General features: G+C 45.7%; 2 protein-coding genes and 2 pseudogenes across 8 annotated transcripts; 3 read left to right on the forward strand and 1 right to left on the reverse strand.

Moving 5' to 3' along the window:
- Positions 1-13,415: 13,415 nt before the first annotated feature.
- On the reverse strand, positions 13,416-15,720 carry LOC136451587 (UDP-glycosyltransferase TURAN-like). 7 transcript variants are annotated; one of them, XR_010758611.1, is made up of 6 exons: positions 15,480-15,709; positions 15,236-15,356; positions 14,325-14,414; positions 14,178-14,244; positions 14,047-14,099; positions 13,416-13,674 (listed from the first exon to the last, which is right to left on the reverse strand). XR_010758611.1 is itself a non-coding variant. In XM_066452283.1 (6 exons), the coding sequence occupies exons 3-6, from the start codon at positions 14,390-14,392 to the stop codon at positions 13,514-13,516; spliced, it is 360 nt and encodes a 119-aa protein (XP_066308380.1). In that variant the 5' UTR covers positions 14,393-14,414; positions 15,236-15,356; positions 15,480-15,720; the 3' UTR covers positions 13,416-13,513. The 7 variants fall into 7 exon arrangements, 1 of the variants encoding a protein (XP_066308380.1); XR_010758612.1 differs by having other exon boundaries at positions 14,047-14,102; XM_066452283.1 differs by having other exon boundaries at positions 14,047-14,110; positions 15,480-15,720.
- Positions 15,721-17,018: 1,298 nt separating this feature from the next.
- LOC136451588 (putative 4-hydroxy-4-methyl-2-oxoglutarate aldolase 2) lies at positions 17,019-17,627 on the forward strand (annotated as a pseudogene).
- Positions 17,628-26,902: 9,275 nt separating this feature from the next.
- LOC136454283 (putrescine hydroxycinnamoyltransferase 1-like) lies at positions 26,903-39,084 on the forward strand (annotated as a pseudogene).
- An 8,275-nt stretch (positions 39,085-47,359) lies between these two features.
- On the forward strand, positions 47,360-50,543 carry LOC136451589 (receptor-like protein 7). The gene has a single exon (XM_066452284.1). The coding sequence runs from the start codon at positions 47,400-47,402 to the stop codon at positions 50,457-50,459; it is 3,060 nt and encodes a 1,019-aa protein (XP_066308381.1). The 5' UTR covers positions 47,360-47,399; the 3' UTR covers positions 50,460-50,543.
- The last annotated feature ends 21,546 nt before the right edge of the window (positions 50,544-72,089 follow it).

The raw sequence follows: 72,089 nt of genomic DNA on the forward strand, positions 1-72,089 counted from the left end.
GCCTGAACTTTGTGACAACGTGTTGTAAGTGTCGGCATTACCTACCACCGTACCGCAGCTTAATTATAATCCTACCTGCAGTCTGCAGACTATCTTCAGCGTTTTGCAGCTCGGACGGTTGCATTGTTGACTTATATTGATCCTTCCCAAATTCAAATTCGAAGGGTGAACGCCGAGCCTCGCGCGTAGAAAGCTGAGCAGGTTCGCGGCACGTCACGTCCAGTTGTCCTGGCGCTGGCGTATAGAGAATTGGCCTTGTTTGTGTCAAAGTAGAACGGCTGGTCTGGCGCGTAGAGAGTTGGCCAGGGTCGTGTCACGTCCAATTTCTAGTAAGTAGTTGGACTAGCCGCACAGACAATAATTAATGGTGCCATTTTCAGATGAGTTTGCGTGGCTGTGTGTTTCTGATCTGGTTCGTTCTCAAAAAGTCTGCAAGTTTGTCAAAAACACCTTATAATTTAAGACAAAGGGAGTATTATTAATTATGTTTGTCAAAAGCAGAGTTCTCTTCGTCCTGTTCGCTTGGCTTATAAGCCGTACTTTTTCAGCCAACGAACAGTATTTTTCTCTCACAACAAATTAGTCAACAGTACTTTCAGCCATGGCTTATCAGCAAGCGAACAGGGCACATGGAGGCATGGCTGTTATAGTCTAGCAGGCCGGTATACCTGTATCCTAACTAACTTTTATACTACTAGTACTACTTTAGAGGAATTGATGAGTTTGGATGTCTTTTGGATAGTTATCATGTTCGGTTGATCGTTTATGTGGCTTATAAGCCGACTGAAGCAGTTTTGTTGTGAGAGAAAAATACTGTATCATACCTTATAAGTATGGCTAATGCGATCAAGCGAACAGGGTGAGCAGTGGTTTGTAGCTGCACATTAAGAGCTGCCAAAGCCAAAGGTCAGCTCCTACAATAATCCACAAGACCAGAGGTAAGTTGAGTGGAGTGATACTCTAGTACGTACTCCTATACCCTTTTCCGTGCAAAATGATGTTATGGTCACATCTGATATATACTAGCGCTTTCAGCTCTGTATCACCGACCAAACGAGGGAACTGCCGGAGCAAGCATCCAAGAGATCAGATGCCCGCGCCGGCCGCACCCACTGATTCAGTGCACAAGTTTCAGCCTGCCTGCCACCTCGCGCCGCCGCTGGCCGCGTGCCTCTGTGTGCGTGCTGCTGTCCCCTGTCCGCGCCGCGCCAGCGCAGCGCAGAGGAATTCTTCGGCCTTGTTTAGATTGAGGTTAGGAATCAGTATTTGGCACTTTAGCACTTTCGTTTGTATTTAACAATTATTGTCCAATCATGGCCTAACTAGGCTCAAAAGATTCGTCTCGTAATTTACAATCAAACTGTGTAATTAGTTATTTTTTTATCTACATTTAATACTCCATGCATGTGTCCAAAGATTTGATGTGATGGAGAGAGAGTGAAAAAACTTGCAATCTAAACAAGGCCTTCGTTTCTTCTGCAAGCGGACAGGCTGAGCTCCAGTAGCGGGTCCAGGTCCGAAGTCCGATCCGTCCATCCGCCGTTCCGATCCGGCGCACACGCAGGCCTCCAGATCTGGCTAGGCTTGGGCTTGGCTCACCTACGCGCTCAATCAGCTCGACGAGCAGTGTCCTGTAATGGGATAAGTCTATGTGTTGGCTGGTCTTTGTGGAGCTGCCGCAGGCTGCAGTATATGGTCTTTGTGGCTGCATGATGGTCTTGTTGCCCATCAAAAACAACATCCTTGACTAGCTAGGACAGCATCTTAACATCTAGGATAGCATCTAGGACAACATCTTGGACAACATCTTAGCATGTTAGCATCTAGCGTCTTGGCATATGCTCGGCTGGCTAGCAGCCTATAAATATGTATTCCCAACTCCTCAGGTTGGCATGGCATTTGTGTGAGAAATAAACCAGAACAGAAAATTGCCCCAACTTCTAGTGTCATCCTCTCTCGATGAGAGTAAGAATTCTGCTACTATCAAGAGTAAGAATTCAGCGACTAACAACTGATATCAGAGCCATACTATCCTATAGCTTGAGCATCTCTTGCTCATCTCCTTTCCCAGCCTCGCAACAGCCCTAGCTGGGAGCCGCAACAGCTTCGGCCGCTCCTGCTCACTCCTCTCCCTCTGCGTAGACGAGCAGCAGCTCATCTAAAGCAGCCCTCTCCCCACGCAGCAGCCCCCCCGGTAGCACGTCATGTCCGCAGGGCAGTCTCAGCGCTCGGTCGCCTCGAGCACGCGGCGTCGGCAGGAGGCCGAACTTGCCGCGACAGAGGAACGCAAGCGAGCGGCGGCAGAGACCGCTGCGGCGGCGGCAAGGGCATCGAGGCTGACAGCGGCGGAGCTGGCAGCAGCTAGAGCGGAGGCGGAAGCGGCGGCGGCGAAGGATGCAGCGCGTGCGGCGGCAGCAGAGGTCGAGGTTCTGCGCGGCAACATCAGTAGCTCCGTTTCTGCTGACGACAGCGCCGACGCGGACCTCGAGCTGCTAGGGACGGAGGCAGCGCGAGCGCGGCGGCAGCCCAGACAGGCGCGGACACGCCGGTGGCGCTCCTGGTGGAGGCGCGCACGGCAACGGTGACGGACGGGTCGATGGAGAGTGTGGCTTTCACAGACAGCGTGGCTCCCTCTCCCCGGATCGGTACCGTGGTTACCACGGGCTCCAGGCTGTTGTCAGGGACGTCGGCCCCGGTGGTGGGTGGCCTACCCTCACTAAGACCAACTACGTCGAGTGGGCTGCGGTGATGAGGGTAAAGCTCCAGGTGCGGCACATGTGGGAGGCAGTCCGGTACGGCGACGTCGACTACGACTAGGATTGACGGGTGCTGGATGCCCTCATCGCTGCAGTCCTGTCCAAGATGCAGTTCTCGCTTACCAACAAGTGGACTGCCAAGGAGGCTTGGGACGCCATCGCTGCGGCACGCATCGGCAGCGACCGCGCCCGCAAGTCTACACTACAGGCACTTCGCAAGGAGTGGGAGAACCTAGCCTTCAAGCCAGGTGAGGATGTTGATGACTTTGCTCTCCGTCTCAACACTCTGTTGCAGAAGATGGTGCAGTTCGGCAATGACACCTACGGCGAGGAGAGAGCTATCGAAAAGCTCTTCCGCTGCGTCCCCGAGAAGTATAAGCAGATGGCTCGCTCGATCGAGTCTCTGCTGAATCTCTCCATGATATCGATCGAGGAGGCGATAGGTCGCCTCATGGTCGTCGACAGCGATGAGCCACAGTCTCTCTCGAGGCCCATCACCACTGACGGGAAGCTCCTTCTCACTTGAGAGCAGTGGGTTGCCTGCCAAGGTAACCGGAAGAAGGTGGAGCCTTCTTCCACGATAGGTGGCCACAAGCGTGGCAAGGCGCACAAGGCGCGTAGAGACGCCTAGGCTGGGGCGCGAGGACATGCCGAGGGTGATGCCCGCGGAGGCGCCCAGGGCGGCGCCGCCGGCAAGCACAAGCCGGCACGAGACGACACCTGCCGCAACTGCGGCCAGCTTGGCCATTGGGCCAAGGACTATTGACAGCCACGACGTGGCCAGGCCCACGTCGCATAGGCGGAGGAGGAGGAGCTGGCTCTGTTCAAGGCACATGCAAGCATCGAGCTACCTCCAGCGGCACCGGCCACAGCGACTCTCCTCCACCTTGACAAGCCAAAAGCACACGCCCTCCTCGGCGATGGCTCCAGCAACGATAAGACTGACGGGTGGTGCCTCGACACCAGCGCCACCCATCACATGACCGGTCGACCGGAGTTCTTCACTGAGCTTGACTCTAGCGTCCGAGGCTCCGTCAAGTTTGGGGATGCCTCCGGCGTGGAGATCAAGGGCGTCGGTTCCGTCATCTTTACCGCCGTGTCTGGTGAGCACAGGCTTCTCACCGGAGTCTACTACATCTCCGCGTTGAGGATCTCTATCATCAGCTTGGGACAGCTAGATGAGAACGGTTTGCGCGTGGTGGTTGAGGATGGAGTCATGAGGATTTGGGATCGCTGTCGTCGCCTTCTTGCCAAGGTAACCAGAAGCGCAAATCGACTCTACGTCCTTAACGTGCAGGTGGCACAACCCCTCTGTCTCGCTGCTCGTCGGGATGACGACGCGTGGCAGTGGCACGAGCGCTTCGGGCACCTTCACTTTGAGGCCCTGAAGCGGCTCAGTGCCATGGAGATGGTGCAAGGCCTACCGTGCCTTGACCATGTGGAGCAACTCTACGACGTCTGCGTGTTGACTGTAAGGAAAATGGACCCTTGGCCCATTTACTTTAGATTTTGGTGTTTGATGACCAACACAACCAAATTGGACTAATGAATTTGCAAGTGATTGTTTTGTAGTTCAATAGGATGCAAGACATGACTTGGACAAAGGCGACGTGATGATCCGATGATCAACACCTCAAGCAAGACCTTAGAAGCACAAAGAGAAGACCCAAGATATCAAACAAAGTCCAAGCATGAAGATAGGAACCAAGCTGTACGCAAGATCATGAAGAAACGAGCTCGTAGAGGCGACCGGACGCTGGACCGGACGCTGGAAGAAGCGACCGGACGCTGGACCAGAGGCTCGGCAGATAGGCGTCATCAGCAGCGACCGGACGCTGGCGGCAAAATCGATCGGACGTAGGATAGCAGAGTTCGGTCGAGTACAGAGAGGTTCCAGAGCGGCAAAACTGCGACTAGACGCGTCCGGTGGCAGGTGACCGGATGCTAGCAGTGTCCGATCAAGTGTTCACGGCTCCAACGGTCGGGACGACCGGACGCGTCCGGTCAGGACGAGTTCAGCGTCCGGTCAGTAGCAGAAAAGCGGGATTTCGTCCCAACGGCTACTTTCTCCATGGGGCTTATAAATACAACCCCCAATCGACCAAATGAGGTGTGTGGAGCTAAGAAAATATACCAAGGGTGTTGATACACCATTTTAGTGATCTCCACTTGCATAGAGCTTAGTAATTCATTAGGTGATTAGCGTAGGTGCTTTGCGAAGTGCTTAGGCTGATTAGACCATCGCTCATGTGCTTGCTCTAGGTTTAGGCCTAGTGTTTAGTGAGGTTTGCATACCTCTTACCACTCGGTGCTTGCGCGCACCATTGTTGTACATCGGAGGGGCTTGAAGTCTTGTGAGATCACACCAACCGCGTTTGTGGTGTGGCTGCCACCGTGTACCGGAGGGAACAAGGCCCGCGGCGTTTCGGCCGGAAGCTTGATAGTGAAGACGGCGGGGAGCATCCGGGAGAGGCTTGCCGAGAGGCACGTCGGAGACCCACTTGCGCGTGGGGAAGGCCCGAGGCTATCCATGGAGTTACCCGACCGGGAGCTTGGCCCTTGCGAGGGATTCCTTGCGAGGGGCTCCAACGAGGACTAGGGGGAAGCTTGCGTGCTTCTCGATATCATGGTAAAAATACTGGAGTCATCGACGGGAGTTTGCATATCTCTACCTTGCTCTTTACCTTCCGCATTTACATTGATTGTATTACTTCTTTTGCGGTAGAGATAGCAACACACTAGCAAAACCGTAGTTGCACATTTAGATAGTTCATCTTTTGCATAGGTTTTGCTAGGGTTAGAAAAAGAGGCCATAGTTTAGAGTTAGAATTTTAAGTTGCCTAATTCACCCCCCCCCCCCTTCTTAGGCGTCACGGTCCCTTTCAATTGGTATCAGAGCCGGTTGGCTCAATTTGGACCTTTGGCTTAACCGCCGTTGAGCCGACGCTATTTAGAGTGGTTGGGATGGATACCTCTAGGCCTCCGCACTTTGATGGCACTAACTTCCCTTATTATAAGGCTAGAATGGCTTGCCACCTTGAGGCGGTTGATTTGGGTGGATGGAAAGTCACTCGTGACGGGATGAAACCCATCAAGAATCCCGAAAAACCCACAAAGAGTGATGAAAAAGAAATGCATTTCAATGCTAGAGCTAAGAATTGCTTGTTTGAATCATTTAGCATGGAAGTTTGTCCAAACAAGCCCACACCCAAGACAAAGAAGAAGGCATGCAAGAACCAAGCCCTCACCTCAATAAGATCATGGGATGATTCTTCAAGTGAAGAACAACACCATCACAAGAGGTGAGGCCGCAAGCACTCATCATGAAGCTCTTCACGTGTGTGCCTTATGGCACGAGGTAACGAAAGCTCATCCTCTAGTGAGAGTGATAGTGATGATGATTTGCCTTCTTATGATAAAATTGTGCAACAAAATCTTAAATATGCTAAAGTTTGCACTAGTCAACAAAAGAAGCTCAAAAGTTTAAAAGAAAAGCTAGATAGTTCACAAGAAGCATACAAAACTTTGCTTGAACAATATGAGAACTTTGTTAATCTCAATGTTGAACTATCTACTAAAATTGAGCAACTTAAGGCTAGTGCAACAACAAATGAATGCACAATCAATGATGAGCAACTTGTAAAGAAAAATAAAAAACTAAAAGAAAAGTTTGCTAGCTCACAAGATGCTTATAAAAGTTTGCTTGCAAAAATAGAAACCATGTGCAAACATTGTGATGAGCTAACTAATAAAGTTGCTAATCTTGAAGCCGTTAGTACAACCCCCACTAAGGCATCTAAAAGGAAAAGTTCTAATACATCTAAAAATGATGCCTCTACTTATTGCAATGATTTATGTTTAGATTCATCTTTGTGCAACCAAGTTTGTGTTGAGAAAGTTGTTATAGATACATGCACACAAGAGGTTGCAAAGGAAAATGAGCAACTCAAGCAAGAAGTAGCTCGCCTCACCAAGGACTTGACTCAAGTGAAAGGCAAGGCGAAGCAAGCCCAACTTCATCAAGATAACACCGTCAAGGGAGTGAAGAAGCTTGATGAAGGACAAACCGTGGTTTGCTACGTGTGCCACAATGAAGGTCACAAGTCCTATGAGTGCAAGGTGAAGAATGGGGGAGGAGCAAAGAAGAAAGAGAAGAAGCAAACAAGCAAGCTCTCCAACACCTACACCAACAAGGTGGACAAGAAGGCCTCCACACCTTATCTCTTGAAGAAGAAGAAAAATGACAAGGTGGTGGCCATCAAGGTGAATAAGCAAGCCAACAATGGGGTCAAACGCTTTTGGGTGTCAAAGGAAATCATCTCCAACATGAAGAGCACCAAAAAGGTTTGGATCCCGAAAGGGAAGTGAGAAGTCTAATGGACTTCGGGGAATTTGGAGACTTGGCAAATGTATGGATGTATTTCATGGGGTGTATCATGATGGACAAAATCATTGCCAAGTGGGTTAGTGAATACTATGGACCCAAATTCCCCTTCCCATGTTAGGTAACTAGATCCAATTTACTTCAATTGGTATTTGATTTAAATTTTCCTAATTGGTATCTTTTAGCATCTAGTTACTATTCATGCCTAGGTTTGTATTTGCATGCTTATATCTTTTGTCATGCATACACTAGGTATTTCATATGGTAGGCTTGCTCGGTTTCTTTCTTATTCCTTGGAGCAATCCTACATGGTTTAAAAATTGTTTAGGAGCACGGCACATAGCTTGTCCTTTAATTATTCATCTAATATGTGCCAAAGTCCAACCTGTAGATAATTTCCCCTGAATATCATGTGCACAATTTTAGGGGGAGGTTACTCTACAAGTTGGATGCTTTGAGACTAACACCTTTTCAAGCTTATCATGTGTGTAGTAGTCTCATTGCAAGGAAAATGGAGTCCCCGGAGTTAAGCATCATACTTTAAAGATCCACCACCGGTTGCGAGTGGTAGAAATCAAATTGGTTTCCGCATGTGGTATTTCTAAACCAATATCATCATGTTGATTTCATTTTGATATTTATATGCTTTCTCCATGCCGTATATAAATTAAATTTCCTTGTGCAATACTTTGCCAATTATGCATATGCTTTGCCTTCTATCATATGTATGCATATATTTAGGGGGAGCTTAATCTATATAATGTGAGAGTCAAAACTTGTGATCTATTCCACTCTACATACAAAGGATCACAAAGTTTGACCCTCCCTTGTGCTACTAATGTCTTCCTTTTCGGTGTTTGATTCCAAAGGGGGAGAATCTAGAGGACCAAAAGCAAGCATTAATGTGTAGAAATGGTCCGAGAAAGGGAGGATAGTGGATTATGGATTAGCCTATGTAATGGGGAGAATTTATAGGAAGCAAGGCTTAAATCCATAAATACCACATGGGGACATTTGCAAGGGCAAGATAAGTTTCTATATAGTCTTACAAGTAGTATCTTTTAGCATCATATAATCTTGCCCCTTGTATTGCATCCTAGCAAGTAGGTAGTTTTTAAATGTCAAAATTCTATTATTTGCTTGCTTTGGTCGTGTTGTCATCAATCACCAAAAAGGGGGAGATTGTAAGGAAAATGGACCCTTGACCCATTTACTTTAGATTTTGATGTTTGATGACCAACACAACCAAATTGGACTAATGAATTTGTAAGTGATTGTTTTGTAGTTCAATAGGATGCAAGACATGACTTGGACAAAGGCGACGTGATGATCCGATGATCAACACCTCAAGCAAGACCTTAGAAGCACAAAGAGAAGACCCAAGATATCAAGCAAAGTCCAAGCATGAAGATAGGAACCAAGCCGTACGCAAGATCGTGAAGAAACAAGCTCGCAGAGGTGACCAGACGCTGGACCGGACGCTGGAAGAAGCGACCAGACGCTGGACCGGAGGCTCGACAGACAGGCGTCATCAGCAGCGACCGGACGCTAGCGGCAAAATCGACCGGACGCAGGACAGCAGAGTCCGGTCGAGTACAGAGGGGTTCCAGAGCGACGAAACTGCGACCAGACGCGTCCGGTGGCAGGTGACCGGACGCTGGCAGCGTCCTATCAAGTGTTCGCGGCTCCAACGGTCGGGACGATCGGACACGTCCGGTCAGGATGAGTTCAGCGTCCGGTCAGTAGCAGAAAAGCGGGATTTCGTCCCAACAGCTACTTTCTCCATGGCTCTTATAAATACAACCCCCAACCGGCCAAATGAGGTGTGTAGAGCTAAGAAAACATACCAAGGGTGTTGATACACCATTTTAGTGATCTCCACTTGCATAGAGCTTAGTGATTCATTAGGTGATTAGCGTAGGTGCTTTGTGAAGTGCTTAGGCTGATTAGACCATAGCTCATGCGCTTGCTCTAGGTTGAGGCCTAGTGTTTAGTGAGGTTTGCATATCTCTTACCACTCGGTGCTTGCGCGCACCATTGTTGTACATCGGAGGGGCTTGAAGTCTTGTGAGATCACACCAACCGCGTTTGTGGTGTGGCCGCCACCGTATACCGGAGGGAACAAGGCCCGCGGCGTTTCGGCCGAAAGCTTGATAGTGAAGACGGCGGGGAGCATCCGGGAGAGGCTTGCCGAGAGGCACGTCGGAGACCCACTTGCGCGTGGGGAAGGCCCGAGGCTATCCACGGAGTTACCCGACCGGGAGCTTGGCCCTAGCGAGGGATTCCTTGCGAGGGGCTCCAACGAGGACTAGGGAGAAGCTTGCGTGCTTCTCGATACCTCGGTAAAAATATTAGAGTCGTCGATGGGAGTTTGCATATCTCTACCTTGCTCTTTACCTTTCGCATTTACATTGATTGTATTACTTCTTTTGCGGTAGAGATAACAACACACTAGTAAAACCGTAGTTGCACATTTAGATAGTTCATCTTTTGCATAGGTTTTGCTAGGGTTAGAAAAAGAGGCCATAGTTTAGAGTTAGAATTTTAAGTTGCCTAATTCACCCCCCTTCTTAGGCGTCATGGTCCCTTTCATTGACGAAGCAGAGGTGACTCCCCTTTCCCCAGCGAGCGAGCTTTCGAGCCAAGGAGAGGCTCGAGCTTGTGCACAGGGACTTGTGTGGCCCGGTGACACCGGCCACACCGGGAGGACGACGCTACTTCCTGCTGCTCGTCGACGACCTCTCCCGCTACATGTGGGTGATGGTCCTCGGTAGCAAGGGAGAGGCTGTGACGCCATCAGGTGCGTGTAGGCTGCTGTGGAGGCGGAGTACGGCCATAAGCTGCGCGTGCTGCGCACCGACAACGGCGGCTGAATTTGCGTCGTACTGCACTGATGAGGGCATTCAGCGCCACTACTCTGCGTCATACAGCCCGTAGCAGAACAGCGTCGTCGAGCGGCGCAACCAGACGGTTGTGGGGATGGCTCGGGCCCTTTTCAAGCAAAGGGTGATGTCGACTGTCTTCTAGGGAGAGGCGGTGGTGTCGGTGGTCTACATCCTCAACCGCTCGCCTACCAAGGCGCTCAACGGTAGGACGTCATATGAGGCTTGGCATGGGCGCAAGCCGGCGGTCTCCCACTTGCGGGTCTTTGGCTGCCTCACGTTCGCCAAGGAGCTTGGCCACATCAGCAAGCTCGATGACAGGAGCACTCCGGGAGTGTTCATCAGCTACGCGGAGGGCTCGAAGGCCTACCGCATCCTCGACCCGAAGACACACCGTGTGCGCATGGCGCACAACGTTGTGTTCAACGAAGGGTGAGGATGGGCGTGGGACAAGGCAGTGGACGACGGCTCGGCTCCGACGTACGACGACTTCACTGTCGAGTACGTCCACTTCGAGGGAGCTGGGGGAGTAGGCAGCTCTTCTTCGATGAGCGTGTCTACCCCAGTCCCCGAGTCTCCACCAACCCCGACGCCTGCTACTCCGACAGCACCACACTCTCCAGCCAGGACCTCGGCTGCGTTGAGTTCTTCGTCGGCTCCACCACAGCTGGCACCAGCACCGACAGGCACCTCTCCGGGCACGTCTACTCCAACACCAGCTCGTGTCGAGCACAGCCCAGTTGAGCTCGCTACTCCGCTCTCTCACGACGAGGAGCGCATCGACACGTACCACGACGGTGAGCCGTTGCGGTACCGTACGATAGAGAACCTTCTCGGTGACCAGCCGGTGCCGGGACTGGTGCCTCACGACCTGGAGGCGCAGTTGCATCTTGCGTGTGACAACGGTGAGCCTCGATCGTTTGTTGAGGCCGAGAGACACGCGGCATGGCGCGCCGCGATACAGTTGGAGATGGATGCAGTTAAGAAGAACCGCACCTGGGAGCTTGTTGACTTTCCTCGTGGTCACCGCACGATCACCCTTAAGTGGGTGTACACGCTAAAGGGGATGAGCTTTGAGCAAAGCCCACACGAGGCGGCCATCTACCGACGGGGCAGTGGAGAAAATGCTCCGCTGGTGGGTGTCTACGTCGATGACTTGGTGATCACCGGCACCAAGGATGCGGAGGTGGCGGCATTCAAGGAAGAGATGAAGGCCACCTTCCAGATGAGTGACCTGGAGCCTCTCTCCTTCTACCTGGGAATCGAGGTGCACCAGGATGACTCCGGGATCACGCTTCGACAGACCGCCTACGCCAAGCGCGTCGTTGAGCTAGCTGGGCTCACCGACTGTAACCTAGCTCTCACTCCGATGGAGGAGAGGCTGAAGCTGAGCCGCGACAGCACGATGGAGGAGGTGGACGCTACGCAGTACCGGCGTCTTATGGGGAGCCTTCGCTACCTCGCCCACACACGGTCGGACTTGGCATTCTCCGTCGGCTACGTTAGTTGGTTCATGCAGCGACCGACGACGGAGCACCAGCAGGCTGTGAAGAGGATCATCCGCTACATTGCGGGGACTCTCGACCATGGCCTCTACTACCCTAGGTGCCCTGGGGTGGCACACTTCGTCGGGTACAGCGACAGCGACCACGCCGGCGACATCGACACTAGCAAGAGCACGAGCGGGATCCTCTTCCTCCTCGGCAAGTGCCTCGTTAGCTGGCAGTCGGTCAAGCAGCAGGTGGTGGCCCTGTCCAGCTGCAAGGCCGAGTACATAGCGGCCTCCACTGCTTTGACTCAGGCGCCCTGGCTCGCTCAACTGCTTGGTGATCTCCTCGGCAGAGACACTAGAGCGGTGGAGCTCAGGATGGACAACAAGTCCGCTCTGGCCCTGGCAAAGAACCCCGTTTTTCATGAATGGAGTAAGCACATTCGGGTGAGGTACCACTTCATCCGAGGCTGTTTGGAGGAAGCGAGCATCAAGGCGAGCTACATCAACACCAAGGACCAGCTTGCGGACCTGCTTACCGAAGCCTCTTGGGAGGATCAAGTTTCTTGAGCTCTGCTTCAGGACCGGGATGGTTCAACTTTCCCACAAGACGACGCACAAGACTTAGGGGGAGAATGATGGGATAAGTCTCTGTGTTGGCTGGTCTTTGTGGGGCTGCCGCAGGCTGCAGCATATGGTCATTGTGGCTGCATGGTGGTCTTGCTGCCCATCAAGGACAGCATCTTTGACTGGCTAGGACAGCATCTTAGCATCTAGGACAGCATCTTAGCATGTTAGCATAGTATTTGTGTGAGAAATAAACTAGAACTAAAAAATGTTCCAACTCCTAGTGTCATCATCTCTCGATGAGAGTAAGAATTCTACTACTACCAAGAGTAAGAATTCAACGACTAACATTCTGGACTGGAGGATATGGATATGCCGTTTGTTTGCTGGCTTGCTTATTTGTTTGTTTGCAACGACAATGATAAGGCCACTCGTGCCAGACAAGTCCACAGCTAGTATGCCCATTACATACCAATGCATTGGGGATCCACCGCCGTGAATGATTTATTTGCCGACGACATTGGAGAAGCAACAGCAAGATAGCATCCGACTGACGTGATTAAGTCGTAACTGAGCAACTGTATATATACACACATACCTCACGCTCACACGATTTACGAACTCGCCGTGAGGCCGGGCCGGCGAGATACGCAATAACCCCTCAAGTCATTTTCACCGCCGTATATATATATATATATATATATATATATATATATATGGATCCCCGTAACACGCACTGTCCTTGGTCATCGCAGCAAATGGACACGTACGCACACATGAACTGTACACTATCCGTTATGCGTCACCTGCAGCGGCAAGTCGGCAACATACACGAGAACTGACACTACAGGAACTGCTGGCTTCCCCGAGTGCCAGTTGCACTCAGGGAAGGCCCAGTTGCACTCGGGGAAGCCTTCCCCGAGTGCAACACTTGGGGAAGAGCCTCCGGCTAATCCTCTCACGGAAAAGTCGCCTTCCCCGAGTGTCAAAAATCGTGCACTCGGGGAAGGCTTTGCCGAGTGCCGTGTTGGCACTCGGGGAAGACTTGACGCCGTTGGCCGACGGCCGACGTCGTTTTTTTTTTTATTTTCTTCCCCGAGTGCAACACTCGGGAAAGATTTTTGAATTTTTTTTTTTAAATACTCTTCCCCGAGTGCCACAGCTCAGGCACTCGGGGAAGAAATTTGTTTTTTTTTAAAAAAAATCCCTCTTTCCCGAGTGCCACAGCACAGGCACTCGGGGAAGCCACCTCTAAATTTTTTTGTTTTTGTTTTTTGCTTTTCCATGTAAACAACAAAGCATATATATATATCACAAACCACAAATCAACACCAATATGTCACAAACCACATTTATATATCACAAACGACCAAATTTGTCCGAAATCCACAATATATTACAAACCACACGTTCAAAAGTACACACTATTCCAAGTTCACAAGTTCAATACATAAAAACGACTCCGAAGGCGGCTCACGGTGACTGTGAGGGGTGGGACGCCCCAGCGTGCGATCCCGGCGACGGTCCAGGTGGGGATGGCCCGACGTGCGATGCCGGCGACCCTTCGACATGGTTCGACGCTGCCCCCGATTGATGCTGCAAAAAAGAGAGGAGATTGCACGTGAGTGACAAGATAAAAATGTAAGGAGTTTAAAGAAAAGTTGAAAATTTCGGCAACACCTCCCCTGCACGGGGAGGTTTCCAAAACCTGCAAGAAAAACGTCGGCACGAAGGCCGACAACCACATTTCCGGCACGAAGGCCGACACATCAACAAATCCGGCACGAAGGCCATCACTAGGTTTGACACTAAGCATGAGCAAAGAAAGTAAAACATCCGTACTCATACTCACCGGAGTAGACTCTAGACGATGTGGTGGTGGTGGTATGATCAGGCAACAAGAAATAAATTGAAGTGAAATAAGCACAAAACATCAAAATGCTCTGGTTAACTGAAGAAAAAACATACCCACTGATATGCAATCAGCATTGCCCATAGCACTACAGATGGAATTCCCTAGCCTGCTAAACAACTATTACGTGTCTTCAGGTCACATGTGGTACTGGAAGGAGGAATGAAAACTCAAAATAAATGCTCACCCCATGTTTCTCCATCAATGAAGCAGGGTGGAAAAAATCAGGAGATTGATCATAAAGAACTGTCGCCCTGGAATTGCAGACTAGAGAATGTGAACAGCAGTCCTTCATATATATGGAGAAAACTATGTTTAAGTTTGATCAGTCTACCTGATTCCCCAATTTTGAGCAAGCTCATGCTGCATTGCTTTTGTAACACAAAAGGCACCATCAGCCATCTGCCCAAAGTGCTTCTCAAACCTATAGAATACAGAACAAGTTACTATATTAACAGATATTTTCAAGTAAAGGAACAAAATTCTGGAACACCAAGTTATATATGTCATGTTAATCTTAACAGAAGATAAACGATCAGGGTAAAATGGATTACCAGAAATATATTTTGACTATAATGTGACTTCTTCCATGTCAATCAAGCGATACATGCTACCTTGGATTCTCTCCCTCCTTTCTATGATTTCTATATTTACACAGAGTTGTTGATTTTCAGGTATATGCTAATTCATAGGCAGTACTTTATTCCTATATATGTACTCTCTCTTTCCTTGATTAATCTCTCTCGCTAATGAAATTATCATATGACTATCTTTATTTTTTTCAGAAAAATATACCTCTGATGAATGTAAAAAATAATAATGTATGGAGGTCTATTTGGATTACTGTATGCTCAAAATTATCTTTACTAAATAAGAGATTTGTGATGTCGGGAACTCTACAAGATCTTTGCACTCAAAGAAAAGAAATGTGTTGTATAATTTGTATCAATGATTTAGACATCTCTGCTCCTCAAACTTCTTGGCATTAGTTGCCGTGTCATTCATGGCTATCTCTTTCCCCTCCTGTATTGCATGCTTGGTGTTCTGAACATCGGATAGGTAACTGTAAGGACTATTCCTTCCTTCACGTCACTCCAAAATCTTTCCATGGCCAATAGATAATTTTTTGCTACTGCGGAAGCAATCAACTGCGCGCAGCAAGCTGGAGAGACGGTTCGAGTGCAGCCCTGCCCAATTTAACCGAAACACTGCTAAAACGAGATGGTGGATTTAGGAGGAGTGGACCTGGTTATCGAGCGAGAGGGAGTGGTACTGCATCCGCGGGCTGCGACCGATGTCGCCCAGTACCACGACTGCCGCGCGCTTCCTCCTCTCCGTCGCCTCCGCCATCGCCGTCGCCGTCAGCCTACGGACAGGGATGGAACCGGTGAAGGACATGGGTGTACACATGCACAGCCGATTAAGTTAGGTTTTGGGTGCTCGGTTTAGCACATCAGGAAGAGAAGGGAAATGGTGCGAGCGGGAAAACCTGGCGGACGCTCGTCGTGGGCGAAGGGTCCAACGAAGACCTCCGGCTCCTGACGCAGGGCGGCGGCGGCGGCGGCGTAGCCCAGTCGTCGCAGGCAGAGAGAGAGAGAGAGAGAGAGAGAGAGCGCCGGCAGGGCCTGCGGGGGCTGCGGGGGCGCACGGCGCGGGGGCTGCGGGGGCGCGCCGACAGGGCCTGCGGGGGCGCGCGGCGCTGCGGGGGCTGCGGGGGCGCGCGGCGCGGGGGGCTAGCTACGGCAGCAGCGGGGGCGCGCAGCCCAGGGGGCAAGCTGCGGCGGCGGCGGGGGCTGCGGGGGCGCGGTGGCGCTGGGCCAGCGAGCGGCAGCGGCGGCGGGTGTGGGTGTGGGGTGGCCTGTTAGGTTTAGATAAGGCCTGCTGGGCTTTTTTTTTTTAAGTCTTCCCCGAGTGCCCTGTCCTGCCACTCGGGAAAGGGCCTCGTCTCCGAGTGGCAGGAAATGCACTCGGGGAAGAATTTTTGTTTTTTTGTTTTTTGTGCATAATTTTTTTTGTGAGGCCTTCCCACATTATTTAAAACTCCCTATTCAAATTTGGGACAATTTTGATTTTTTTTTGTTATATTTCGTTAGTTTTTTTCGTTTCGTTGAATTTTTTTGCATACTTCAAATTTGAACTGTAGGTGCATGAAATAATGGAATTTGGTGATTCAAAAAATTATATTAATGATATTTGGTGTATGTTGAGGCCTTATCCAGGAACTCGCATGAAATGTCGAGCATCTTGTTGACGTAACATGACGAACAACTTGCGAGAAAAGTGTTTTTAAATTATATAAAATCCGAACGAAGTCCAAAAATCACGAAACTTGTCTGGGCGTCGTGTTATCGCATGTAGAGGCTATGAGAAAAAATCGAGAAGGTTTCGAGCAAGTTGCGATGTCGGATGCCTAAAACCTAGACATCTCTGCATGTGATCACTTGTAGAGGCATGCGGAGATGTCTGGGTTTTAGGCATCCGACGTCGCAACTTCGTCGAAACCTTCTCGATTTTTTATCATAGCCTCTACATGCGATAACACGACGCCCAGACAAGTTTCGCGATTTTTGGACTTCGTTCGGATTTTATATAATTTAAATACACTTTTCCCGCAAGTTGTTCGTCATGTTACGTCAACAAGATGCTCGACATTTCATGCGAGTTCCTGGATAAGGCATCAACATACACCAAATATCATTAATATAATTTTTTGAATCACCAAATTCTATTATTTCATGCACCTGCAGTTCAAATTCGAAGTATGCAAAAAAATTCAACGAAACGAAAAAAACTAACGAAATATAACAAAAAAGTTAAAATTGTCCCAAATTTGAACAGACAGTTTCAAATAATGTGGGAAGGCCTCACAAAAAAAATGAGGTAAAAAAAAACAAAAAAAAAATAAAAATTCTTCCCCGAGTGCCAGGGAAGGCACTCGGGGAAGAGGCCCTTTCCCGAGTGTCAGAACAGGACACTCGGGGAAGAGGCTGCCTTCTTCTGCCGCCTTCTTCTGATGACAAGCAGGACTGAAGATAAGATGGCTGCCTTGCCATTGGCCACTGCTGAAGCATGTGATGCTAATGCTGCTCTAATTATGAATGGTGATCTTCGTGCTCTCAAACCTATCTTCCAAATCTATGGAAGGCGGCAGATTTTTGCTGGCCCTGTTGTGACACTGAAGATCTTCGAGGATAACGTTCTGCTCCGTGAGTTCCTTGAGGAGAAAGGTCACGGCAGGGTCCTGGTGGTTGATGCCGGTGGGAGCATGCGCTGTGCAGTTTTGGGTGGCAACCTTGCCCAGCTGGCGCAGAACAACGGGTGGGCTAGCTGGTGTCGTGGTCAATGGCTGCATCAGGGACGTCGATGAGATAAATGGTTGTGACATTGGCGTCCGGGCTCTGAACTCACACCCTATCAAGTCAAACAAGAAGGGCGTCGGTGAGAAGCATGCTCCTGTGACCTTTGCAGGGACTAGAATTTGCGATGGAGAATGGCTCTATGCCGATTCTGATGGCATTCTTATCTCAAGATCAGAATTGACTGTGTAGGCCTGTTCTTATGTTATGTGTGAACTTGTAAGAATGTATCATAGCTGAATTACATGACTAGTGGGAATACTTTGGATGCTTCGACAGTATCTTTTGATATATATATATATATATATATATATATATATATATATATATATATATATATATATATATATATATATATATATATATATATATATATATATATATATATATATATATATATATATACACAGGATAATGTCAATACATATTTACGATAGTTAGGTTACTATAACACATGGAGATATTTACCATAACGTTATAGTAAACCACTTAGTAAGGAGTTACTGTAATCTCATAAATTAACATAGTAATTATTGTAACTCAAAGTGGCTATAGAATAAGTTATTTTGTAGCCAGCTACATGGTAGTAGTTATATATATATATATATATATATATATATATATATATATATATATATATATATATATATATATATATATATATATATATATATATATATATATATATAGACACACACACACACACACACACACACACACACACACCTCTGAAAATCATTGCATCAGACATGTGAATTGTGACTAAATTGGGTATCTCCGTATTTCTTTCACAATGGTCTTGACTCGTGAAACTCTGAATGGCTGATTTTTTTTTTTTGAAATGGTAATTTCATTCAAAGCTTAAATACAAGATACAGATATGGGGCAAAAATTGCCCCATTGAAAGTTTTCCAGAGCCATGTGCATAGTACAATTTGTAGAATTAGTCCAAGACTCGCAAGAGAACAAGCAAGAACTAGGAACTACAGTCCGCCTTGCTTTCTTTGCGAGATTGTCAGCCACAAAATTTGCATCTCTACCAATTTTAATGATAGAATGTGTCATATTTGCTGTAAGGGTGACGAAGGAAAGGACATGCTGGCCATTTATGAGGGGAGAAACAAGAACAGCCTCGAGGGTGCGTGTTTCAATGTGTACTGTATATGAACTCTGTGACATGGGACTTGGGAGTAACTTCAAGAGTATATACACCTGCCCGGCTGCCCTCCAAAAACAGTTTATGTAGTAGCGTAGGGGTGTCCAAACAATTGTGCACCTTAGGCAGTTTGTGGCAAACTGTTTTGAACATCCTGGCTGCTGGTACCGGTTGGAGAAAGCGGTTGCGGCTGCGATTGTTTTAGTTAGAAAGTTGCAGCTGTAACAGTGTTTAGCACTTTAGAAGTTGCAGCCGCAGCCAAGCGAACAGGCAAAACTAACGTGCACCAAGCCCATGATGGGTTCTTTCCCTAGGGTTGTTAGTTGTACCTGTGGCAGCAATCCCTGCTACGTAAATCATTTTGTACCTAGTCCTTTTGCAGCCTACTTAATTTGTTTCGGTGGTAAGTACAGCTAGGGAAAAATAAGAAAATTACAAGAGACTAATGTGGCCACTACACTGTTTCAGAAAAGAGACATGACGACTCCATTCCCCACCCAACCCTAGGAGCCCCTGGCTCCCTCCTCGCCGCCGCCGCCGCCCTCACCCTGCCCCCTCCCCTCCCCTCCTTGCGTCCACGCCCCCCTCCTCTCCACACCCGCGCGCAGGAGTGCACGAGCGCATGGCGCGGTCGTTGCCGCCGCCCGCGTCGTACCCCTCCACTGGCGTCCCTCAGACGCTGGGAGCAGATGCCGTCGCCGCGGCCACCTCCTCTATCAGCACCCCACCGCCCCCTCCGCCGCCGGGGTCAGCCGCGGTCACCTTGCTGCCGTTCGTTGGGGCCAGATCTGGCTCCCCGCCGCCGCCTGCGTTGGACAACGACCCGTTGACCCTGCTGGGGACTAGGGGCGTGAGCCCACCTCCGAGTGCATCGCCCCGTCGACCACAGGCCGCCACGGTGACACAGCTAAATTCTACCCAGGTTGCTCCTCAGGAGGGCGCACGAAGCACCATCGGTGGGCGGACGACGACGTCGAGGAATCTGATGACGACCACCCCACAACCTACCTGGATGCCGCTTGTCACCCAGCGAAGCCGGTGGCTACGTCCCCACCGCCCCAGTAACTTCACTCTTAAGCGCGAATTCTCCACCCTTGCTCTCATGTGCCAACACCAAAGTGTCCCAAACACTTGTGCACGTGTGTTAGCATTTTTACAAAAGCATTTTCAAGGGCATGTTAGCTCCCTAGGCTCCAAATGCACATGCAATGAGTTAGATCACCTAGTGACACTTGATAACCGCATCAACCATGAATTCTCACCTCTTCATAATACGGCTATCTATCATAAATCCAATCACATACTCTATTGCGTCTTGATTGGCAAAACAAAATGGTCCTATCTCATATACCTTTGTCTTGACCACCATTTTGTTTTTCTCTTTCTTCTTTTTCAAGTTGGAGCACTTGATCACCATCATTTGGCCATCTCCATCACCATGAGTGTCATCTAGTTCCATCACTTGGACTTGGACCAACCTATCTCATCTATACACTTAGATCATAGGGTTAGTCCAATAGTTTTTATCAATTAGCTAAAATCAAACTAGGGCTTTCAGCTGCAGCTCCGGCGGCCGCCCAGCTGGAGGATGAGGCCACGGTGGTGGTCTCCTGTGTCTACACCAGCAGCCTTCTAGGAAGGCGCAACACAGACGCCGTCCTAGCACGTCGACTTGGTGCTACAGACACCACCACCACGCCGCGCCCAACTCAGTGGGTAGCGAACTCACCACCGGTGTCGCCCTAGGCACACAGGTCAATGCATCCACGAGGCACGAAGAGGGCTACCCGCCAGGTTTCGGTCCGGTCGATCTCACGGCGGATGCCGGCCCTCTTGGTACGCCACTGGTGGATAACCACCAGATCGTGGACCACAAAGCCTCCGTCAACTGCCGCCTCGAGAACTTCATTAAGAAAGTGACACGTAAGAGGGCCTCCTTGATGATTCGTGAGTCGCCCAAGCTGTCACCTGTAACGGTGGTGTTGCCGCTGCGAAGCAAGCGTCTAGGTGCTCAAAGGCTCTCTCGGTTGCCTGTTTCCAAGCGAGGTGAGATCCTAACCATGCAGTGAGTGTGTTTGGTCACGGGTCTGTCAACGCCAAGCACATCAGCGAAGAATTCCTATGAGGCGCTCTACGAGGCCGAGCCCAACGCTTCGAACATCGCAGCGCTGGAAGCGCTCTTCCACGGCGTCGGGAATGAGTCGCGCTGGCATCAGCAGAAGTGCAAGCCTCTTCCTAGTCTGTGTCGCTACTCTTATCCACACATCTTATCCATCCGCTGAATAACGCTCTATGCTGACTGAAAAGTTGACTGAAACTACTGGGACATGCATGGTTATCTTATCTGTCCATTGGACGAAGCACTTACAGAGATGCATCATCAGAGAACCAGCACTGAAGTGCTTTGTATTATCCGTTATCTGTATCAAGCAAAGTTTTGTTGTTATTATCAAATCTTTTACAGATACTAGTAGTAGCAAAAAGCAGACCAATTGCAGGCCGGCCGATCGATTAGTAACAACCACTTAAGTAAGTGAGCTGCAGCGAAATGAAGGCGCCCGTGGCGGCGGAACTGGGCGAACCGGACGTACAGAGACGCCACATGCATCCCCTGCAAGAGCCAAAGAGGAGGAGGCCGGGCCGGGAGGGAGGGAGGGACGACGACGACAGAGCTGCGATCCACGGATAAGACTACCCACAATGCTGAGAGAGGAGAGAGAGTGTTGGAGCATCCGCTAACGCTGTAGGTACGCGTGCACGTATTGGACGACGCCACCAGACATGATCAATCCGGAACAGTACAGTACTCATGCAGATCGATGGATCCGTCGCGGGGTGCACCGTGATAAGATCGGTCCAAGTTTCATATGCATTAAATAGTTTGCTACATAAGTATTTTTATGATATGACAGTGCATTTAAGAAGAGAGAGAAGAGAAATAAGTTTCATCTCGCACGACTATCAACTTTCTACGAAATTAAGGCCCCGTTTGGCAGGGCTTCTCCATCGGCTTCAGAAGCCGTTTGGAGCCGTTTTCTACCAAACGGGGTAAAGTAAAATAGCTTCACTTGTGAAGCCCCTAAAAATAGGCTCTCACAGTGATTTGGGGTGGGATGGAGCCAAAAAAAAATGGCTTCTCCCGGCTCCTCCTCCAGGCCCCTAAAAACATGCTCTCACAGGGAAGCCATTTTGCCAAACGGTTTACCAAAACCGTTTCAACTCCACCGGTGGAACTGTTCGTGGAGCTGAAGCAAAAAAAATGGCTTCACTAATGAAGTAAAGCTCTGCCAAACGGGGCCTAAATGTCTATGAAACTTTATATTGAGGGTAGGTGTTCCATCCAAGTTTTATTTTATTTTTTATGACATGCACTACTACAATAAGCATTTGTAGGGACGGTTGACGATGGTTTGTAGAGGCGGCTCGGCCAGCCGCCCCTACCATACCATCTCTACAAATCATACATTTATAGGGGCGGTTCCTAGACCGCCCCTACAAATCGATTTGTAGAGGCGGCTCATAACACCAGCCGCCTCTACAAAATCGATTTATAGGGACGGCCGTAGTACCAGCCGCCCCTATAATACATGTTTGTAGGAGCGGTTCAGTCTAGAACTGCCCCTATAGTACATTTTTTCGTAAAAAAAATTCAAATTTATAATTTAAATTCGACCGGAACATATATATATATATATATATATATATATATATATATATATATAATATGCATATATAATTCAAATATGACCAGAACATATATAATTCAAATCTGATCACAAGCACAAGAGCATTATATAAACTACCATTACAAGTCCAATTCACAAGAATATATACAATCCATCATTAAATAGATATAATTCACAAGTCTAATTCGTTCCACAAGTCCAAACCGTCACACAAGGTAAGACCAATGTCAAATTCCATACACATTATTATCAACGGCCTAGAACTAGCCTTTCAGTCTCACGAAGGTGTTGGTACTGAGGATTTTTACCTAAGTCAGAATCTCGGTCATGGTAGGTGCCTTTGACGTGTACAATCTGGTCCAATATAAAGTTACATTACGGAATAGTCCTCTGAATTCCTTCGGCTCAAGGATCTCCCCTGCCAGCCCGACCTCCGTTATCACATAGCATGCCTTATCTGGATATTGGTTTGCTTTTCTATCCCCTCATTTCCTCTTTGGCTTGGTAGTCATGTTCGTGGTTGTGTCTTGAGGTTGTGGAGCAGAGGCCTCAATGTCCGTCTCTATGGATGTTGCATCTGCTCTCCTTTCCTCTACTCCGTCTTGTCCGGTGAGATGTTGCGGACGTCGACGTCGTCTTTTTCGAGTTTTAGGAGGGACCTGTATATACGACAGGTCAAAATGTTAGCAGAGGTAACACAGCCAAAGTTTTAGCAAAATTTACAAGGTAAGGCTTTATCCCTACCTTCTCGTTCGGATCAAAATCCTTGTCCAAATCTTCCTCCGTTGGCCTCCTTCTGGCTTCACGTGGGAAAGGATCCTCGGGACTTACATATCCCTCTTCTGAGTTCTCATCATCATCATCCTCTTCTTCTTCGCCTTCAGCAGCCTCTCCTGCTCTTCCTTCTGCTCCCCCTTCCTCCTCGTCACACTGCTCCTGAGTAAGCATCACTTCTAGATCATTTTCTAACTCGTTATCGAACTGCTCCTGAGTAAGCTGGTCATCTAGTGCTTGCTCCTCATAGGTTGGCTGCTCATCATGCTCGGGGTATCGGGCTGCACTGTCTGGTGTCTGCGACATTATTTCGCGCTTTGTTCTAATTGATGCAAGAAAGTGTGCTTTAGGTACGTGAGAAGGTATAAGAAATCAAAAAGGTCTATAAACCAAAGTAGTCCTATAAAACAACAATATATCGAAAAAACGAGTAGTAGCAATAGTAGAGGCCTCAGAAGCATGTCAATCATCATTTGATCATGAACTTGGAGCATCAAGGCATCATAACAGAGAAGAAAGGAGAAGGTAATGTAGGGGCGGCTGGTAATGATGTCAAATTCCTCACAAGTTCTTGATCATCAGCTAATATTCCATATAATGTATGGACTTGGACAATTTCATCATCGGCAAAACAAAGAAGAGGAGAGGAGAGGGGAGATTTGGCAAAAAAAACCTACAGTTCCCAAAAGAAAGGAGAGGGGGAGAACTTTTAGGCTTCTTGATGCAAAAAAAAACAAAAAATCAACCGGGCATAGGATCAGTCGGAGCTCTCAGAGTTCCCAAAAGAAAGCAAGCACCATGGGGTTGAAACTGAAATGATTAAACCAAACGTCTGTAGTTCAAATTCACCATTCTAATTCCACCACGATTCTTGCTGATTCTACTAGAAGTCTAGAAACAATCGAGACAACACAGCACAAAAATTATATTGCTAACTGAAATTACTAACTGATATTGCAATCTGCAAGCTAACTGAAAGCACATCGAAATTAAAAACTGAGATTACTAACAAATACCAGACAGAAAATACAATTGAAAATGACAACATAGCTACCAAAAACTAAAAATAACTGATATTACAAAACTGCAAGCTAACTGAAGAAATAATGGGAGGAACTTCTGGCCTATGCACCATGATGCATAGCCTAGTGCATTACAATGTTTCATTAACAATAGGTGTTATGATAATTGAAAAAAAATATTGAAGGAGACATTGCCTATTACTCAATGTCCATCTGTGCTTAGCAAAGTACCCAGCCCAGGACTGTAACATTCTAAGTTCTGCATGCTGTGAGGGCCATCTTTGAGCATCCTACAGCTGCAATAAACACAATTGCCACTTTACTTTGGTGAGAATTATTCTAGTTTGATTAAAAACTGTTTGAACCTCACTTTATCTTTTACTAGTCTGACAGGCATTCAACTGCTATAACATTTGGTGTCTTTTTGTCTTTTCAGCCCTCATGAGGATGCTGGTAATTAGCCCTCACCTGGTCACAGACAAGGTTTACTTGCACAAGACAGTCAAACATGCTATTAAATGTGGTGTTATCGATCAGTGGATGCTTGCACGAGAGCGGGGCTTCCTTCCCAAAGAAAGAGCAGATCCAACCAGTGAGCAGTATGAAGTGAGGTTCATTATAGAGAAGGAATACCACACACTTCCTGATGCCATGCAATTAGAAAACTCGTCAACCAGTGAACTTGCATACGTGGAGTGAAAGGACAGGCCATTGGTGTCTATATACCGGATTCCTTTATTTATTTATGGAAACTGGCTTGTCGCTGCAGTTAGCTAAAGTTGGTATTCAGAAGAATTAGCTTAAACATGCAGATTTTAGGTTGGTCGAGTATAGGTTGATAGCCCCCAAAGTAAGACTAACATATTGATAGCATCAAATTTTCTATCAAGACAATGCAAATGTGACTGATGCCAGAAAATTTGCCTAGAATGCAACCTTTGTTCATTCTTGATTTCTCTGCGACCCATGTTCTATTAGATCGCTACCTTATGCCAGTGGCACCACTACTAATTGTGGAATGGAGCTCCTTTGATCTTATCGTCTATATGCACCAAATGTTATTTATCATATATCCAGTGTATCAAAAATATATTATGTGACTGACCTGTCTAGTCTGTTTCCTTTTCAGGTAAAAGAGAATTTTTTCTTAACATTGGATGACATATTTATTCTGGTCCAAATTGAGTCTGCTGTTGGCTGTTCTATGCCTATTACAACAAGGCACGGACACCAAGGATAGATTTTAAAAAAAATCGACCTACCAAGGATAGATTTTGTTGTTTCGCATTCGTGCATCACTGAATAGTGGACATGGATCATTGGGACAGAAAAAAGAGGAACAGAGAACAATGTTCATTGCAAGAAAAAAAAGGAACAATGAATATGGAGGAATTGTTTTACTTCAAGCAAAGTAAGTTTCTGGTAGCTGTACCTATATTTGGTAGTATGCATTACATGTTCTGGTTTCTACTATTAATAAAGCACCTCATATATACATTAATGTTGGACCCAGGGTTTCAAAAGGTAGAGCTAATTGGAAGTATCAAATCGGATGAGATTTTTAAAGCCAGCTGTTTAGAAAATATAAGTTGAGTTTTCTTTCATGAATTGCTGTCATTTGTCCTTGCAGTAGAAAAGGGATGTCAAGTAGATGTGTCTTCTTGAATATTGGGCATTTGCATTAAGTTGGCTTCCCTCAAATTTAATTTCTGGCTTCTTCACCCTGATAGTAGTCGATTAAGCTAATGAAAAAAGTTTATGTAACAATTGATGTAGAAAAGAATAGACTGGTACCAGGTTTTGTATAAAGCAGATTTTACTATACATAGAGCGTAGTCTGCAACTGTGCATCGGCAAGGCCGACTGGAAAACAATGAAAGCGCAATAAATTTCAACAGTTCAAGACATTCTGAATTCTTCACATATTACACGGTCTTAGTGTTGACATGTCCTACCGTTTTGTTTTTGTAAAAACATATAAGTCTATAGGTGAAGTTGAAGCAAAATACATTGTCAAAACAAATATAATTAGTGTGAGGAAGATTTATTATTGTGCTGCTGTACAAAACGTGTGCAATTGTGAAATAGACAGCTTGCTTTCTCATTGCTTATGAAAGAACAAAGTACCATATTATGTATGTGACAGTATGTAGGTATTGAACAAATGGTAGACAAATTGAGAAGGAGCAAGCTCATAATGCAAAAATAATAGGAAATTTATATAACTGAAACTGAGCCTGATTCTATGGTGAAATTATTTTCATTCATCACAGGATTTTATTGGATGTTTACACAAATTTTGAGCACCTTTCTGAATCAACAAAGTGATCATCCATCGTTGGTTTGATACCATGTCAGTAAGTGTCTTTCCCCAATCATTTCCTCTAAAATCTCAAGCTATAAAGGACTAAAGGAGAAAGCGTGGCATAAGTACATCCTTTAACTAGCCATCTTGTTCTGGGTGGTACTGACATCCTAGTGCCAACCATTTGTGGGTGATAAGATTAAGATAGTATCAGGTACCAAATTTTAGTAGGTCATGTCTTGTATTCAGTACTCATAGGCAGACCTCTAAATTCCTTCCCAGCCAGTTAAAATATGTCAAGCTAATCATGACTCATTAAAATATCCTATTGTTTAAAAAATATTGTTTTGCTTTGAATTTCCAAGCGATAAAATGCCAAAGAGAGATGAAACCATGCAAGTACAAAATTTTCAGTTTATATTTTTCTGCACCACAAAATTTTCCGCAGAACACATCAATTGTAGCACATATTTATTATAATTTGGGTGCATAAGTAGCAGCAAGTCATCCAGAAGCATACCACACAATTAGCATCAGCAAGCACATCAAGAATTCAAAATATTCTATCTTTTATCTCTGTACAGCACACAGTTGAGAAATGCAGGGCCGGGGAATGGAGGAGAAGGGGTTGGGCTTACCTGCAGAAGACGGCGGCGATGCGTGGGGGCCGGTTGGGGGACGACAGCAAGAGGAGAGGTCGGAGAGGAGGTGCTGCCGGTGGCGGGGACGACTACCAGAGCACATGGCCGGGTGCGCAAGGGCCGGTGAGGTCAGAGAGGAGGCGCCGCCGGTGGCGGGGACGACTACCAGAGCGCACGGTCGGGCGCGCAAGGGCTGGCAAGGATGGAGGTCGAGGTCCAAAACGGACAGGGCGGCGGCAGCCACGCGGCTGTGTGAGCTCTCGTGCAAACCCGAGCCGCCGTGGCGGCCGACCTGGGCAAAGGCGGCGTTTGGGGGAGGAAGCGTGGCGGGCGACAGAGGCGGTCACAGGAGGACGGCAGAGGTGAGATGAAGCGGCGCTAGGGCATGGAGATGGCGGCGGCAGGGGGGATATTCGCCAGCCTGACGGCGTCCGCAAGGAAGAAGAGCGCCCAGACTTAGCCAAATTTTGGCCTCCAAGCGCGCCCTATATTTATACTGGGGACTATTTGTAGGGGCGGCTGGTGAGTGAGCCGCCCCTACAAATGTATTTCTAGGGGCGGCTCACTCACCAGCTGCCCCTACAAATATTTTTCAATTTATTTTTATTACTTGTTCTATATATTCATTTTTCTTTATATATAACTGTATATATGTGTTTTTTTATTATTCTATATATATAAATGTATCTATATATACATTTTTTGATATAGAAAACATATAATTCTATATTTTGTTCTTTACAAAAATAATATTTTAAAAATTGAAATTTAAAACAAATAAAACAATTTCATCTCCACTAAATGACCTCAAATGAAAATTTTGTAAACATAAAAGTTGTAGAACTCATCAAGATGTACAACTTATATTTTGGTCATCTTTTCATTTGACCAAATTTGAACAGTTCAAATTTTGAATTTCAATAAATGTCAACTTCAAATAAGATTTTGAAACCTTAAATGATTTAAAATAAGAAAGTCATGAACATAAAAGTTGTTGAACACATCACTATCTACAACTTTTATTTTGGTCATTTTTTTATTTGACAAAATTTGAACGATTCAAATTTTGAATTTCAATAAATGGCAACTTCAAATAAGATTTTGAAACCTTAAATTATTTCAACTACAAAAGCCGTGAACATAAAAGTTGTTGAACTCATCACTATATACAACTTTTATTTTGGTCACTTCTTCATTTGACAAAGTATTAGTAAACATTGTTCATAAATTCACATATAACTCATAGTTTCAAGAACTATATGAGAGACATGTTGATTTGTGAACAATGTTTACTATCACTTTATCAGATGAAGAAATAACCAAAATAAAAGTTGTAGATCTTGATGAGTTATACATCTTTGGTATTCATCACTTTTTCAGCTGAAATCATTTGGTGTTTCAAAATCTTGTTAGAACTTGTCATTTTTTAAAATTTGAAAATTTAAATTGCTCAACCTTTGTCAAACGAAAAGAATGACCAAATCAAAATAGTAACTTGATAGGGCATGATTTCAGAAAAATTTAGGAAAAAATCATCACATTCAGAGTTAGTATGAGGGAGAAACACTAGTTACAAATTTTACCCCGAGATTAAAAAGAAAAATCACAACTGTTCATGATGATCAATGATGAACAAGTGTGATTTCTCTTTTTAATCTGTGGCTAAAACTTGTAACTAGTTTTTCTTCCTCATACTAACTCCAAATGTGATGGTTTTTTTTCTTAAAATTTTCTAAAATCATGCTCTATCATTTTAGTCTGGTCATCTATCTTTGTCACTAATTTTGGATAATTCAAATTTTAAATTTCAGAAAATGACAACTCCAAACCTGATTTTCAACCACTAAATGATTTCAGCTGTAAAGGTGATGAATATAAAAGTTGTATAACTCGTCAAGATCTCTAATTTTTATTTTGGTCATTTCTTCATTTCATAAAGTGTTAAGTGCTTATTTTAAGTGTTTCAATAGTAGTCCGAACATGTTGCAGTAGTAATAAGTGCCTGTTTCAAGTGTTTGTGTGTTGCAGCTGTTTTAGTAGTAATAGAGTGGATATTACAATAGGTTCATCTGGATGTTGCAAAGGGTAGTCTCATACACATGCATAAATGTAGTCTCACACACATACATAAATATATAGTCTCACACACATACATAAATATATAGTCTCACACACATACATAAATAAAGTCTTATAAACACACACACTTACACAAACACTCCACGTTCAACAACTAGCTAGCCCGCTGTAATGATTTTTCCCTTGACACCTTTTTGTTCCCATGGCAATGTCTTTGGGCAGGTTCTTTTCCACAACACTGATCTTCTTAGGAAAGTCTATGAATAGCGGCATCTCATCGTAGTTATTGTATGCTTCAACATCGTCCACGCCATCAACTCCAATAATGTGCTATTTCCCGAAGGCAACCATGTGCTTTGTCTTCTTCTTTGGGGGAGGTTACTTTATGGGTCAGGCATATAGAAAACTTGTGCAACACATGAATCGAACACCCAAGGGTCATCTTGGTAGCCTAGATTCTCGAGGTTCAGGACTCTCAATCCGATCTCGTTTAGTTGGTGTTGTTTGATCCAGCGGCATCGAAACAGGGCCACCGTTATATTCCTTCCATAGTCAAGTTCCCATATCTCTTCAATGACGCCAAAGTGTTGGATCTTTTGCCCCACTCCATCGAGAGCTTCTATTCGAACGTCGCTGTTTTGGTTCACATATTTACTATCCTTTGCGTGGGTATAGTACGTGTACCCATTGATGTCATAAGCTTTCCAAGATGTCACTTGTCTCGATGGCCCCTCCGCCAACCTATTGATGGTAATAGAGTCTATGGTTTCTCCAGGCGGTATATTTTGGTCCTTCAACCATGTAGTTAGTCATTGCTTGTGTTGTTTCATGACCCAATCACCTGAACGACCATTTCTCTCTGCCATAATGATAGCCAAGTGTTCATCAATGTACGGTTGCATCAGTTGTGTACTCTGCAAGACACTGTAATACGCCCGACTTACTTCTTTGTAATCATGGTCGATGAACACTTTTCTACCACTAGTGCCCTTCCCAGCCAGCCTACCCTTATGACGAGAATCGGGTTTACCAATCCCTTTTTGTACTTTTAGGTACTCTTGACAGCACTCGATGACTTCTTCAGTACTGTAACCCTCTATCATGGAGCCCTCTGGGTATGCTTGATTATGCACGTATCAGCTTAGAACCGACATGAACCGCTCGTAGGACCACATTTCATGAAAGTAGCAAGGGCCCAGCGCCTGTATCTGATGAACCATGTGAATCATGAGATGTGGCATTATATCAAAAAAAGCAGGAGGTAAACACATCTCTAGTTGATTTTGTGTCTCCACCACAAATTCATGTAGGTCACTTAGCTCTTTCTTACCAATCGTCTTCTGTGAGATCTTCGAAAAGAAGTAGCACATGCGGGTGATGGACATTTTCAAGAACTCTGGCTTTATAGCCCTGATTGCAACAGGTAAAAACATTGTCAGCATCACATGACAATCGTGAGCCTTGCAGTGTGTTATTGATAAGTCCTTCATCGATACTAGCTTCTTCACATTCGCTGAAAACCCAGTCAGGACTTTGACCCCCCTTAGGAAAGTGCATATAGCTCTCTTCTCTTCTAGTGTTAGGTTGAAGCACGCCGTGGGCAGAGTGTATTTTCCATTAGCCTCAGGTACTAAGTGAAGCTGTGGCATCATGTTTAGCTGCACCATATCTTTCCGTGATTTTAGACCATCCTTTGACTTGCCTGTGTCCATCAAGGTAGTAATGAGACTCTCAAAGACATTCTTTTGCATGTGCATGTCATCAATGGCATGGGGGACCTCCAAGTCTGGCCAATAAGGTAGATACTAAAAGAAGATCGATTGTTTCTTGAAAGGTACGCCTTCGACAGGAGGTGTGCTTCTATTTCTGTTTATCCCATCTGGATTCTTCTTTCTATAAACGACGCGTATGTTTTTCACCATTCTATACACGTGTTCTCCGTTATGACGTCTCTCTGGAGGGGGTTCAATCTTCGGAGTGTTGTCATAAAATCTAAAGAACAATTTGATGCGGTACTTGTGACTTATCTTTAAGAAGCGCCGGTTTCTTAGGTAAACTATCTTCTTGGATGCATCCAGGAACATCCATGTAGTACCATCCAAGCAAACTAAACATCCCGTCTTTCCTTTGATCTGTCCAGACAAAGCAAACACCGCGGGGTAATCATTGGTAGTAACAAATATTATTGCTCTACATATGAAGTCCTCCTTTCGGAATGCATCATACATTGGCTCCCCATGCCTCTATAGCCTCTCCATTTCTTGCATCAAAGACTCGAGGAACACGTCTATATCAATGCCTGGTTGTTTAGGGCTAGAAATAAGAATAGTGAGGAGAAGGTGCTTTCTCTTCTAACACAACCACGTTGGGATGTTGTACATGGTCAAGATCACTGGCTATCGACAAAAGATGCTCGGCAATCCTCCGAGGGGTATCCCCCGAAGGTAGATTGATCGGTGGAGGTGCGCGTAATCAGGAACCAAATAGTAACACAAGGCGCAGAGACAGCGATTTAGACAGGTTCGGGCCATCTGATCGACGTAATACCCTACGTCCTGTGTCTTTGATGTATTGTATTGAGATGTATGTACATCGATGTTGCTGTATGTAGCGGTTGACTAGGGGACCCCTACCTCTCCTTATATACTCTGGAGGGGTAGGGTTACAAGGGAAGTATCCTATTTGGTACTATGCAATATCTTGCGGTGCACGTCGACCAGTGCCGTGTATGTCTTGATCTTGTGGGCTGGGCCACCTCTGATGGTGCGGCCCATGTCTTGTGTTATGGATATCGGGGGCCATACCCCCACAGCTAGTCCCTGAGACTGACAGTAGGAGACGTAGTCATGTGGTGCTAGGGTCAGAAAGTAGAAGAAAGGCAGAAGACCGGCCGAGCAGGCAACCAATCCATGGGCGGAGCCCCGAATTGAAAAGCGCACATTCACCGCAAGGTGAAGTGTGCCCACTTAGTCCCCGAGCCTGCTGGAAGACGAAGAATGAATCTTGTAGCAGGGTCAGAGAAAAAGAAGTCTAAAAGCTTGCCGACGTCGTCTGGCATGCGCGTATCAAGACCCCAGACGTGCTACCCAAGATCAGCACCCTGATCCGAACAGCATGGAGCAGCTTGATAGCACACCGATGAGACATAGCAAGATCTGAGCACCGAGGAGTCCCTGGTCCGAGCACCGAGGAGTCCCTAGCGTAGCTGGCAATATCCGAGCAGCGAAGGAGTCTCCAGCATAGCTGGCGATGTCCGAGCACCGAGGAGCCCCAGCATAGTTAGCGATCTCCGAGCACCGAGGAGCCCCCGACGTAGCTGGCGATGTCCGAGCACCGAGGAGTCCCCGATGCAGCTGGCGATGTCCGAGCACCGAGGAGCCCTTGGCGTAGCTGGTGATGTTCGAGCACCGAGGAGACCTAGCATAGCCTGGCGATGTTCGAGCACCGAGGAGTCCCTGGCGTACCTGGCGATGTCTGAGCACCGAGGAGTCCCAGGCGTAGCCTGGCGATGTCCGAGCATCGAGGAGTCCTAGGCGTAGCCTGGCGATGTCCGAGCACCGAGGAGTCCACGACATAGCTAGCGATGTCCGAGCACCGAGGAGTTCTTGGCGTAGCTAGTGATGTCCGAGAACCAAGGAGTCCCCGGTGTAGCCTGGCGATGTCCGAGCACCGAGGAGTCCCTGGCGTAGCTGGCGATGTCTGAGCACCGAGGAGCCCCAGCGTAGCTGGCGATGTTCGAGCACCGAGAAGTCCCCCACGTATCCTAGCGATGTTCGAGCACCGAGGAGTCCCCGACGTAGCTGGCGACGTCCGAGCACTGAGGAGTTCCTGGCGTTGCTGGTGATGTTCGAGAATCGAGGAGTCCCCAGCGTAGCTGGCGATGTCCGAGCACCGAGGAGCCCCCGGCATAGCTGGCGATGTCCGAGCACCGAGGAGTTCCCAGCGCAGCTGGCGACGTCCGAGCACCGAGGAGCCCCCGGCGTAGCTAGCGATGTCCGAGCACTGAGGCATCCCTGGCATAGCCTAGCGATGTCCGAGCATCGAGGAGTCCCCGACGTAGCTTGCGACATCCGATCACCGAGGAGTGCCCGGCGTAGCTGGCGATGTTTGAGCACCGAGGAGTCCCCGGCGTAGCCTGGTGATGTCTGAGCACCGAGAAGTCCCTGGGGTAGCTGGCGACGTCCGAGCACCGAGGAGTTCCCGGCATAGCTGGCGACATCCGAGCACCAAGGAGCCCTCGGCATAGTTGGCGATGTCCGAGCAGTGAAGGAGTCTCCGGCGTAGCTGGCGATGTCTGCAAGGTGAAGTGTGCCCACTTAGTCCTCGAGCACGAAGAATTCGAGCGCCGAGGAGTCCCCGGCATAGCTGGCGATGTCCGAGCACTGAGGAGCCCCTGGCGTAGCTGATGATGTAGCACGAGCGATGAACAGTCCGGTCAACTTGTCGGCGGCGAAGTGAGCATCGAGTAGAAATGACCGGCGAACAGTCCGATCAACTGGTCGGCGACGAAGTCCATAAACCTAGCAGTCTGACCAGTTGATCGGTGAAGAAGTCTAAGCACCAGGTGGTCCGATCACTTGGACGATAATCCTGCAATACAAATATGTAGAACAGGTAGTACATGATGTAGAAATATATAAACTCTAGAGAAAAATCAGTAATGGCGATGAAATAGCGCATGTAGCTCGACGATCAGTTGGTGTGAAGATGTATTTATATTTAATATAAACCGCTCGACTAGTTAGTGTGTAGCTGAGTCTCCAGCACTAGCTAGCCTGTTAACCATAATGCAGAGCGCGGAGCCCATGTGCGTGTAGGAAGAACAAAGCATCGCTAAGGAGCCACTGTCGACCACCCATAACGCAGAGGGCAGATGCTCGTGCACGTGTAGGGAGGAGCCGGAGACAGGGCCATCTCTGGGGACATCCGAGTATCAACATGACTGTTCGGGGGTTCGCCTTAGACTTAGTTGTATGTCATCTTTAAGATGGTATACATGAAAGAAAATCGTTTGGAGAGCAAACATGGAGAAAATAGCTTGAAGAAACATTATGGCGATATATGAAGATTGGAGAATATTTAGAAGAATATTAAAGCGTGACTTAGCTTGTTCGGCGATCGAGTGGAGTAGTCGACACGGACCGCGTTGGCCGTGCAATTGGCAGAACCCACGGTCATGCAGAGTCGTGATGTAACCTGATTAGTCGGCGCAGTATCCGAGTAGATAGATGTGATGCTTAATTTGCTAGTTGATGTTAACATCTAGCATATCCATGTTTGATGTCGACTCGAACATGCCCATCAGCTAGGACTCCATAGTCCGTACGTGTAGCCCCTTGGGAAGGGTAGCAGCGCTATTGGCGATTTCGGCTTGAGGCCCATTGGTGCTTGCTTCGATCTTCAATCTCCTAGTGCATACCGATAGCTACAGTAGGTCTAGCCGTCCTCTGTGCTACGGAGGCCACGGAAGCTCCCGGGGTGATGGATAAAGAAATCCTTGACGAACATGTCTCCTCCATGCGGTGCATGTAGATGCATGAAGGGGTCGGAGTCGGCACTCGGACTCGGCGGGAAGGAGTCGGAGTGGGTACTCGATCACAAACTCGTCGATCATTATGGTCTTGTAGATGATGTCGGGTCTCATCAGGTAGGCCAGGGATGCCATCACAGCTGTCGGAGTTGCTGCAAACAACAATGATCTTGAGATCCCATCTGGTTCTCTAGGGATCAAGCGCACACCCCTACCTAGCGTGCCAACTGTCGACAAAAGATGCTCGGCAGTCCTCCGAGGGGTATCCCCCGAGGGAGATTGATCGGTGGAGGTGCGCGTAATCAGGAATCGGATGGTGACACAAGGCGCAAAGGCAGCGATTTAGACAGGTTCGGGCCGTCTGATCGACGTAATACCCTACGTCCTGTGTCTTTGGTGTATTGTATTGAGATGTATGTAGATCGATGTTGCTGCATGTAGCCATCGACTAGGGGACCCTTGCCTCTCCTTATATACTCTGGAGGGATAGGATTACAAGGGAAGTATCCTATTTGGTACTATACAATATCTTGCGGTGCACGTCGACCAGTGCCGTGCACGCCTTAATCTTGTGGGATGGCCCACCTCTAATGGTGCGACCCATGTCTTGTCTTATGGATACCGGGGGCCATACCCCCACACTGGCCAAGTGCTGTGGTCGCTCATCCTCTCATTGAAGGAATTCATTCCATCGGTGCTCAAGCCAAACCGTACATTCTTTGGGTCATCACTGAATTCTTTGTGCTTCTCATCGATCCTTTGTCACTGACTACAATCATCCGAGTGTGCAATCTTATCATCATCCACCTTGCGCTCATCATCCCACCATGTCATGAGTGCGACTTCTTTAGGGTTTAGGAAGATATGTCTCAAGCGGTCGGTCATTGGCAGGTACCACATTACCAAGGCAGGAATTCTTCTCTGCTTTGCATCGTTGCCTAATGGAGTGTCCTCTGGGGGCTGAGATTCATGTACTACCTTTTTCGTACCCTTCTTATTCCTCTTTTTCCCCGTGGAGGCTTTGTCCCCACCGTAAAGGTCATTGTTCTTGTACCGGCTGGCCCCACACTAGGGACATTTATCTAGTGACTTGAACGTTTCGCCACGAAAAATGATATAGTGGTTGGGGCATGCATGGATTTTTTCAACCCTCATTATCAATGGACTTATGACCTTCTTCGCTTGGTATGTGTTGGCGGGAACTGAGTTTGGTTGTGGCAGCACCCATGACAGGAAACACAATAGATCATTGAAACTACAGTCTGACCTGCCGTACTTAGCCTTCAGGATGAGTAGCTCAAGTACAAAACGTAGCAATATCTAGTGTGTCGGACAACCCTTTTCAATACCATACACAACCTCCTTCAATGCTTTTTTCACCCTTTCAAATTTTTCTAGACCTTTTGGGCTCTTTAGTAAAATCTCTGGTCCAAGGGCTTGAATCATGTCCTCCAAATCATTTTCATCCCCGACACGTGCTCCGCCATCATTATTGGCATCACCTTCGTCGTTACCATCCCAACCACCAGCATCACCACCTTGTTCATTGCTAAACTTGAGATCCATTCGTGCATCAAGCTCTGCTGAATATTGGGACAGGTATTCTAGGGTTTCGTCGTCGTATTCCTCCTCATCCTCATCGTTAACAATAACCATTTCATCATGATGAATCCACACTGTGTAGTACTCAATAAATCATCGCACAATCAAATATGATCTGATGATAGTCACATCTGTCCATGCCATACGGTTCTTGCAATCTTTACAGGGACAAATAATTGTATCCTTATTCTCTGTCAACGTCGTTGCATGCTTCTCTGCGGCTTCAATAAATTTATCCACCTCTTCACAGAAACCTGTCTTGAACCTTAACGAACCATACATCTAAGAGTTCATGTACTCCATCTTTTACAACAATAACAAAACAAACATTAAAGGACTACTTATTCAGATATATATAAAAATGAATCAAATTAATAATTACTTGAGAATAATTGTACATACTTTAGATATATATGAATATAAATCAAATATAATTACATGAAGCATACAAACATACTATGGTAGAGGAAAATTAATTAATGGTCTATTTATCCATAAATAATTAAAATACATATTTGTTGATCACAATAAACAATTTCAAAGACAATAATTAGCAACAATTAATATTTTATCCAATATCTTTCATGCAAACCCTAGTCCAATTTTATCAAACATAAATTTACAAAAACAAAATTAATAAAAAAACCAAACCCTAGATCTAGATCTACATGCACATGAAACATCCATAAAACTAACTAATTGTTCACTAAAATCAAGAAACATGGACCAAATAAGGGTATGATCTTGTTCCCCTACCTAATTTATCCTAGTACATTCAAAACTTGGGTCTAATTTGCTTCATAAATAGCTCAAGCACCATAGAAGAGAGAGAAAAGTAAAACTCTAATTACTCACTAACGAACCATTAAAACTTTAAAAAAAGTGTGGAATAACATTTTCTTACCTTCTACAACCTCTCCACCAAAGGATTTGAGATCAAAACCTCCCACCCTTAGTAGAACAATATTTGGGAGGTGCCCAAGGCCTCCCTACCTTTTTTCACGGGTTGGAGTGAGTGACCCGAGGAGAAAGAAGGGGTTGCAGATTTTTATACGTGGGGGCATTTGTAGAGACGGCTAGTGATTGAGCCGCTCCTACAAATCGCAACACCGGGTGCGGCTGATGAGTGAGCCGCCCCTACAAATCGACCTATTTGTAGGGGCGGCTCGTATCACCAACCGCCCCTACTGTGCCATTTGTAGAGGCGGCTGGTCTCGAGCACGTCCACTATAGGAGCGGCTCCATCCTCAGCCGCTCCTACAAAAAATTAAGCCATTGCTACAAACCATTTTTTAAGCAGTGATGGTAGTCTTCGATACAACGCTATAAAACTATTCACCGAAACTGAAGTACTGTGTTGTCGCTCAGGCTGATGATCTTACTGTCGATGACGTCAAGAAATTCAAGCCGTCGCCAGAGCTGAGGCGGCTGTTTGTTCCACGCATTGAGCCATCGTCCATCATGTTGGCCGTACAGGTCCACTACTTAATTTCTCTGCTTCCATGTTGTTCAATATTAAGTCTATTTTTCAACATTTAACAACGAAATGGATCGGGGTAGATAAACTGGGTCCTGCACTGCTGGTTTCAAAGATGATTTTCTATTTTGTACTTAAAAAATAATAAGCAGTTGGTTTGCTATGAAAAAATCATAATGAATAAATTATTTTAAATCAAAAAATATGAAACTAGTATGTATCTTCTTTTTTTCTAAAAATGCCATATACTTATTTATGATCTATATATAATTATTTGGAACTAATAATTAATTATGTTCCTATTGTTTATTTCTTGCAGTCATGTTTAATTATTATTAGTTATTTAAAATAAATAAGAGTCAAATGACTCTAAATAAAGCACTACTATCAGATACATAAAGAAGAAAACTGGTACTAGCTATTTTGAGATTTCTCCAATTTAAATAAAATATATTAATTATGAAATTTTAGAGATCAAACCATAATAAATATTTATTATTATCTTTAGAAAATAGAAAACAATTATTATATTATATATACATATCAATTGTCGTGCTTATGATGGCAGGTGACTTTCTTGAAGTGTGGAGGGGTGGCGTTAGGGACAGCTCTCCACCACGTCGCCGTTGATGCCTTAAGCGCGTTCCACTTCTTCCAGACATGGTTGGCCTTCTGCAAGCATGGCGACCGCGCTACCGTGGAGCTCCCTTGCCATGACCGCACCCTACTCCGCGCACGGTCCCCGCCCGCAGTCCACCCCGATGCACTCTCGACGTTCTACCCTAAGCACGTCTTGTTCAACCCGTCAGGACCTCTTGCAATCCAAGTCTTCTCCATTTCCAAGGACCGGATCGCCTCCTTGAAGCACCTCTGCGGTGGTGGCACGAGCACCTTCTGCGCCGTGAGCGCTCTCGTGTGGCAGTGCACATGCCTTGCGCGTCGGCTCCCACCTGATTCTGAAGCGCGCCTGGCGTTCCCGGCCGACCTCCGGCATAGGATGAGGCCACCCCTCCCGAGCCGCTACTTCGGCAATGCGATGTTTTGGCTAGGCGTAACCAGAGCGTGGCGCGAGATATTGCCACGGAGGCGTTGGCATCCGTCGCTGGCCGCATCAGAGGCGCCGTCGATCGCATGGATGACGAGCTAGTGCGCTCTGCGATCGACTACTTTGAGATGGCCGAGATGGACAGCCGTCCTCCGAGGGGCACCTTGCCGCAGACGGACCTGCATATTACCAGCTGGTTGGGCAGGTCACAGTACGATGCAGATTTTGGGTGGGGGAAGCCAGAGTTGATGTCGCTGGCAGAGAACCACCGCGGGGGGTTGTGTTCTTGATGAACGATGACGATGGTGCTGGCAGCGGCGGCGTCCGTTTGCTCATGTGCATGGAGGCTGTAAATATAAAGGAGATAGAGCAGCTGCTTTATGCGATTTTTTTTTTATTTTTAACACTTTTTGTAAACTAATTTTAAATCTAACACTGTTTTTTTTTTCAAAACTAACACTTTTGCCCGCGCCTATTTTCCTGGCGCGGCGAAACACCTGTGCCGCGCCATGCATGGTGGCGCGGCGAGAGGGATGACGTGGCAACGACCGAGGCGCTGACCGGTGACGTGGCAGGTTCTGCCGCGCCATAGCCTATGGCGCGGCAGGACCTGGACGCAGACAGAAGCCGACCAGCCTCAATTGCAATTGAACGGGAGCTGCTGTCGGTGCTGTAGACAACTACAAGTGCTGCCGCGACGCATTGAAATGAATATGAAGCAAATAAATGAAGTCCGTGCGCAAGTTGATAAGTTGCCACATAACATTTTCATTAGTTCATGAGTCTGCAAGTTTCGGACGATAATATTCGTTCGACGTAAGTTCGACATAACCAACTAAGTCCCAAGAGTGTAAGGATCCCTCGGACGTCTCTGTCTCTTTGGATTTGTAGGCAACACATTGGGAGTGTAGCCAACGTCGGTGTGGTCGTGTTGCCGGTGCTTACGGCTCATACCCTGCAAGTATATGATATGCACGATTACTTATAATCTTTATGATCGTTAGTTCATGGAGCCTACGTATTTAAAGAAACTACCTTTGTTACTACCTGTGAGGCTCCTTGGGTACCAAGCGAGGCACCACCTAGCTGAGACATACCGATCTCGTCCTGCTGCCAAGGGTCCCACTAGTGGTGCTGTATGTGGAAGCCCAGGGGGTCGTCATCGTCGTCGTCATCGTCGTCCTCGTCGTCCTCGTTTGTAGGGTCCTTCTCAGCGCTATAATGTGGTGGTGTACGCACAACGGAAGCGGCACCTGTCACCGGCTGAGAAGAACCGGCTGGTGTCCTCAAAGAGCCAGAAGACGTGGCACCCGACCGTGCCGGGTAATCAGGTTCCACCCAAGGAGTGTCCATGCAGCTCAACTTCTGAGCTAGCTTCCTGCAGCTCCGCTTTACCTTCTGCATGAATAGACATTAAAGTTAGTGCATTTCCCAAACGCATATACACTAAAGAAACATTTTCGGAACGGACATGTTTATGTTTACCTCCACGAAAGCCTCGAGAACGCCTGGCCCCTACCCTCTAGACTCGTGAAGCCAAAACGCTGCTTCGTTGGACAGCCTTGACAATTATGTCGCCTGGATACAAAAACGTGGTTAGACAGTTTTAGTACACATACTTAATACCAAATGGATAACAAATTATACCATTCGAGTATCTTACCACGTATCTTTGAAGCGGGGCTCTCTGTAGTTGTGTGTCGTCCCTAGTGGCAACGTCGTACACATCTTCGATCACATCTTCCTCGTCGTCCTCGTCAATCACCTCCTCAGTGTACGGGGGCTTGATATGTGTCATCGTATACCTATGAAGCCACCGCAGGTACTCGTCGAAGGTGAGTTGGTCATGTGGGGGACCCGCATCGACCGGCTGTCGGTCCCTGGTCTACCACAACTAGATGTACGCGTTGTGTGTCACGCGCCAATCCTTGGTCTTGTACCTCTTCCTGCGGTCATACCTGCAACAAAACGATTGCTAGTTGTACCATACACACCTCTAAATTGTAGTTTTTTTGTTAATCGATAATGCACCCGTGCAATTCTTGGTTGGTGGAGTAAAGCGGTGGTGGGTAGCCTGTCATTCTTCCAAACTACCTGCAAACCCTGATGGGCAAATGAATCTCGACCACGTGGAAGAAAATAAGAGAGACGTTGCAGCGATACTCGTCTGACTCATCCCTAGTGACAGGACTCAGATAGTCCTAGAGCCCTGGAGCATCCCAAGGACACCAATGCACCTGAATATTTCGTAATTGAGTTAGGTTGTGATATAGTGTACATCGAACAAGACACATGTATGATAGTAAAGAGAGCGTAACCTGGTGTTGTGTCCGGACGTAGAGACAATCCGTGTACTCCGTGTACTTGCACCTCACATTCCCTCTAACTAAATCTGCTTGCAATGTTGCATTGAACATGATGATGAATTAGCCATTAATAATTTCATCATATGTAACTGCCTCGAAGAATATAGTGAACCGAAGTACTTATAGAGAAACCAGTAACAAAGGGCCTCCCAACGGGCCATCGTTCCCAACACCAAATCTAGAGTAGGTAGGAGCAACCCCCAAGGTTCGCATACCCTGAGGTGTGACGGCAGGCAACGCATAGCTGTCGATACGTCCATGCTAGGACTGCGCTACCCCATCTGTACGCCGCTATGTTATCCCACGGCTGGCGTAGTATGTCAAGAAAGATCCAGCTGATGGTGTTGCCTGAGGCATCTGGGAATAGGAAAGCACCAAGGAAGTGCCAGAGCCACACTCTAGCGAACCTGTCGATCTGAGTCTCATCAGCCTGTGGGTCCAAGTAATCAAAGCGCTCTGTGATGCACGACGACGAAACACCGAAACTTTTCCTGAAATTCACCAAAGAAAATGAGACCCGATGGCTGCAGAAAAGCAATGCAAGTATTAAATATGCTTGAATTGCTCACTTATTTTTCTTGGAAACCTCGTCGTCCGGTGGAAGAAAGCCAGTGAATAGAGCCACCAGCTCCCTCCAGTGATCATTGTCAACTATACCTGTCACTGGAAGTCCCCCCAACCGAAGGCCAAAAATAGCCTTCACGTCCTGCATGGTCAAGGTCATCTCGCCGCAAGGTAGGTGGAACGTGTAGGTCTCAGGCCTCCATCTGTTATAAGAATAGAACGACCGTTAGTTACCTCAAATTTGTTAAAAGAATATTTACGTACAATGAAGGCACTTGCACCTGTCTACAGCTGCAGTAAGTAGTGCTAGGTCAAGGGGCGAAAGACCGTAGTTGACAACACGGACAAGCTCGAGGAAGCTGGCACGCCGTATGTACGGCGCGTAACGCTCGTCCCACTGGTGCGCCCTGGTGTGCGTGCGGGGCCTGAAAGGAGGCAAGGGCACCTCTGTGTCGGTGTCAGTCAAGAAGTGTCCTCGGTGCGGGTCGTCGTACTCCACCTCAAGAAGGGGGTACAACTGGTGCTGCGTGGCAGGAGCCATCTTGTTATAAATTGATAAACAAAGGGTTAGAGTATTCAAATTAACATTATCTAGCATTGTAAAATTTGAACTACTTGTTATGCAATAGGAACATAATATAAAAGCACATGTATATATTCAAAGTAACATTAACAGACATATTAAACAACTTCACTTAGAAAATAAGCAACTTCTATGTATGGACCTGCTGCCCTCGTCTTCTTGTTTCCAGTGAGGGCGGTGACGGGCAGGCGTGGCGGCGGGCAGGCGGGTAGGCGCAGTGGGCGCGGTAGGCAGGCGGCCAGGCGCGGCAGCCGGTAGGCGCGGGTGGGCGCGGCGGCCGCGTGCCGGCGGACGCGGGCGTGCGTGCGGTGGGCAGGGCGTGGCCCGGCGGGACTAGGCCGCGGGCCTTTAGCCAGCTCTGCCGCGCCCTGGGCGGTGGCGCATCACTGCCGCGCCATGATGCGTGGCGCGTCACCGCCGCGCCAAGATCAGTGGCGCGGCAGAGCTGCCACGTCACCGGTTAGCGCCCCGGTCGTCGCCACGTCATCCCTCTCGCTGCGCCATCATGCATGGCGCAGCACAGGCGTTTCACCCCGCCATGAAAATAGGCGCGGGCAAAAGTGTTAGTTTTGGAAAGAAAAAAAATAAAACAGTGTTAGATTTCAAATTAGTTTTAAAAAAGTGTTAAAAATAAAAAAAAAATCTGTGAATTTTTTTTTATTTTTAACATTTTTTGTAAACTAATTTTAAATCTAACACTGTTTTATTTTATTTTTCACAAGCTAGCTCCTGCTAGGCAAGGTACTTCATGCGATGATTACCGGCCTAGGTACGGTACATCCTGACTTGTGAGGTTTTGTAATAATAAATGGCCGGAGACAAAGAAGGACGACCTGGACGGTCTGCTGGTTTGGTTGCATATCATATCATATTATGACACTATGCAAGACCTGTAATTGTGTATGATTCTGTCATTTTTTACAAGGAAATAAAGCTCCAGCCTCTACCATCCGTGGAGGTATGATTCTGTAATTTAACGGAATAAAAAAAAGGTTGCATGGTTTAGCATATCATTCTGTGTCCAAAAAGTGTGTATATGTAAATGATTCAGGGATAAATTTGCAGTAAGCACTTTCGAATCTCAGAATTAAGGCCCAATATTAGTGGGATTAGACTATTATTAGTATGATTCTATGCCTGAGGATGGACTGCCGTTCCCAAAGGCGGCCAAGTATCACGCGTCGGATGCTCTTGAGCTCGTCCACGACGACCTCTGCGGGCCGATCACGCCAGCCACAAACGGTGGTCAGCGGTACTTCCTCCTACTCGTGGATGATTGCAGTCGCTACATGTGGCTGCAACTCCTGATGAGCAAGGACGAAGCGGCAGCGGCGATCAAGAAGTTCAAGATGCGCGCGGAGGCCGAGAGCGGCAAGAAGCTCCGCGTGCTGAGAACTGATCGGGGCAGTGAATTCACTTCGGTGGAGTTCACTACGTACTGCGCGGATCAGGGTGTGGTGCGACACCACACCGCGTCGTACTCGCCACAACAGAATGGCATGGTGGAGCGACGGAATCAGACGGTGGTCAGCGTGGCTCGATCCATGATGAAGGCCAAGGGAATGCCGACAAGGTTCTGGGGTGAGGCGGTGACCACTGCGATGTTCATCCTCAACCGCGCTCCCACCAAGGCCCTGATGGGCAAGACGCCGTTCGAAGCTTGGTATGGGCAGAAGCCGAGCGTGTCCTTCCTCCGGACATTCGGCTGCATCAGCCACGTCAGCAAGACGAAGCCGATCCTCACCAAGCTGGAGGACAGGAGCACACCGATGGTGTTCCTGGGCTACGCGGAGGGTACCAAGGCGTACTGGCTCTATGACCCACGCGGAGACAAGGTGCTTGTCTTGCGCGACGTCATGTTTGACGAGAAGGCGGCTTGGGACTGGAACAGTCCGAGCACGGGGAAGCTGGCGGCTTCACCAGCACCTTTGTCCTTGAGCACTTGGTCATCCACAGGAGTGGAGACGCTGGGGAAGAGGTGCCGATCACTCCGGGAGGGGTGCCGAGCACTCCAGCAACAGAGCCGAGCACTCCTGGGGCAGTGCCGAGCACTTCGGGAGGGATGCCGAGCACTCCTGGAGGGATGCCGAGCACGCCAGGAGTAGTGCCAGGAGGTTCTGCAGTGGTGGCGACCACTCCAGGATGGGTGCCGAGCACTCCCGTAGTAGAGCCAAGAGATCTTGCAGTGGTGCCGACCACTCCAAGACTGAGGCTCAGCACTCCTACAGTGGTGCCGAGCACTGCAGGAGTTGTGACGAGCTGTCTAGGAGTAGTGCCGAGCACTGCATCCGGGGTGCCGAGCACTCCGGTGGAACAGGGAACTCCATCGATATCGATCGAGTTCGCCTCACCTCCTAGTGACATCACTGAGTTCGTGAATGCCTACCACGAAGGTGAGGAGGTGCAGTTTCGCAGGCTAGACGACCTCGTCGGCGGCACAGGTCCCTCAGGTCTGGCGGGTAGGCTGCTCAACGACCCTGAGCTGCTACTCGTCAGTGCAGAGGAACCACCCATGTTCGCGCTGGCCGAGCTGGAGGAGATGAAGGCGATCGAAGAAAACGAGACTTGGCAGCTCATCGATCCACCTCTAGGATGCCGTCTGATTAGCCTGAAGTGGGTATACAAAGTCAAGCGGGACGAGCACGGCGCCATTATCAAGCACAAGGTGCGCCTCATGGCTCGAGACTTTGTCCAACGTGAGGGCATCGACTTCGAGGAAGTCTTTGCGCCGGTAGCGCGCATGGAGTCTGTCCATTTGCTACTAGCTTTGGCAGCAGCAAAGGACTAGCGCGTCCATCACCTGGACGTTAAATCGGCCTTCCTCAATAGCGAGCTGGCGGAGACGGTCTTCGTCAGACAACCTCCAGGTTTCGCCGTCAAGGGAGCGGAGCATAGGGTGCTCCAACTGCGCAAGGCGCTCTACTGGCTGCGGCAGGCCCCGTGAGCGTGGAACGCCAAGCTTGATGCCACACTGGGTGAGTTTGGGTTCAAGAGGTGCGCAACCGAGCACGCGCTCTACATGCGGCGACGGGGGAGGGAGGAGCTCGTTGTCGACGTGTATGTGGACGACTTGATCATCACCGGTGCGCGTGCGGAGGACATCGACAGCTTCAAGCGCGAGATGGCGGCTCGTTTTCGAATGAGTGATCTCAGGGCGCTCTCCTATTACCTTGGCATTGAGGTGAGACAGGGGAGGGAGGCACTCACGCTCAGTCAGAGCGCGTACGCCTCGAAGCTGTTGGAGCGGAGCGGCATGGCTGAGTGCAAGCCATGCGTGACTCCGATGGAGGAGCGACTGAAGCTGACGAAGGTCAGCACCGCGGCGAAGGTAGATGCAACACTCTACCAGAGCATCGTTGACGGTCTGCGCTACCTAGTCCACATGAGGCCTGACATTGCGTTCGCCGTGGGCTATGTCAATCGCTTCATGGAGGATCCCAGAGAGGATCACTGGGCTGCAGTAAAGCGGCTACTGCGCTACATCAAAGGGACGATGGATCAGGGGATCGTCTTCCCCAAGACCGGTGGAAGTAGGCTGCAGCTCACTATGTTCAGCGATGCAGACATGGCGGGGGACATCGACGGATGGCGGAGCACCTCTAGCGTGCTCGTCTTCCTCGGGTCGGCTCTAATTTCATGGCTGTCACTGAAACAGAAGGTGGTGGCGCTATCTACGTGCGAGACAGAGTACGTAGCGGTGGCCATAGCGGCATGCCAAGTTGTGTGGCTACGTCGGCTGCTAGGCGAGCTGACCGGTGTGGAAGCTCACCCACCAGCACTGATGGTGGACAACAAGCCCGCCTTTGCCCTCGCGAAGAATCCGGTTCTGCACGACCGGAGCAAACACATTGACGTGAAGTTCCACTTCCTCAAGGACTGTGTCGATGGAGGGCAGATCGTCATCGAGTTCGTCGAAACTGGTCGGCAACTCGCAGACGTCCTCACCAAGCCGCTCGGACGTCTTCAACTCATGGAGCTGAAGGAGATGATTGGTATGGAGAGGGTTCAAGGGATAGCAGTAGGATTATGGGAAGAATTGTTAGATAATCTACTGCTTCCTTGTATGAATGCACGGTAGGGGAAGGCGGCGCCGAAAAGGCCCCCCTGCTGTGGTACTGTAGTCGCTGCAGGGGCAGGCGCCGAACGGCTCACCTGGCGCACTGTAGCCACATGCAGGAGCAGGCGCCAGAGTCAGGCCTGCTGTGTTATCTAGTCACTGTAGCAGCATGACAGCTGTACTAGGACTAGATGGATCGAGTTATATATATAGTTTGCCACTACAACTAAGTAAAGAGAGTTCAGATTTGCCATCTCCTATACAGGGCTCCGGCCAACACTGGTGCTCGTACTGTGTGTGTATGCTCTGTTCTTCCTCCTCTTCTTCTACCTCTAGCCATAGTGTGTGGTCGGACAACGTCTGTCGTGCTCGGCAAGACCGGTGAGTGGTCAACTCACCTGAGCTGTGGTCGGCAAGACTGGTGAGTGGTCGACTCACCTGAGTCGGTGATCCTGTGTGGGCCAACATTTTTCTCTCATAATGAACCAGCACCAGCCGGAATTATCAGCTCAGAAACCAACTTGCGAATATGGCTCACTGTAAAAGATGTCAGTATAATAATAAATTAATAAAGGAAAGTTGTATGGTCACCAATTGGTAACAGGCCAAGGAATTTCCACACAAGGTGCCATCGAGGACGACTGCAGTCTACGTATGCGATAGTGAGTCGCGGCAGGACAGAGCCATGGCTCCGCGTTTGGTAGGTGTTGACCAACTCGGTATTGACTTGGAGTCAACTACGAACGCTGACGTAGAATGCAACCCCACATGTACTCTACATGTCATGGCGCGCGGCAATGATAACTTCGCTGTTAGTGTTTTTAACTAGATAATGTAAATATGGCATCAGCAAGCTGTGGGCTCATTAGAAAGGCGCAGAGCGCACATTCTTTTGAGTTTTGAAGAGGCGAAAGAAAGAAAGAAGAGAGCGCATGGTTGTGACTGCTTTGACTGGTAAGTACGTTGCAATCAGAGAGCCGATTGGCCGAGCAGCATGGCGCCAGGGCCCATGGTATCGACGCTGCTTTGACTGCTAAATGATCGGTAAACGTAAATCAGAAGAGCTACGCTGATGTATAAAACTGGGGCACGGTGGAATCCTCCCTCTACACTAGGCATACTCGCCTCCGCCCCCAACCACCCACTGCACGGTAGGTAGTGCACACATGCCCTCCACAATGGATTTTCACGAGCTGCCGGTGTTGCTCCTCCAGCTGCTACAAATAATACAGCTCGTAGTCGTCCTAGCCTTATGCTCGCTTGTACCTCCAGGCGCAGGCGGTGGTGCGTACACCAACCACACGACGATCACCGCATCGGTGCTTCCATGCCTTCCCGACCAGGCCTTAGCGTTGCTCCAGCTGAAGCAGTCCTTCTCCGTCACCAATTACTCCACCATGGCCTTCCGATCGTGGAGGCCCGGCACCGACTGCTGCGGATGGGAGGGCGTCCACTGCGACCACTCCAACGACGGGCGCGTGACATCTCTCGACCTGGGCGACTACGGCTTGTTGAGTGGCGGGCTCAGCCCTGCGCTTTTCAAGCTGACCTCACTCAGGTATCTCAACCTTGGTGGTAACGGCTTCAACGGGTCTCAACTCCCAGCTGCTGGGTTCGAGCGTTTAACTGAGCTCACCCACCTCAACCTCTCTAGTTCCAGCTTTTCAGGGGAGATACCAACTGGTATTGGAAGTCTAAGGAATTTGGTCTCCCTCGATCTCTCTGCTGCTTTCGATATCCTTGACCTAGCCGATGATGGTTACAGATTCAATTATGCTGGGAATTGGCTTGTAGAGCCAAACCTTGCAAGATTGATTGCGAACCTTAGTAGTTTGCTGGAGCTCCGTGCTGGCTTTGTGGACTTGTCAAATAACCCTGCGATGGAGTGGTGCAATGCCCTTGCCAATTATACTCCGAATCTTCAAGTTCTTAGCTTACCGTTTTGCCTGCTGCATGGGCCAATCAGTGCTTCACTGTCTCGCTTGAGCTCGCTCGTTCTAATTGACCTACGCCATAATCATTTGGATGGTCCTATTCCCCAGTTCTTTGCCAACTTCTCCTTTCTGGAAGTACTCCAGCTCAGCCGTAATCATCATGAAGGGTGGGTCTCCCCGAAAATATTTGAACAAAAGAAATTAAGAACGGTTGATCTTAGCAACAATATCGAAATATCTGGCATTTTACCAAATTTCTCTGCTGATAGCCGATTAAAGAATTTGCTTCTTGGTGACACCAACTTCTCTGGTACAATTCCGAGTTCCATCAGCAATCTCCAACACTTGAAGAAGTTAGCCCTTGGTGGTCGAGGGTTTTCCGGGGAGATACCCTCATCGATGGGTCAGCTCACGTCCTTAAAACTATTAGAGGTCTCTGGATTCGGGCTAGTAGGGCCAGTACCAGCATGGGTGACTAATTTAACTTCTTTGTTGGTTCTCCAGTTCTCGAATTGTGGTTTATCAGGGCCAATACCTTCTTTCATCGGCAATTTGCCAAAATTGAGAAAACTAGCACTCTTCAGATGCAATTTTTTGGGGGAAATACCTCAACATATTTCAAATTTAACGCACTTGAACATGCTCTTGCTTTATTCAAATAATTTGGTTGGTACAGTGCAACTCACTCCATTTTGGAAACTACCAAAGCTATTTGATTTGAATCTCTCAAACAATCTACTAAATGTGGTACCAGAAGACCAAGACAACTCTTCATTGGCATCCCTCCCCCCAATAAAGTATTTGGGTTTAGCTTCTTGTAACATATCTGAATTCCCAAATGACTTGAGAAATCTGGACCAGATTCGAGGGCTGGACATTTCAAACAACTACATAAACGGGGCTGTGCCCCAATGGGTATGGGAGAAATGGTCCTCTTTTACCTTTTTGAACCTTTCACATAACAATTTTACGAGCATGGGTTATGATTACCCTATTCTTCCTATATACGTCCAGTATTTTGATCTCAGTTTCAACAATTTCCAAGGGGCAATACCTTTACCACAGGAAGGAAATTGGTTGCTGGATTACTCAAGCAACCAATTCTCAACTATCCCATCTAATTTTGGCACTTTCATCGTTGATACTGCATCTTTCAAAGCCTCTGGAAACAAACTCTCTGGAGAAATTCTAGCGCCGATATGCACTGCATGGAGCCTGAATCTCCTTGATCTCTCTTACAATAATTTGAATGGATCAATCCCTACCTGCTTAATGGAGGACCTCAATAGCCTACAAGTGTTAAATTTGGCGGGAAATCAACTTCACGGGGAGGTGCCACATAGCATGAAAGAAGAATGTTCACTCCAGGAATTAGATTTTGGTAGCAACAAGATTGAAGGGAAACTACCTAGATCTCTGGTGGCTTGCCAATGGTTAGAGATATTTGACATCGGAAACAACCAGATTAGTGACTCTTTTCCATGTTGGATGAGTAAACTTCCTAACCTTCAAGTCCTTGTGTTGAAGTCTAACAAATTTACTGGGCACCTGGGACTGGGACCCTCTGTTGCAGAAGATAGGAGCAATTGTGATTTCTTGGAACTTCGAGTTGTCGATTTAGCCTCAAACAACCTTTATGGTACACTGCCAGAAGAGTGGTTTAGCAATTTGAAGTCCATGGCGGCCAGTTCTTCTAACGAGACATTTATGGTGGAAAATCGATATCCTCATGGACAGGCATACCAATTTACTGTTGAGGTCACACACAAAGGGCACGACATTGCATTCTCAAATAATTTAGTGGCCCTTGTATTTATTGATGTCTCAAGTAACCTGTTCCATGGAGACATCCCGAAGTCAATAGGTGATCTTGTCTATCTCTCTGAATTAAACATGTCACATAATGCCTTGACAGGCCCCATACCCAACCAACTTGGCCGTTTGAACCAGCTTGAGTCATTGGATCTCTCGTCAAATGAGCTTTCAGGGGAGATCCCGCAAGAGCTAGCATCACTGGACTTCCTCACAACATTAAATCTATCTGACAATATGCTAGTGGGAAGAATACCAGTGTCAATTCATTTCGGCACATTCACGAATGACTCGTTTCTTGGAAATGACGGTTTGTGCGGGCCTCCGTTGTCAAAAGGGTGCAGCAATGGTTCGAATATTGTCCCGCATCCACTGAATGAGAAACCTGATGTCATACTATTCCTCTTCACAGGATTAGGATTTGGTGTTGGGTTTGCATCTGTAATCGTGGTGACATGGGGAATATGCATTGGAAAATGATACTGAGAGACATCCCCTCTCAATCATCATGTATTGAATTTTAATCTTCTTTATGGAGATAAATGTGCCATGAATATGTATGGTAAGCAGGGGCTATGTTATGCTACTGTCTCAAACAGATCAGCTATAAGAAAATCAGAGTTTTTCTCTGGTGTTCCCTTTCTAGAGAACCTTGTGAATCTTTTTAGCGATGGTGCTTAGCAAGTATTTTATTAAGAGAAATAGAGGAGCTTTAGTATGGTACTCCCAAATAACTGTGGACCGTCGATCTAAGAGACTAAATAACATATTACTTTCTCGAAAAATAATTTTTATATATTATTTTATTTGGAAAGAGGCAAAATATCTTGTAATTACTGAAACACTTGATCCTTGCGTGATGGCCACATGCATACAGTGTTGTACCATTCACGTTAACAACTTTGGAAAAAAAAACATTTATGTACTCCAAGTTTTGAAACTTTGTACTACAACATTTGAAACTTTATACTCTTAGGCGTCAAACTTTACAATCACGAAAATTGTTCAAAACATATCCAATATGGATCAACTTTTATAGATCTCGTCATATTGAACGTAATGATGCAAACGGAATTAAAAATATATGCTTGACAAAAAAATTATCACATTTTAAAGTTTATGTATAGCATGCATATTTCACAAAAACATATCTCACACAAAGTGCACGTGCCGTCCTCCTCTCTCCAGCATACACCCTCCACGCTCAGTCCCCGCTCTCCCCTTGCGCCACGCGTGCGCTACTACATGGTGCAGCAGGCGCGCCAAATAGTATTCGGGGGTCCTTTGTAGCACCCGGTTTTAAGAGTAAAACCAGATACACACCATATATGAGCTCAGGAAGTCAAATCTCACATATAGCTACAAATAAGGGTAATATCATAAGACAATGCTTATTACATAGCGTATTAGTATAAAGAATACAACCTCAGAGTATAGACAGCGGAAAGACAACTTTGATCTTCAGGTGAAGACTCCACTTCCACGGGGACAACTGACTGGTTGATCACAAGCCTAATTCCTCCAAACTCTAGCAATCTGGTACCCATCCAGGATTTTTTTTCCAAATATGTGAAAAATAAAGCAAGCATAAGTACATATCGTACTCAACAAATATATCATGGGGTTCATGAGGCTCAAAAGGCTGACACTGGTTTAACTGCGATTAGCTTTTAATGAGTCATCTTTTAGCAATTGGGTGACAACAAGTTTATTCACAAGCCCATATAAACACATGATCAGGTAAACATGAATAATGAATAACATAAATAATTAATCATTAATAAGCATCTTTATTATCCGTATCATCAGTGTTCATCATCTATTTCATAAGGGTTCCAAGGCCGCTCGTGACCGTGAGCACGGCTGCTGTACCAGTTTTACACTCTGCAGAGGTTGTACACTTTCACTGTGAGTCGTGATTTACCCTTTCGCCCGAGGTGATCAGCCTCTTGATCCACTACCTAGGAAGATCGACAGGGTTCACTATGAAGCCTTTCAAAGGTTCGTCTAACAAGTTAGGGCCATTAGATTCACTCGGCAAATAGATACAGGAACCCCCTGTCGAATGGCACAATTCTATCACGACTATACACATAAGAGTAGAGGCTGTTCTATACCCGATTCGACAAGCCATTCTTACGCTAATAAAGGTAACCTCTTACAAGCTAGAAAAAGTCCTCATACTGAGCTAAAGCCAGAGCCATATAGCCCTCACAGCAGTACTGTAAGTTCCGGATGATCACTTACAGATAAGTCCTTAGAGAGAGGAATCTATAGCACCATAAAATAGCACAATGCTCTAGCCCCATTGTTCTATGTTGCTAAAAATCATCTTTTAGTGTTTATTGCATATTCCATTAGTCAAGTTACAAGATCATGGTTATTCATCTTGAGCACTAGCATAATACTACCCAATGTATAATCACCCATGGTGTCAAGGTACAAGGTACAAAGTACTAGAAAATCCTTAGTGGTAATCAAGATAGACACATGTAGTATAAATTAAATGATTAAAGGTGTATAGGACAACAAGGAAGATCCCATGTTATACTTGCCTTAAACTTATATCCTTCTTCAAGTCCAAAACTTCAAAGATCTGCTTCTTGATTCACCACGTATAACTCACCGACTGGACAAGATCATAAAGCACCACACAAGCATCCATGCAATCATACATGAAGCAAACAATAGATCTAAATTAGAACAGTACACCAAACATAAAATCGAGATGAAAAGTTTGTAAAACGAATCTACGTCTCGCTACGATCACACAGACATGAAAAGCACGCTAATCTGAGCTATGGTGCAAAAGATACATCTACCGATAGATTTGCTTTATACATGGAAAAGAAAACCATAGGTTTCATTTATTTTAACCATATAAATTCATATACATAAGATATTTTATAAATATTATAAATTGAATTAAGTCAAATTCAGATTTGATTTATAAAACTAAAGTAAAACAATTCATATTCTATTTATAAAATCCAGTTGCATAATTATTAATCAAGATATAATTTAAACCATGAAATTTTAGAAATAGTAATATGGTAAACAATGTTACTAACGCGGAGATCTCGTCGTTATGAATCTAACTCAACTTGAACAGGTCAAATCAGAGCTAAAACGTAGAAGATATGAATTAAATAAGATTTCCTTTAATAAAATAATAGATTAAATCTAACCTCAAATTTTAAGGTTGAAAACATATCTAACAGTTGTATGAGCATGTAGATTATGAAATTACAAACCTAACGCAAGTTGAACGGGTCAAATCGGAGTTAAAACGGAAATTTTACGGCTAAAACAAGATTAGTGGCAAAACTGTAAATAAGTGAAAACGTATTTTTGATCTAAACCAAAGAAACTAGCTTTCCAAAGAAGAAAACGTAATCTGTGATTGCACCTTGGACCGCGGGTTTGAAAACAGAAAACTGGAGGGGCTCTTTAGAAAATATACAAGGACTGCGGGTTAAGATCCAATTAATTATAAGGGGGGTTTTGGAAATTTCTCAGCGAAGGGGTACCGGTTGATCTGGACCATCGGATCAAGAGTGGACGACAAGGATTAGAGGAGGGAAGGAAGAAGGGGCGCGGCTGGTCGGAACAGTAAGGCCAGCGCGGTAGAAGCCATGGCCGGCGACGGAGCTCGTCGGCAAAACAAGAAAACGGCCTTAGGGGCCATGGTTTTCGACGAGGAAAACACGGGAAGAGAGAGAGCGGCGAGGCGAACTTACCAAGGGGAATTTTGGCGGCGTGGAGTAAGTGGAGGCGGCGCTGTGCTTGGCGAGGCGGGCGGCTCGTCGGCAGCAAAGATTCGACGGTGGCGGTGCGGCTAGGAAATGAGGCAGCAACTAGCAATAGGGCATGGTAGGAGGCGGCGGACACAGGGCTCAGCTTTATACGAGCGAAAGCAGCGTGGCGCGCAAGGCAATGACGTGGGCAGCCTCGAACTCTCGGCGGCGGCGGTGGAGTCCGAGCAGGACACGTCCGGAGGTGGAAGACGCGGCTGACGCATGGGCCCATGATGGCAGCGACTACGTGAGGGGGAGGCGGTTGCACGGCTCCGCGCGTGGGCCTGCATGGTGACTGGGCTGCGGCCTGATTCGCTGGGCCAAGCGGAAAAGAAGGGAACTAGGCCGGGCGCCAAGGGAGAAAGGAGAGAGCACGCTGGGCCGGCTCGGGAAGGGCCTGAGGGAGAAAGGGTGAGGCCGGGCCTAAAGAGAGGGAGAGAGAGAGTTTTCTTTTTTTTCCAAATCCTTTTCTATTTTGTTTTCCAAAACCAAATTCAAATGTAAACCAAATCAAATTCGAATATGTTTTCAAATATACTTTTCAACTCAAACATAAATGAGCAATTTTGGTAAGTTTTTAAAAATAAATTTTACACCTTTTTAAATCCTTTTATTTTCAAATTTTCTTTTCTTTTATTTCAAAGCCATTTTTAATTTCATTTGTAAAAGAAATTTATACCATTTTGAATTTTCAATCAAAACCACTCAACCAAATAAATCAAATGCAATGGCATGTATGCACAAACATGTAGCTACCTTATGATGAATTTTAATTTAATGAAAAATTTTATTTTCCTATATTTCATGAGCTCATCAAATACCAAAATAATCATTTTAATCCTATTTTTCAAAAGAGGCAAATTTTGGAGTGTTACATCCTCACACCATTTTCTATACCATGTGTACTCCACCAATGTCCTCACATCCTTTCCTATACCATGTGTGTGATCAGGATTCACGACCTATTTAATACAAGTTGGAATAACATGTATTCAGCGATGGTATAAAATCCGATTCCAATACGCGTTAAGTGACGATATGGAATTCGTTTCCAAAATGTATTGAAAAATGATAAACGGTGAATAGATCTCGCAGCTGCAAATCGTGCATGTGATCGTGCAATAAGATGTACGTTCTGTTTCAACACATGATTAGTATATTTACTAATCTATATACCTAATATTAAAGGCAAAAAATGATTCTTCTGTCTGTTTTTTACTTCTCCCAATACCCTAGCACACCTGTTTGTCCTATTTATGAACTGGACTTATGAGCCATACTCATATAAGTTAGAAAAATATTTGTCTAGGCATGGCATGGAGTTTGATTTCAAGATATATTGAAATAGAGGATGCGGTATGGAGTTCGATTTCAAGACGTATTAGAACTTGATAACTGCATAATAAATCTCTGATTCTCATGTCAACTAGATGATCACACAACATGGTGTACAATCTGTTATGGATATGTTTGTTAGCTATTATTATGTATGAAAACTCTCTGAGTTGAGTTGTCGTCATGCATATATCACTACTAGAAATTTTATTTATAGAGGCGGCTAGGATACCTCTATAGAGACAGGTGTCCCGACCACCTTTGCTTTTCTGTCTCTAGAAATCAAGGCTTTTTACTCTATAAATCAGATTTCTAGAGGCAGTTTGGAATAGGAGGCGCCTCTAGAAATTGTTGTGCAGAAATTAAAAAATCAGGCCCAAAAATAGCATTTTGTTTTTATCCCAGGAGACCCCCTGGCAGACACATGTGCGTGCCGTCACAAGTCATATGATTTTTCGTGCGAAAAACAAGCGTTGCACGACCGGCCTAGTGCATTCCTTCCCTAACCACTATGCCCATTACACACTTTTGTCTATTTGTCTATTTGGGATATTCATCCTCCTCATTTTATCTTCATCCGATTTTAAAATGACTATTCGAGACTCTAAATGATTTTAAATAAAAACTTTGTCAACTACAAAGTTGTATAACTTTTTGAGACTACAACTTTGGTTTTGGTCATTTCTTCATCCGAGGTCGTTTAAAAAATTTGGAATTTCAAATGTGTTAAATTCAAACATAATTTTTCATGCATAGATGATTTCAAATGAAAAAGTTATCAACTACAAAGTTATGTAACTTTTCAAGATCTACAACTTTTGTTTTGGTCGTTTCTTCATTTGATGTCGTTTGAAAAATTCAAATTTTAAATGTGATAACTTCAAGCATAGTTTTCCAATGAATAGATGATTTCAAATGAAAAAGTTGTCAACTTCGAAGTTGCATAACTTTTTGAGACTATAACTTTTGTTTTCGTTATTTCTCCATCTGAGGCCGTTTGAAAAAAAATCAAATTTCAAATATGAGAACTTCAAGCGTAGTTTCCCATGAATAGATGTTTTCTAATGAAAAAAGTTGTCAACTATAAGTTGTATAACTTTGTGAGATCTACATCTTTTTCATTGGTCGTTTCTCCATCCAAGATCGTTTAAAAATTTGAATTTTACTATGCAACTCATATTTTTAGAGTCGGCTGGAATTGATTTCTAGAGGCAACTGGAAATAGAGCCACCTTTAGAAATCGATTTTCAAAGGGAGCTGGGAATATATCCGTCTTTGGAAATAGGGGCATTTGTAGAGGCGGTTGGGAACAACAGATGCTCTACATATGCATTTCTAGAGGCGGTTTGGAGCCACAATTGAGGCGGCTGTAAATTGACCCGCCTATGAAGAAAAGCTCCCGTCGCTGAAAATTGATTTTGTAGCAGTGTATATCATGCTGTAAAACTTGATGCGGTCACACTGCGCTGCCTTAAGCATGTACCACGACCTTGCCATCAATGAGAAGTGGAGGAGCTTAAGACATACTAAAGGTGGCTATATCTTTATGGTCTTGTCGATACGGGACCCACAGGATACCCCACAAGGAAGGGAGAAGATCTAGTCTAACTAGGATTTCTTTTCCTGTAATCTTAGTAGTAGTATTATTCTGTAATTCTACTAGGAACCTCATTGTAAACCGACTAGGACTCTGGCCTCCTAACTATATAAAGGAGGGCGGGGTTCCTAGAGGAGATAACGCAACACTTAACAATCAATCCAACGCAAAGGCTAACGCCAACTGGACGTAGGGCTATTACTCGATCACGATCGAGGGCCCGAATCAGGATAAATCGACTGTCTCTTGCGTTTACCGTCGAGTTCTGCATACGCTGAAGCCTGAACAAACTGCCCCGGGTACCCCCGTGGTAGGCTATCGGTGGTGAAACATCGACAGCTGGCGTCCAACTTTTTATTCCAAATAGCAAGAGGCTCGGGGGCTACACTCAGTGAGTGCACTTTTTTCTTCGAAAAAACGCACGTCACCAAGAAGACTTCTTCAAGTCAGACCACTTCAAGGCCTCACGACAAAAAGAACCCGGACCGAGCTATATTCGAGTTCTTTTTGATAAATAACCCGGGTATATGCTCGGGAGCCCTTCGACGAAGAATCAGAACAATTTCAAGACAAGACCCTCTAGCTCCTTGTTCCAAATAGCAAGAGGCTCGGGGGCTACACCCAGATGGATGTACTTTTTCTTCAAAAAAGCACACACCACTCGAAGATCCCAAGAAGCGCTACACGGTTTCACTCAGGAAAGCACTTGTACGACGCTTGTTCCTGCTCGGCAAGACCTGAAGGAACAAGATGAGGCCTCTAGAGCTCAACCATGAAGTGCTCGGGGGCTTGTCGATACGGGACCCACAGGATACCCCACAAGGAAGGGAGAAGATCTAGTCTAACTAGGATTTCTTTCCCTTTAATCTTAGTAGTAGTATTATTCTGTAATCCTACTAGGAACCTCATTGTAAACCGACTAGGACTCTGGCCTCCTGACTATATAAAGGAGGGAGGGGTTCCTAGAGGAGATAACGCAACACTTAACAATCAATCCAACGCAAAGGCTAACGCCAACTGGACGTAGGGCTATTACTCGATCACGATCGAGGGCCCAAACCAGGATAAATCGACTGTCTCTTGAGTTAACCGTCGAGTTCTGCATACGCTGAAACCCGAACAAACTGCCCCGGGTATCCCCGTGGCAGGCTATCGGTGGTGAAACATCGACAGGTCTTTGAGATTCTTTCAAAGTAAATTATCATTATAAGGCTTAAATACTAATATCCTCTTGAGGTTTAGCATTGCTTCCTTATCCTTTAAGCAATGTGGTGCGAGTTTCTAATGACTGTTTATACCATCGTAGTACTTAAAAGAAAAGAGTGTACTCTATGACCTAATCTTTCATTTTTAAAGTAAAGAAAAAGAGTAAATAAAAGGACACAACAGGCACATGAGCCTCAACTTAATTTAAGGATAAAAACGTTGTAATAACTAATAGGATTAAAAATTGAAAAAAATAGATCCATGAAGAGGTTAAGTTTTTAACTAGATAAGTAACTGATTAGTTTACCATAACTGAATAGACATCACATAATATATATTATGCCTATTATGTGAGAAAATAAACAATATATGCAATTTTTATTAGTCAGCGATATTAAATAATAATTAATGCTTCTGTCTCCTAAAATTGTATAGCTTGTGTGAGAGCATTGGTTGATGGACTAGTTTACTTCAAATATAATGTTTGCTATACAATGTTTATTAAGATATGGAAAGTACTATCCACTGGCAATAAAACCTATCACTGTATCTCAACGCAGATAATGAAATAATAGAAGGATTTGGGAGATAATGCTGATGAACAACGGTCCTGTTATACACATCTATATCCCCATCCTGATCACTCGACGAATGGCTACTTTAGGGCCTGTTTGGTACAGCTTATAACAGCTTCATGAGCTGTTGTGAGCTGTTTTTTTTTACCAAACACTTATTTTCAAAACAGCTTCATAGGTGAAGTTATTTTTCTTCTCCTCTCACAAAGACATGATGAGTAGCTTATCCCAGCTTCATCTCACATATTATACTCATTGTATTCATTGTTCCATCATGTGAAGCTGTTTTACCAAACACTTGCTCCAAAACAACTCAGCTTTAATAAAAAAGCTGCATATGAAGCTATTTTGCAAAAAAAAACACCTTATATATTTAAGTTGAGCTGTGTCAAACGGGCCTTGTTACCCCAGCTCAGGTTGCTGTTAAGCCAGTGGGGTACTACTGCATGAATTATTGGGTCTCCGGCGGCTTGGACTTGGATCGCGCGGCAGATAGTAATAATGGTATGACAAGTTGTGACTTGGATGGTATTGTGAGTCAAATCATTTTGACAGCAAAATATTTGAACAGGTCCACAACCACTAATTTGTTTTATCGTGTATGGTTCAGAGCAACCGAAGAATCTAACGCCATTGGAGTGGATCGGCAGACCCACACGCTCCTGCTCCTGCTTCTGTTCTACTAATCCGCAAAAGCTGCAGCCATGATCAACAACACCACAGCCCCTTCTCTCCAAGATCACCACAGCCCCTTCCGGTCAAGCTCTTGCAAAGAAATTTTATTCTCTCCAATGAAAAATCTGAAGGTGTATATGGAGACAACCAATCATGTGGTGACCCTGGACCCCATCGGTCCCCGTCACAAAACCTCGCCTCGGCTAAGGCTCATTCTGCCACACCTGCTAATTAACTCTCTTGCGCTTTCGTCCTCGGTTCACGCAAAAAGATCGATCCGGAGTTAACAGCCTTCCAAGTCCAGGCTTTTAACTTGGCTTAGTTCTCCTACAACTTCCAGTATGGTACTAAACTTCCTCATTGCTACAGTACTCTGAAGCTACCGTGTCGCGAATTCGGTCTGGCCCAACTTGGCCCAATGGGCTGGGTCTCACACTCTCCATTCTCCAACCCAAGAAAACAATCGACAACCAAGAAAAAAATTAGGGGCGCGTATAATCAAGATGAACTCACCTGAAATTTGAGGTAGCTGGAGTCTGAGGAACCATGTTGGACAGCTTCAGAACGCAGCTTGCAGTTCCTTCTTCCCTGGAAATTTGGTCTGTGCACAATGACCATATCTTCAGAAATAGACCTGTCTCACTTCGGCGATGCAAGCAAATTTTCAAGGATGAGTTTGCAGGGGTTATCCTCTGGGCAAAGCAAGCACTCCGACCTTCACTTAGTTCATGGCTAGACAATTATGGGTGATCTTCCTTTTTTTTTGTGTCCTTTGTTTCGTGAACCTGTATTTGTACCCTTTTGTTTGTTTGTTTAATAAATCCCAGTAGGGGAAACCCCTCCTGTTTTCCTAAACAAAAAAAGTTGAACCTATCTTACAACAAGCTGGAAGGAAGAGTACCGGAATCACCTCATTTCATGACATTTTTCAATGACTCATTTTGGGGAAATGATGGTTTGCGTGGGCCTCCGCTGTCAAAAGAATGCAACAACACAACACCAGCAACTGTGATGGTGCCACATCATTCCGAGAAGAAATCTGTAGATATTATGCTATTCCTCTTTGTCATACTAGGATTTGGTGTTGGGTTTGCAATGTCTTGGGGATTTCCCACTACAAAACGATTTTGAGAAGGCAGGAAGCCTTGTTATTAATTATGTATCGATCTCAAATAAATTTCATGTATGAGGGTTACTTTTTTTTATTTGCTTGCAATAGTCATTGTATTCCTGGGAACCGTTATTGCCACTGCTATTGCAGTGGAACTGTGGAAGCATACAAATTTGTTGAAACGATAGCAATTGCATGCACAGGTACAGACATGAAGTTGTAGACTTGGGGATTTTCGCTGCTTCCAAACAGCTTGGTACAATCGATCTGCAAAATTTGCCTGAATTTTCAGTCTTGGAGCAACCCCTTTGCAGCCCATCCCGTACCTCAACGAACGACACACGGGAGGCGCGCCGAAGCAGCTTTCGTGCTTACTGAGCGTGCTGTTGTCAGAAGAGCAATGGTGAATTTGTGACGACTTTGATCGAATATAATGCTGACTATGCGACGACTTTGATCGAATATAATGCGACTATGCGAGCAAGCGTGCTTTAGTGTTTGTACGTCCAATGGTGGCAGAGACCTCGATCGCACGGCAGAGGGCATTGCCTGATTCAACCCGCTGATAAGTGATAACAGCCTCCACCATTTCCCATTGCATGGCGACCTTGACTTGACGAAGTTGCAACAGATAGCCTGCACCACATTGGTGACCTTGACTTTGTAAAGTTGTAACACAGTGTGTTGATTGGCCAACTTGCATGCACATGTAGGATATGGCCCATGATAATCGCCAAACCCCCAATACACACCGTGTAAGGGATGAAAGTGGTGGCATCAATGGATATTTTCAGGACTTCGTTAGTTCATTTTAGTCAGATTTCATTTAGGCTGAAATCCAAATTGTATTCCTAGTATAAACCATGATGAGCACAAAAACCATAATTTCTTCAGTCACAAATAAATAACGTTGTGAGAGTATTTGAAATAAACTAATTAAATTAAACTTTAATTAATGCTTTTGATTATAATATAATTATAAAATACTCGTCCATTCTAAATTATAGTCAGTTTAGCTTTGTTCTACGCCGAACTCTTTTAAATTTGACCAAGTTTATAAAAAATCACTGATATCTACACCATCAAATTAGTTTGATGATAGTTTCATTGTTTTTTATGGAATGTCTTGATAATTTTTGTATATGTTAATGTTGATGCAAAAGTGGATCTGCAAACACAAAGGGCTAATACCCAAATCGGTATCCAAAGCGTGCCAGTCGATTTGACCTGTTAATCGACAAGGATGAAGATACGAGCACTTTGGTCCTGACAACAGCGATACGCCCGGAAGTCACGGCCAAGAGGTACTCACGCGGAACTCGAGGATCGCCGAAGGTCGCACTGAAGCGATGCAGCTCGCCGAATCAATGAGAACTCGTAAAGAGAAAATAATGCAAATTGACGAAGTCGCCGAAAAGTAAGTAGATGCAAATAGGAGTAAAAATTGGTTTTGATATTGATTGATATATCCAATTACATTGCCCCTCACTCCATATTTATACCCTGATCTAAAGAGACACAACCAAACACGACTAAGACACCAAGCCCATATCTAAGGAAACACGTGACTCTTACATGAATCATACTCTAACAAATATAGAAAAGGAAATCAACTCCTATCTATTTCCCTGTCCGCCTCAATTACGATGGAAATCTCACCGTCCTCCTTCCCATCGGCATACCCCCTGTTTCATCGGCAATAGTCTTCAAGTCTTCCCTCATCAGCATACTCCTTATTTCATCGGCAGTAGCCCTCAAGTCTTCCTTTATCAGCATACTCCTTATTTCATCGGCAGTAGTCCTCAAGTCTTCCCTCATCGGCATCGACAATGTCACCTTCAACCTCATCGGCAACGCCCGAGTCTAAATCAACATCTCCATCGACCATCACCAGCTATCGGCAACCATCTTTACAAGCTGGCTTTCATCGGCTATCAAAGTATACAGTAATTTTCCTCTTGCCGATTAGTCCACTCCGATCATTTTGACACGTGCAAAAAATGGTGTCAACATATGCCCCCCAATTTCGGAGTATAAAACCATTAATGCTAAGAAATTTACTCTAGATTACCGTAACTCATTCTCCAAGCCAAAACCTGATCTGTTATCAAATCCAATCTAATCCTGATTCACGCACTTCAGTAAATATCGCACAATCGCCAACCACTCTTGCCTTGATTATGGTTAAGATATCGAAACAATAACCCATCGGCAAGATCTTAACATAATAATGCTGTCATTTTCAGAATTAAAATATCTTGTACCGATATCTCTTCCAAGTCATGATTACTTGCCATCAACCCATCTGTACAATCCCCTGATTATCGTGCGAACAGTTACCATATCTATCTGAACCACTTCGACCTACATGCGCGCGGCATAGAGATAAGTCCAAAATACCCCTACTCCAAGCGGCTTATAAATAGATTCCTCCGGAACACTCGTCTTCTACCCTCAGACTCCAATTGTTGACATTTTCTCTTTCCGGCGGCGACTCCGACGAACCACTGCACGACCTCAACCAACAAGAACCCTTCTCCAGCGTTACCTCAAGTCTCCGGCTCGTGCCCTCATCTTCCTCAAGATAATGGCAATTAACTTCGACGTCCCCGTGGTTCGCTTCACTTCCATTACCTTTTACTTTGATTCCCCTAGTTTTTGCAAGTCTATACAGTTGGTGATTTTTCCTTTCTTTTGTTCTCCGGATCCTTTAAACTTTAGGAACTGCGCAACAAATTAGTTATTCCAACCGATCAGCCGCATGTCCAATGCCTAGGACCAATGGGCAACCCAGATCCAACCGATCTGATTAATGCAGAAGTTAACAGAATCCCCTTTAGAGCCCAAAATTTCTCTCTGAATTTATGGAAAGACACATTCCGATCTTGGCCCAAAACCACCAAAGGGTGGAAAGATTGGTACTTGAGGGTTAATAGATCGATGCAAGTATACTGGGCAGAACGGAAGTTAGACCAATGCATTAGGTTATCTATTGTCGATATGCAGAAGAATGAATCGATGATGATTGCAGCTGCTTACTTCTGGTCAGACACAACAAACACTTTTATGTTTGGACATGGCCCAGCTACTCCTACACTTGCCGATGTCCACATGCTCACTGGCTTGGATATTTCAACTGCCGATGAAGGCTCCATTTATGGTAGAAAATCTGAATATAGGGTGAATACTCGCAACATCGGCGGTTGGACGGGATACATTCAAGAATACCAGAAGACTGGGACACCTAACCAGAGGGAACATGCCACATTCTTGAATATGTGGTTAGAAAAATTTATCTTTTGTGGTCGATCAGTAGGGCCAACCAACGCCTTCCTCCCCGCAGCTGAACTTTTGGCTAATGGTGTAAGGTTTCCTCTTGGCCGATACCTTCTGAGCTCCACTTATCATCTTCTTCATCAAGTGTCTCAGAAACTTCTGCTTGGCAAACCCATCGGCAACCTAGGAGGCCTGTGGTGGTTTATCAACATGTGGCTGAATGCCCATATGCACAAACGTTTGCAATGGGACTTTTTTGCCCAACAATTCCCACGAGAAATTGCTGAAGACCATGTGCTTGGGGATGATGAATCGGCAACACGCTCACCCCTCAATTTTGGTGAAGCCATAATTGTCCTTCCCGGAACAGAGGCCAATGAAGACCAGATCGACAGATTCTTCCAAAACTTCTACAATGGTCTTTCTCGTGATCATAGGGCCTGGGTACCTTATATTGACGAGGACAACAGATTTCCCCTTCTTTTCAACTTTGCCGATGACACCCTGAATCAGGATAAGGAACTCATGATGGCCATCATTACTCCCAGGGCAATTCCAGTAAATACATTTGGTAGCGGGAAAAACACCAACATTTCATATGAATTTTACAACCCATCGGCAGTATCCCGTCAATTGGCTTTTGGGCAACTGCCAATCAAACTTTGCTTTACCGATGTGATCAAACCCAGGGAAACAATCACCTGTGGAACAGATTGGAACAAGGTGGTACAACTCTCCCCCGATGCCGATATCACAGATGTTGATATATCCACCTGGACGCCAGTATCCTTCATCACCGAGTCATACAAGCAATGGTGGCGAGAGTGGAAGGAACAACTGTTTGCAACTTCTGCTCACACATATCGGCACATGATCGACCCTGAATATGCCATCCCTGACGACGCAGTAAGTTTCTTTTAACTCCTTTTTTGCTTTTTCCCTACATATATCAGTAACTGACTCTCTCATGACAGGTTAACAACCCAGCACCATCGGTGAGCAAAAGTGGGAAACCCTTCGATCTTCAGCCTGTTTCCCCGATATCACCGATCGGCTACAACGCCCCCACCTTAAGTGCTTTGACCCACCAGAAAATCTGTACCAAGACCATCACCTCTAAGTCCAAATTGGCTACAGCTAGGGCCACTCCATCGGCTGCTGCTACAACCTTGGTCAAGGCATTCAAGGTAACAACCTTGTTTATTTCTACTTATACCGATTACAAGCTGTATTAACATTAATCACCAGGGGGTAAGAGTTGCCACTAGATCGTCATCGGCAATTCCTCCGATATCAAGCACCACTTCTTTTGACAAACCTTCAGAGGTATTCTCTTGACTTCTCATTTTATCCATTAAATATCATACCTTACACTTGTTTTGCAGCAACAATTGGGTACATCGGCAAGCGTACCAGATGTCCAAGCTTCACAACCAACAAGTGCCGATGCCCCCTAGCCAATCGTTGCCGATGCCCAAGCAAAGCGTAAAGCTTTAACAGATGCCGAGGCACAGCCAAAACGACAAAGGTCCATGCCGATCCCTACATCTGTCCCAATGTCATCGGTCATCATACCTCAAGAGCCAACCACTGATGAAGTCATAGAGGACATCCCATCGGCAAGCTCAGCCGATCCCTCACACGGCACACCCCAGGTTGTTTCTTCTAGTCAAGCACAGGAAATTGCCTTGAAACAGGTAAACCGATTAACCTAGCTGATTTACAATATTCATACTTATCCTTAACCGACCTCTTTTTCTTTTTCTCAGGAACAAGACTCCCCAAACAGCCTATTCTCCTTCGCTATTGACATCTCTGACGATGATGGAGAGGAAACAAGTTCTTCCCTTGTACTAGGAACAATATCGGCAGAAACTAAGTCCAGGTTGGAAGCTCTCCTGAACTTGCTACAGCAGGATACCGCCCAACTGGTAGATGACTCGGACCCCGCAAAGGCAATTTTCAAAACAATCCGTGGCCAGGTCCCTGCCGATGTTGAAGAAGTACTCTTCCCAGCAGCCCATTTAGAGAGTCGCCAACTACAATATCAACGGGCTGCCCAACGTATTGCCGATAGAGCAGCTCAGGCTCAACTCAAGGAAGAGATGCTACAACTGAAACAAATTGCCGATGAGAAGCACAAGGGCATCGGCAACTTGTAGACTTCGGGTGCTGAACTTAAGCAGAAAATCTTGGATTTATCAGCAAGGAAGATGGCTCTATTGGCTGAATTGAAGGAAATCGAGGCAGCTTTAACTCATGCTCAACAAGAAGAAAGCCAGCTACCCAATGCCATCAAAACCCTTCAGCAAGAAAGAGATATCCAGGCTCGTAAAGCTTTGGCCATGAAGAAAAAACTCAAGCCCGTGGAGGGTACTGCCGATGACGATATCAAAGAAATGGAGGAAGCCGAGCAGATTCGCATGCATGCGATATTAGCTATCCAATCCTTGTTGAACTTGTAATCTTGTTTATTGTATCGGCACTTTACGAGACATTGACATCCTTGCATAATTCCAGCCGATAGGACTGTTATCGGCACTTATACTTTTATGCATCCATCCAGATACTAGGGTAATATTTCTTTAAATATTTTCCATTTAATGCTCTAGGAAACACAACCCCTTCGAGGGTTTCTAGAATATATGCGTTACCAGGAACAGACTGATTTATCTGATATGGACCTTCCCAATTAGGAGACCACTTTCCAAACTTTGAACTTTTAGTCCCAATCGGTAAAACCAATTTCCAGACCAGATCTCCATCGGCAAACTCCTTTATCTTCACCTTCTTGTCATATCATCTGGCTACTCTTTTCTTATTTTCTTCGATGCTAACAAAAGCCCTTAACCGATGACCCGCCACATCTTCCAACTCATCCTTCATAAGAGTATTATAATCGTCGGCTGTCAGCTGATCTTGAGAACGTATTCGCCTAGAGCCAACTTTAATTTCCCAAGGCAATACTGCATCGTGTCCATATACTAACTGATAAGGCGTTACTTTGGTTGCACCATGATATGACATCCGATATGACCACAAGGCTTCATTTAATGCTGTATGCCACCTCCTAGGATTTTCTTCAATTTTGCGCTTAATGAGTTTGATGATCCCTTTGTTAGAAGCCTCAGCTTGACCATTAGCTTGAGCATAATATGGAGAAGAATTTAAAACTTTAATTCCCATACCTACAGCAAACTCATCAAATTCTCCTGATGTAAATATAGTGCCCTGATCAGTAGTGATAGTCTGAGGAATACCAAATCGGTAAACAATATGCTCTTTCACAAAATCAATCATATTAACCGATGTCACCTTTTTCAAAGGAATTGCCTCAACCCATTTTGTGAAATAATTGGTAGCAACCAGAATAAATTTATGTCCCTTACTCGATGGTGGATAAATCTGACCAATGAGATCAATAGCCCATCCCCGGAACGGCCATGGTTTGATTATAGGGTTCATAGCCGATGCAGGCGCTCTTTGAATATTACCAAACTTCTGACATCCCTGACATCCCTTAAAATATTTAAAACAATCTTCAAGAATAGTCGGCCAATAGTATCCATTCCTTCTGATCATCCACTTCATCTTGAAAGCCGATTGATGCGCACCACACACTCCTTCATGAATTTCACCCATCAAAGTTTTCGATTCATCACTGCCAACACATCTGAGTAAAACTCCATCTATAGTTCGATAATATAATTCATCATCGAGGAGCACATACTTGGTAGCTTGGAACCTTATACGTCTTTCAACCTTTTTATATGGATCTTTTAAATAATCGACAATCTCCTTTCTCCAGTCATCGGTATTAACTGCCGATGTTAGCACTTCCTGAATAAGTTGATACCCTGAAGCATGCTGAGCTAGTCGATTAGCTTCCTCATTATGCAATCGAGAGATATGTTCAAGACAAAAATCTCTAAATCCTTTCAACAATTGCAAATATTTTTCATAATACGAAATCAAAGCTTCACTTCGGCATTCATAAAGTCCAGCCAATTGATTTATAACTAGCATAGAATCACCAAAGATTTCAACAGCATCAGCACGTATCTCCTTCAGTAATTCTAACCCTTTTACCAAGGCTTGGTATTCAGCCTGATTATTCGTCGACGTAGCAACAATCGGCAATGAAAACTCATACTTCCTTCCTTGAGGTGAAATTAACACAATGCCGATACCTGCTCCTTCACCACATGTGGACCCATCGAAGAAAAGTGTCCAGGGAGCAACCTCCAAAGAGTCCACTGAATCATAATGCTGAGTGACAAAATCAGCCATCACTTACCCTTTAACTGCCTTAGTTGATTCGTAACGTAGTTCAAATTCTGATAATGCTAAAATCCACTTGCCGATTCTACCACTTAATATCGGCATCGACAGCATATACTTGACTACATCGTCTTTGCATATGACCGTACATTCGGCAGATAACAAATAATGCCTTAATTTGACACACGAAAAGTATAAACATAGACATAACTTTTCGATGGCCGAATACCTCGTCTCAGCATCCACTAGTCTTCTGCTCAAATAATAAATAACACGTTCTTTCTCTTCAAATTCTTGAATAAGAGCTGAACCGATAACTGTATCATCAGTTGATAAATATAACCTGAAAGGCTTCCCGTGTTGAGGTGGAACTAGCACTGGAGGATTTGTTAAATATTTCTTAATTTCATCGAGGGCTAACTACTGCTCAGCTCTCCATACAAATTCCTGATCGGCTTTCAATTTAAGTAATGGACTGAAAGCCTTGATCTTACCCGACAGATTAGATATGAATCTTCTAATGAAATTAATCTTACCGATCAATGATTGTAATTTAGTCTTATTGGCAGGAGCAGCCACCTTGCTAATTGCATCAATAGACTTCCTACTGATTTCGATGCCCCGCTGATGCACCATAAAACCCAAGAATTGACTTGTCGATACACCAAATGCACATTTATTAGGATTCATCTTCAATCCATACTTCCTTGTGCACTCCAATATCTTTCGTAGATCGGCTAGATGTTTTGTGATATCTTCAGACTTAATCACCACATCATCAATGTAGATCTCCACCAATGTGCCGATGTATTCATGAAAAATAAAGTTCATAGCTCTTTGATAAGTAGCACCGGCATTTTTCAAGCCAAACGTCATGACTACCTACTCAAACAACCCTACATGACCTGGACATCTGAAAGCAGTCTTGGGAATATCTTCTTCAGCCATGAATATTTGATTGTAGCCTGCATTACCATCCATAAAGCTGATAATTTGATGTCCGGCTGCAGCATCAATCAATAAATCAGCAATCGGCATTGGATAGCCATCCATCGGTGTGGCTCTGTTGAGATTCCTGAAATCAATACAAACACGAAGTTTTCCATTTTTCTTATAAACAGGAACCACATTAGAGATCCATTCTGCATATCGACACTGCCGAATAAACTTTGCCTCAATTAATTTAGTTATTTCGGCCTTAATATCAGGAAGTATATTAGGGTTGCATCGGCGCGCTGGCTGCTGATGTGGCCGAAATCCAGATTTGATAGGTAACCGATGTTCAACTACCGATCGGTCTAACCCAGGCATCTCAGTATAATCCCAAGCAAAACAATCTTTATACTCTTTTAACACATCAATTATTTGCTGCTTACACTTGGAATCTAACTTAGCACTAATAAAAGTAGGTCTTGGCCTATCGCCATCACCGATATCTACTTCTACTAAATCATCTGCCGATGTGAACCCTTGACCTAATTTTCCATCATCGGCAAACCTATCCATTAAAACTCTTCTTCAGAACCGACTGCTTGGATCGGTGGAATTTCATAATCAGCAACTCTAAGGAACTCTTTTTCCTAAGCTTCTCCTGATATGCATTTAGTTTGCTCATAAGTATCTGACTCTGCCGATGCGATGATATAAGAAGAATCACCAGGGACAACCTCAATCTTATCCCCAATCCACTGTACGAGGCATTGATGCATTGTAGAAGGAACACAACAATTAGCATGAATCCAATCCCTCCCTAGAAGCAGATTATATGCACCCTTGCCGTTAATAACAAAGAACGTCGTCGGCAAGGTTTTGCTGCCGATGGTCAATTCAACGCATACTGCCCCTTTAGCCGGTGACACATTACCTTCAAAATCTTTCAGCATCATATCGGTTTTGGTCAAGTCTTGATCTCCCTTACCAAGTTTCCGATACATCACATAAGGCATAATATTAATCATAGCCCCTCCATCAATAAGTACTTTAGACACAGGCTGCCCATCAACTCTGCCCTTCACAAACAAAGCCTTAAGATGCTGTCTCTCGTCATCGGTAGGTTTCTCAAAAACAGCCATCATTGGATCTAGTGTCAACTGAGCTACTTGATCAGAGAGAACAACTTCTTCCTCATTATCAGATAGTGCCAAAAATTCCATCGGCAACATGAATACCATATTAACATCTGCCGATGGACCCTTATTTTTGTGTTTTACCTGCCACTGCTGATGACCGGACCTCTCATTGGAGGAATTTTCCTCTTGGTATAAATCCTCCTGACGCTCACATTGCATCCTCCTTCTCTGTGTCTTTGTTAGACCCTCCGGGCACCATCGAGGAAACTTGGTTTTCCAAACCGGCTGATAACAGGTCCTAGTTGATTCTACATGGCGTATATTAGGGTCCCTGTAGAATATTTCCTCATCAGGAACTCTTGCATTTGCCATTTCCTCAAGCTCCTCTTGATTCCTTGGAAAATATCCAGCGCGTTTACCAAGCCTTTCATGTACACTAAGTCTGCCCCCAGCCGATCATGCACTGATGCTCTGCTTCTGATCGGCTCATTGATAAATAAACCCCGATTGCCAGGTTGAAATCTTCCTTCTGACCGATTGATCCCATAATAACCATTGCACTCAGGGCAATTTTCAACAGTTGGTAATTTAATACCTTCTTCCCAGCAATGGATAAAAAACGGGCACCTCCAATGATCTTTATGCCGATGCCATTCTTCCCGACGTCTTTCTTCTTGCTGTTGTCGATATTGATCATTACGCTGACGCCAACCCTCCTGCTGCCTTCGATGAGTAATCACAATGCCAGGTCGAGGAGGTTTTTTGGAACTACTGCTTTCTCCCAGCAAACCCTTTCTTTTTGCATCATCGGTAGTTATCCGATGTTGGGGATCCACTGATGCGTTTTTCTCAGCAGCCTCAAACGTCAATACCTTGGTCTTCCCTTTGGCCTCCAACGTATTTGCTGGAAAAGGGTGTTGATCAATTTTTATCGGCCTCTGGGCATTGGAAGTACCAAACTTAATTCTCCCAGATTCAATAGCTGATTGTAACTGTTGCCTGAACACCTTGCACTCATTTGTACTGTGTGAAGTTGCATTGTGCCATTTGCAGTACAAGATCTTCTTCAACTCTTCTGCTGATGGGATCACATGATTAGGTGACAGCTTAATTTGGCCCTCTTGAAGCAGAAGATCAAATATTTTGTCAGCCTTGGTGATATCAAAGGTAAACTTTTCTAGCTCTTTTTGACCAAAGGGACAAGATATCGGCTTTTTATTCTTAACCCACTCAGCTAAGCCGATAACTGGTTCTTCATCAGAATCAGAATCTCCTACTTCTTCAACAAATGATACCTTTTTACTCCAATTCTTTTTAGGTTTAAAAAACCTAGTATCTTGATCAGAGATCCTTTGCACAAGATGACTGAGGCTTTCAAACTCCTGAGAAGCATATCTGTCTTTAAGATGTGGCAATAACCCTTGGAAAGCCAGATCGGCAAGCTGCCGATCATCCAGCACCAGACTGTAGCACTTATTTTTTACATCTCGTAGTCTTTGCACAAAGCTCTCTACCGATTCATCATTGCGCTGTCTCAATCTTACTAAATTGGTAAGCTTCTTCTCATGGATTCCAGCAAAGAAATACTTATGAAATTGTTTTTCTAGATCAGTCCAGGTAATAATAGAATTTGGTGGTAATAAAATGAACCACGTAAACGCCGATCTAGACAAAGATGATGAAAATAATCGAACTCTTAATTCATCTCTGCTAGCTACCTCTCCACATTGAATAATGAAGCGATTGACGTGTTCCATTGTTGATGTATCATCCTGCCCGGAGAATTTAGTGAAATCTGGTACCTTGTACCGATTTGGGAGAGGAATTAAATCATATGCAGGAGGATATGGAGTCCGATAAGAATAAGTATTGACCTTGGGCTTTATCCCAAACTGATCCTTCATAATTTCTGCTATCCTATCGGCCCAAAAAGCATCAGCTTCCTGCTGACGAACTGGCTGAATTTCTATAGGAGGTACCTGCTGATATCCTTCCACATATCTTTGTGGCCCACGATCTCCAGCAATCGGCATATTTGCTGTTACTTGTGGTCCATTAACCTGTTGGAAAGGATTCATCGGCTGAGCTGCCGATGCTTGATTCTAGACATCAGCTTGCATATAACCTTGTTGAATCCCTGCAATCTGTTGATTTTGCTGAACTGTATGTTGAACAGGTAACTGTCCTG

Source organism: Miscanthus floridulus, chromosome 5 (assembly GCF_019320115.1).
Source record: "Miscanthus floridulus cultivar M001 chromosome 5, ASM1932011v1, whole genome shotgun sequence".
Taxonomy (NCBI): Eukaryota; Viridiplantae; Streptophyta; class Magnoliopsida; order Poales; family Poaceae; genus Miscanthus; species Miscanthus floridulus.

What these genes read in the sequence shown, in the direction of transcription:
- LOC136451589 (XM_066452284.1), top strand. Translation starts at nt 47,400, where the DNA reads ATGCCCTCCACAATGGATTTTCACGAGCTGCCGGTGTTGCTCCTCCAG.
- LOC136451587 (XM_066452283.1), bottom strand. Translation starts at nt 14,392, where the DNA reads ATGGCTGATGGTGCCTTTTGTGTTACAAAAGCAATGCAGCATGAGCTT. An exon ending in GCTCAAAATTGGGGAATCAG is followed by an intron (nt 14,245 to 14,324) that starts GTAGACTGATCA and finishes CTGCAATTCCAG; the next exon opens with GGCGACAGTTCTTTATGATC. An exon ending in TGCTGATTGCATATCAGTGG is followed by an intron (nt 13,675 to 14,046) that starts GTATGTTTTTTC and finishes TCTTTTTTGCAG; the next exon opens with CATCAATCGGGGGCAGCGTC.